Source organism: Homarus americanus, unplaced genomic scaffold (genome assembly GCF_018991925.1).
Source record: "Homarus americanus isolate GMGI-L3 unplaced genomic scaffold, GMGI_Hamer_2.0 scaffold48735, whole genome shotgun sequence".
Lineage (NCBI taxonomy): Eukaryota > Metazoa > Arthropoda > Malacostraca > Decapoda > Nephropidae > Homarus > Homarus americanus.
Window position 1 is genome coordinate 1 of NW_024711730.1, and position 50,977 is coordinate 50,977.

General features: G+C 47.0%; 1 protein-coding gene across 1 annotated transcript; it reads right to left on the reverse strand.

Annotated features, from left to right (window-relative positions):
- Nucleotides 1–8,354: 8,354 nt before the first annotated feature.
- LOC121858778 lies at nt 8,355–40,730 on the reverse strand. The gene is made up of 2 exons (XM_042355415.1): nt 40,124–40,730; nt 8,355–9,428 (listed from the first exon to the last, which is right to left on the reverse strand). The coding sequence occupies exon 2, from the start codon at nt 9,365–9,367 to the stop codon at nt 8,630–8,632; it is 738 nt and encodes a 245-aa protein (XP_042211349.1). The 5' UTR covers nt 9,368–9,428; nt 40,124–40,730; the 3' UTR covers nt 8,355–8,629.
- Nucleotides 40,731–50,977: the final 10,247 nt, after the last annotated feature.

Sequence of the window (50,977 nt, forward strand, 5' to 3'; positions counted from 1 at the left end):
TTGGTATTAGCTGTTCAAGTTACGTATTGCTGGAGACAGGTGTGGGGACAGGTGTTAGGGCAACAGGTGTGAGGGAGCAGGTGTGAGGGCGACAGGTGTGGGGAGACAAATAAAGAGACAGGTTGTGAGGGAGACAGGTGTGAAGGAGACAGGTCTGAGAGACAGGTATAGGAGACAGGTGAGGGGCGACAGGTGTGAGGGCGACATGTGAAACAGAGTCCTGAGGGAGACAGGTGTGAGGGGAGACAGGTGTGAGGGAGACAAGTGTGAGGGACGACATGTGTGAAGGAGACAGGTGTGAGGCAGGCAGGTGATGAGGCGACAGGTACTGAGGGGCGACAGGTGCCAGGAGCAGGACAGGTGTGGGGCAGACCAGTGGCGGAAGGAGACAAGTGTGAGGGCGACAGGTGTGAAGGAGACAGGTGTGCAGGGCGGGTTTGAGGACGACAGGTGTAAGAGGAGACAAGTGTGAGGGCGACAGGTATGGGGCGACAGGTGCGAGGACGACAGGTGTGGGGGCAGTGTGAGGGCGATAGGTGTGGGAAGGAGACAGGTGTGAGGGCGACAGGTGTGGAAGGAGACAGGTTAGCCAGGGCGACGGTGTGAGGAGCGACAGGTGAGGGCGACAGGTGTGGGGCGACAGGTGAGGGGCGACAGGTGTGGGGAGACAAGTGTGAGGGCGACAGGTGTGGAGACAGGTGTGTGGGGGCGACAGGTGTGAGGGCGACAGGTGTGAGGAGACAAGTGTGAAGAAGACAGGTGTGAGGGGCGACAGGTGTGAAGGGGAGAATAGGTGGACAAGGAAAACAGGTGTGAGGACGACAGGTGTGAGGAGACAAGTGTGAGAGGCGACAGGTGTGAGACGTTTGGGGCGACAGGTGTGAGGGCGACAGGTGTGAGGGCGACAGGTGTGAGGGCCTACAGGCGTGAGGGGAGACAGGTGTGGGAGAGAAAGGTGTAGTTGCAGGCATGTCCTGTATATAAAACAAGTATTACCCCCGCCCCCGTCCAGGTTGCGCAACAGGTTGATCACCGCCTGTTGATGGTGACTTCCTCTCTAATGAGAGTGGGCGAGATACTCTCTCCTGACCTACAGTACTGTAGAGTCAAGAGAAAGTGTTCTAGGTACGTTAACTCTTGGATAAACTTTAACTTTATTCAGGCGACCATCTTTATGTTGTTAAGTGGAAGGACGGCCTGTTCTCACCTGGACCGTTTGAGGGAAATTTGGTCTTGTAGAAGGTTAGTGTGTTGTAATTGTGCCAACCTGCAGGACCACCACATCATTAAGGTGACCCCGTCATTAAGTGAGGCTACACCTGTCTGCCATCAATGTATAAAGTGCAGTATGGGGTCCAAGTAATGCCACCATCAGGTCTAGGTCACGTCAAGACCTTACTGAATAGCTCCTATTATTTACTGTACCATAACTCCCGGACCACTCCCACGGGGGCGGGAAGAGGAAGGGGAGGGCGAAAGGTGGCCCAAGTTGACAGGTCTTTCACCAGTAATTTGGTTATGTGGAGGAAACTGGTTTGTCCTGTGTGTGTGTGTGTGTGTGTGTGTGTAATAATAATAATAATAATAAACGGTGTGTGTAAAAAGAAAACCTGGGGCCTATTATACCATAGTGTCAGGTTTACTATCCCCGTCTACTACTAAACAAAACAAACACCAAAAGTCTCTCTCTTCCCCTTTGACACTAAAATAGGACGTAATTGAAGATGAGGACTCTACAAAACTACAGAATCGAAACAAACCAGATGGTCTGAAAAATGGCAGATGAAATTTAATGTAGACAAATGTAAAGTACTTAGTCTAGGAGATGTAAACAGAAACCAGATACCAGATGAACAACGATGTTATAGAGAAATGCGACTGAGAGAAAGATTTAGGAGTAATGATAAGTAGGAACTTAAGCCAAGTAAACAATGTGTATTTGCTCAGAAACAAGGCTAATAAAGTACTTGGGTTCATACAAAGGAGTGTTAGTTACAAGACTAGCAAGGTCATCCTAAAACTATATCTTACGCTTGTGAGACCTCACTTGGATTACGCAGTCAAATCGGTCACGAATTACAGAATGGATATAGAATCCTAGGAATTCAGAGGAGAATAACCAAGACTAATCGGGCATTAGGAACATTGAGTAGAGACAGGCTAAAAGCTTTTAATTTGCACTCCCTCAGAGCAGAGTGAGAGGCGATATGATCGAGGTGTATAAATGGAAGTCAGGGTTACACAAAGGTGATATAACAAGGTACTCACTATCCAACCAGGAGCGAACTCGTAACAATGGTTTAATAGTTAGATTTAGATTTCGGCACGAAATGAGTAAACGATGATTTGTAAACATAGAGGACGAGTGGAACAAGTTGCCAAACATATCATTAACTCGAGTCCGCTGGATAGCTTCAAAGCGGTTGGGTGGATATATGAGCAATAGGGTTGAGTGTAAATGGGACTGCAGATATGGGCAATAGGCCCGCTATAGTTTCCCTCCATTCTTATGTTCTCTCTCTCTCTCTCTCTCTCTCTCTCTCTCTCTCTCTCTCTCTCTCTCTCTCTCTCTCGCGATCGATCTCACCAGGTGATTTACACACTGCTCATTAGCATATGGTAACCACTTGTTCACGGTTCAGGTAAGATAACCAAAAATAGAAAGTTAGTGTGGCCTTGTGGGCAGGTAGATGAGCCCGTACTGAAGGATACCATCACTGTAAATCACCTGAATGTGTCACAGTGTGGTAATTGGCTCAGATATTTCAGCCCTTTTAATGAGTGATGAGATGCAGGTATTTAACAACTGGACGGGGTGTTTTTATATAACGTTGTTTGATCTCTCTCTCTCTCTCTCTCTCTCTCTCTCTCTCTCTCTCTCTCTATGTGTGTAACAATCAATCTTCTCCTGTATGTAATCAACAGGTGTGCATAGGTAGGCAGGTTAGGTGAGCCGTTATGTAGCATGACCTTCAGGCAGGAGGAGGAGGAGGGAGGGAGGGAGGGGAGGATGGGTCGGAGGAAGGGAGGGGTACTGCCCCTGGGAAGATATGTGTCATGGTAGACCCTGCTGCCATATGACCAAGTCCAGGTTGATGATCTGACTTTCTGCCTCATTTACACACAATTGCAGGGTCTCAATTGTTTCTCTTACATGACAACACAACATACATATATTGTTTCTCACTATTGATTAAGTTTTGATTTTGTTTATTATTATTATTATTATTTTATTATTTACATTTTCGCCCCTACGCCCCGATGTGGGTCAGTGACCTGTGCCCGGGTGGGCTAATCTCATAAAAAAAAAAAAAATAATAAATAGAAAAATAAAATCATCCCAAATCCCTTAAATCAGGTCACCTAAACCTAAATATCAAACTTTCTTAAAATCAACACCGAAGTTGCTTAGGGTTCATTAAATATCCTTTAAATTCACAAATTTTCTCTTTAAAACCAGAACGTTGTTGAATGTCACACAACGCTTCCGTGACCTGCTAACACACCACTCCCTGACGGAACGATGATCCTCCCCATACTGGCCAGATATTATGTATAACATTGATTATGTGTTAAGGAATATCCTTCCTTCCTAGGCTTTAGTAAGCCCCTTTATAATATTTATACTGTATACTTGTCACACTTGCCAGATGCTTCTGGTGTCATTGTACAGGGTACCTAGTGACAGCGGATCCCTTCCTCTATCGGAATAAACAATTGAAATTGAAATTGAACGTTGTTGAATGAGCCCCAAAATCGCTCAACGGCAACATTAAACCAACACACGAAGGCTAGAGGTGAAAGTCTCGATGGAGCGTATCTAAGTTTGACTCTAGTACAGTACTTTTAACCTAAACTATAGCATAAGTTAATTATTCTCAAGATGGAATCAGAGTCACATTGAGACTATACTGTAACTAAATACCTTCTTTAAATCACAAGTGAGATGAAATTTACGTAAACCTTTGATAATTAGGTTAGTTTGGTTGAGGTTAGGTTAGGTTAGTTTGGTTGAGGTTAAGTTAGGTTAGGTTAGGTTTCAGTTAGGTTTAGGAGAGGTTAGATTGGTTTCACTACAGGTAAAAGTCTCAGCGTAACATCGTCGCCGCATTAACACCATCACGGCAACGAAGCTTAGGACCAATCAGCTGCTTCCCCATATTTAAGTCTCATCTCAGCTCTGGTGTATGTATGTATGTATGTATGTATGTATGTATATTGTATACCCTATAATCCACTGTGAAGGTAAAACACACACATATTCAAAGACTTCGTGAGACTGCGGCCACTACTGCCTGAGGAGCTATGGAGAGGACGGCCTGGCGTTCAGTAATTACCTTTTTTTTTTATTTGATGAGGCGAGGAAGAACTAATGGTCTTATAGGTAGAGAGAGAGGTGGGAGGAAGGAGCCATATAAGTACAGTGACATTAAAACTACTTTTGCCGTCTCACACACACACACACAGCCAGTAGAATGTGGTAAGCGTTGAGCCAGGGGCAGGTCTGGCTCCCCGTTGTCACATACATACATAAATTAGCACAGTGAAGTACACACACACACACACAAACCAGGAAAAGATCTGCCTAAATCATTTCATTATACATGTCATGACCATAACCATACAACAAATGAGTCACCATACAACAATGAGTCACCATACAACAAATAGAGTCACCATACAACAAACCAACAAATGAGAGTCACCATACAACAAATGAGTCACCATACAACAACCACAAATGAGTCCACAACAAATAACACCATACAAAAATGAGTACCATACAACAATAAGTCACCACACAACAAATGAGGTCACAACAAGTCACCATACAACAAATGAGTCACCATACAACAATGAGTCACCATACAACAAATGAGTCACCATACAACAAATGAGTCACCACAACAAATGAGTCCATACAACAAATGAGTCACCATACAACAAATGAGTCACCATACAACAAATGAGTCACCATACAACAAATGAGTCACCATACAACAAATGAGTCACCATACAACAAATGAGTCACCATACAACAAATGAGTCACCATACAAATGAGTCACCATACAACAAATGAGTCACCATACAACAAATGACAACATGTCACCATACAACAAATAGTCACCATACAACAAATGAGTCACCATACAACAAATGAGTCACCATACAACAATGAGTCACCCAAACAAAAGAGTCACCATAAACAAATGAGTCACCACACAACAAATGAGAGTCACCATACAACAAATGAGTCACCATACAACAAATGAGTCACCATGCAACAAATGAGTCACCATACAACAAATGAGTCACCATACATAAATGAGTCACCTACAACAAATGAGTCACATACAACAAATGTCACCATACAACAATGAGTCACCATACAACAAATGGTCGCCACACAACAAATGAGTCACCATACAACAATGAGTCACAATACATGAGTACCATGCAACAAATGAGTCACCATACAACAAATGAGACCCCATACAACAAATGAGTCACCATACAATAAATGAGTCACCATACAACAAATAGTCACCATACAACAAATGAGTCACCATACAACAAATGAATCACCATACAACAAATGAGTCACCACACAACAGGTCACCATACAACAAATGAGTCACCATACAACAAATGAGTATACAACAAATGAGTCACCATACAACAATGAGTCACCATACAATAAATGAGTCACCATACAATAAATGAGTCACCATACAACAAATGAGTCACCATACAACAAATGAGTCACCATACAACAAATGAGTCACCATACAACAAATGAGTCACGACACAACAAATGAGAGTCACCATACAACAGATCACACAACAATGAGTCACCATACAACAAATGAGTCACCATGCAACAAATGAGTCACCATACAACAAATGAGTCACCATGCAACAAATGAGTCACCATGCAACAAATGAGTCACCATACAACAGGGTCTGGACAAGCCGCCGTCATCTGGCCCAAAATAGCCGCGGCAGCTCGCCCCGACCGACTGGCCGCCATATGGAACTTCGTTGACACCTAACCAAGCAAACCTAACCTAACCTAACCTAACCTAACCTAACCTAACCTAACACAGAGCGCAAAATAGGCGTTTGTAGTTTACCCCCAGTCGGCGGCCAGTCGGCCCGGCGAGTTCCCGCAACCAGTTGGGCTGCGGCCAGATGGCGCCAGTTGTCCCATTCCCCATACAACAAATGAGTACCATACAACAAATGAGTCACCTTAGGGTTACCATACAACACCGGCAGTCACCGCACAACACAACAGTCACCATACACATGACAGTCACCGCGCAGTGCCATACAACACATAACAGTCACCATACAAACAAGACGCAGTCACCATACAACACATGTCAGTCACCATACAACACATGACAGTCACCATACAACACACGACAGTCACTATACAACACATGTCAGTCACCATATAACACATGTCAGTCACCATACAACACATGACAGTCACCATACAACACATAACAGTCACCATACTACACATGACAGTCACCACCACATGTCAGTCACCATACAACACCAGTCCCATACACCTCCAGTCACCATACAACACGCAGTACCCCATACGCACGACAGTCACCATACACACAACAGTCACCATACAACACAACAGTCACCGCCTACAGCAGTAGTCACTATACAACACATAACAGTCACCATACAACACATAACAGTCACCATACAACACATGTCAGTCACCATACAACACATGACAGTCACCATACACATGACAGTCACCATACACATAACAGTCACCATACAACACATAAGTCACCATACTACACATGACAGTCACCATATAACACATGTCAGTCACCATACACATCACAGTCACCATACAACATACCAGTCACCATACAACTTATCACAGTCACCATACAACACATCATAGTCACCATACACATCACAGTCACTATACACATCACAGTCACCATACAAACATAAGAACATAAGAAAATAAGGAGTCTGCAATAGGCCGGTTGGCCTGTGCATGGCAGCTCCTGTCGAGAGTTACTACCACTCTATCATCCATCGAGCCTCCTTATAAGACTTTCCAGAGTTCCAGCACTTACTACAAAGTTGCTAAGCTTGTTCCACTCGTCCACCACCCTATTTGTGAACCGGTTCATCCCTATCCTCCTCCTAACCTAACCTTATCCAACTTAAATCCGTTGCTACAGTCCTATCCTGCTCGGATATTATAAGAACTTTATCTATATCCTTGATTCCTTTCACTTAAATTTCTATCATATCTCCCGCACTCTTCGTCTTCTAGAGAATGCAAGTTTAGTTTCTTTATTTCTCTTGATCTGGAAGGTTTCTAAGTCCCGGAATCATTTTCGTCATTCTTCGCTGCACCGATTCCAGTGATTGATATCCATTCTATAATAAGGGCACCAGAACTGAACCAGCATAATCGAGGTGCGGCCTGACTAGCGCAAGATATAGTTGCAATATGACCTCCGCACTCTTATTACTTACACTTCTAGATATAAAACCCAATACTCTGCCATATTTCGAACATTAACGCACTGTTTTCTAGGCCGTAGGTCCGGGTCATCACCCCTAAGTCTCTTCACAGGTCGACTTCTCTAGGTTGATGTTGTAGGCTGTATGCATTTGTTCTTCAATATTTATTACGCTGCACTTGCTGGTGTTGAATTTCATTTGCCATTTTTCTGACCACTCCTGCAGTTTATTTAAATCCTCCTGTAGTGCATTTGCATCCTGCCTGAATTAATCTGCCGCCCTATTTTGGTGTCATCCACAAACTTGCTTATGTCACTGCTGATCCCAGTATCTAGATCGTTTATGTAGATTATGAACAAGGTGCGGCCCTGGGGAACCCCACTGGTTACACAGCCTCACACATATTTAACGCCATCTACGCTGAACCTCTGTGTTTTAACGGTGAGTCATGCTTTTATCAATATAAAACTTTCCCCTCGTGCACCCTAACTTTCTCGGCCTCTAATGCGACTCTGTCAAACGCTTTGCTAAAGTCTCAATAAATAACACCGTAATTTTCGTCATTACCTGACAGTTAACACATGACAGTCACCATACAACACATGACAGTCACCATTCAACACATGACAGTCACCATTCAACACATGTCAGTCACCGTACACATGACAGTCACCATACAACACATGACAGTGACCATACACATTACAGTGACCATACACATGACAGTTAACACAAGGCAGTCACCATACACATGACAGTCAACATACACATGATAGTTAACACAAGAGTCCACCACACGCCAGAGTCACCATACGCAGGCTCCACATTACCTGGGAGTTTAGTCTCGCCCGGAGGATGGAGTTTAGTTCAGTTAGTCGGTCTTCATCTGCCACGTTCAAGTCGTCCTCAGTGTCCTCCTCGTACTCGTAGGACTTGTTGTCCTCGAGGTGGATGTTTTTCTCCACCTCGGCCTCCTTAATCCAGTCGGGTATGGTGGTGGAGACGCTTCTGTTGTTGCTGCTCCAGCTGGCTGCCCTCAGGTTCTGGATCAGCTGAGAGCAGTACGTGTAGTAGAGCATTTGGGACTGCTGGACCGCTGCAAGCAGGGCCTCAGTGTCCTTGAGAGCGGCCGGAGGAAGCAGACCTTGGGCGGCGGTCGAGGTCTGTAGCTGCAGGGAGGCGGTGAGTGGAGCAGCTACCCGGCACGATATCACTGTCACTGGTTCCTATCCCGGCAGGACTCCCGACCGAGGAGGTTCCCGCGTGTGGCGAGCGTTGCCTCTGTCGCGGCCTCATGACTGACTGACTTACGCCTTCTCCGGCCTCCACTACATCACCATTACCCCTGGCCGGCCCCGCCCCCAACCCTTGCCGCTTGTCGCTTCCGCCGCTGCTGCTGCTGGTGATGACGGTAGTGGTAGTGGTATTCTTGTCCTCTGCGGACGGTGGCCGGACATCTAAATCACAGACCAAATCAGATGGTTTTGGTGACTCCAGTCTTGCTCTCTTACACCCCACTTCTGACGTAAATAAACAGGAGACATCCCAGGCTGTGGAGGAGGGCGGAGAGTTAGCGGATGAAGGGCGGGGAAGAAAGCGCGTGACAATGTCTTTTCTTTGGTGTGGGATATACCGACTGGCAGATGTCTGAGAGGAGCGCACCATCATGGCGTCTGCAGGCAGCTTGGTGATGGGCTGTAGGACAGTTTCCATCCGGTGCTTGGAGTCTTCCCTGAGATGTGACCAAGAGGAGTGGTGAAGTACTAGCTGACGGCGACTACTGGTGGTGAGGTCCATGGGTACGTCCTCGTGTGGTGGTCTCGCGCCCGCTAGTGTCAATATCTCCATGGTGACGTCGGGTACTACAAGGCCCGCGTCGAGATCACCTGAGGCTCAACAAGAACTCAACCTGGCAAGGAAAAGAGAGAGAAAAATTGTGAACGGTTTATTTCGTAAAATTTCCGCTTTATAACATCCTCACTATTACCAACAGTTTAACACTACAAGGAACTAGTATTAACACGGTTTTATCCATAGACTTTGGTCAGTATAAAGGAATAGTTCGTTCAGACAACAGTTTGATAATAAAGAGAAAATCCTTAGCACATTTCCCTTCAACCAATTAACTGGCCTTCTAGTAAGAGTGTGAGGTCGAGTCTATTCCATGGCTGTGTAGTAAGGTCAGAGTCTTATTCCACTGGCTGTCTTGTGAGCGTGTGGTCGAGTCTCCCACATGGCCTTCTTGTGGTGTGTGAGGCCGAGTCTCCCACATGGCCTTTGGGTGAGGTGGTCTACTCCCACATGGCCCTAATTGTGAGAGTGTGAGCAGAGTCTACTCCACATGACCGTGGAGTGTGTGAGGCCGAGTCTACTCCACGCTTCTTGTAAGTGCATGAGGTGAGGCCAAGTCTATTCCATATGAATAGTCAAGTAAAGACCAATTCGCTAATCAATAGAGTGCAAAGTGTTCCTTATTTGTTGGGAGCTCCGTAAGGAGGAGAGCGTTGTAAAGTGTTCCTTATTACAACACAACACAACCCATTACAACAACACAACCTATTACAACACAACACAACCTATTATAGCACAACACAACCCATTACACGAACACAACCCATTACAGGACAACACAACCCATTACAACAACACAACCCATTACAACAACAACCCATTACAACAACACAACCTATTACAGCACAACACAACCCATTACACGAACACAACCATTACAGCTGACCCAACCCATTACAACAACACAACCCATTACAAAACACCAACCCATTACAGCCTAACTTATATAACAACACAACCCATTACAACACAACATAAAACCATTACAACACAACATAACATTATTATAACACAACAGAACCCATTACAACCTAGCACAACCTACTAACACAACACAACCCATTACAACACAACCTATTATAACACAACCCAACCCATTACAGCACAACACAACCCATTACAACCTACCCATTACAACCAACCCATTACAAAACCACACAAAACATTACAACACAACACAACCCATTACAACACAACACAACCCATTACAACACAACACAGCCTATTATAACACAACACAACCCATTACAAAACCAACACAGCCCATTACAACCCGGCCTGACCCATGACAACAACACAGCCATTACAAAACAACATGACCCATTACCCTGCACAACCCGTTATAACACAGCCTGACCCATTACAACAACACAACTCATTACAACCCAACACAACCTATTACAACACAACACAACCCATTACAACATAGCACAGCCATTTACAACCACAACCCATTTACAAAACAACACAACCCATTACAACATAACATTATAACACAACCCAACCCATTACAACACAACACAACCCATTACAACACGCAACCAATTACAACACAATACAACCCATTATAACACAACACAACCCATTACAACAACCAACCCATTACAACACAACACAACCCATTGCAACACCACAACCCATTGCAACATACCACAACCCATTGCAACAGGCAGTGACATGTTGGGTAGTGGCGGTGTCGAAGTAGTGTTGTGACATGTTAGTTAGTGTAGTGACATGTCGGTAGTGTTGACATCCGGTAGTTAGTGACATATAGTGTTGACAGGTAGTGGTGTGTCGGGTGGTGTGACAATGATATGGTGACATGTCGAGGTAGTGTTGTGACATGGTAGTGTAGTGACATGTTGGGTAGTGTTGTGACATGTTAGTGGTCTAGTGACGTGTCGGTAGTGTTGTGACATATTGGTAGTGTAGTGACGTGTCAGGTAGTGTAGTGACGTCGGGTAGTGTTGTGACATCGACAGAGTGTTGTGACATCGACATATCATATTGTAACACACACACACAACTGACAATGTTCTCATATGGCCCGTCACCTTACACAGTGCATCACAACAATGCCTTCAGAGTGAGAGTCGACTCAGCTGAAAGGTAGGAGGCAAACAAGCGGAAAAACCAAAGTAAACTAAACAAAAACAAGATAAAATAGACACCCGCCAAAGTCCCTCGTCGACAAGAATATCCTCTAGGATGGAATAGGGCTGGGTGGAGTGAACTGGGGGGCTGGGTGGGTGAGCAGGCTGGGTGTAAGGTGAACAGAGGCTGGGTGGAGTGAACTGGGGCTGGGTGTGAACTGGGGGGCTGGAGTGAACTGGGGGGCTGGGTGGGTGAACTGGGGGGGCTGGGTGGGTGAACTGGGGAGCTGGGTGGGTGAACCTGGGGGCTGGAGTGTGAACTGGGGGGCTGAGGTGAACTGGGGCTGGAGTGGGTGAACTGGGGGCTGGGTGCGGTGAACTGGGGGCTGGGTGAACTGGGGGCTGGGTGGGTGAACTGGGGGCTGGGGGCTGGGGGGTGAACTGGGGGCTGGGTGGGTGAACTGGGGGGCTGGGTGACTGGGGGCTGGGTGGGTGAACTGGGGCTGGGTGGGTGAACTGGGGCTGGGTGAACTGGGGGGCTGGGTGAACTGGGGGGCTGGGTGGGGGTGAACTGGGGGCTGGGTGAACTGGGGGCTGGGTGAACTGGGGGCTGGGTGAACTGGGGGGCTGGGGGGCTGGGAACTGGGGGTGAACTGGGCTGGGTGAACTGGGGGCTGGGTGGGTGAACTGGGGCTGGGTGAACTGGGGCTGGGTGGTTATTATACATTTGTGCCTTGCTTCCTCTATGTATCCCCATCTGAGACTACACCATCCTACTCTCAATACACTCCACCATCCTACACTTACCCACCATCTACACTATCCACCATCCCCTACACTACTCCACCATCCTACACTACCCCACCATCCCTACCTCCACCATCCTACACTACTCACCATCCCGCCTCCACCATCCTACACTACCCCCACCATCCTACACTGCTCCACCCTTCATACTCCACCATCCTCTCTCCATCCACTACTCCACCACCCTGCACCTACCCCCACCCTACACCACAATACCCTACCACCATCTACACTCTCCTGCATCCTGCACTACTCCACCACCCTACACTACCCACCATCCTACACTATCCCATCACTCCTGCTCACCATCCTCACTACTCCACCATCCACTACCCCACCATCCTACACTACCCACCATCACACTACCCCACCATCCTACACTGCCCCACCATCCTACACTGCCACCATCCTGCACTACCCCACCATCCTCACTATCACCATCCTACTTCTCCACATCCTACACTACTCCACCATCCTACACTGCTCACCACCCCTACACTACCCCACCTCCTACACTCCCACCATCCTACACTGCCACCACCCTACACTGCCCCACCATCCACACTCTCACCACCTACACTCCCCACCATCCTACACTACCCCACCATCCTACACTTATCCACCATTACACTACCCCACCATCCTACACTACTCCACCATTATACCCCACCATCCTGCACTGCCCCACCATGCCACCATAAATCCTGCACTACTCCACCATCCTGCACTGCTCCACCATCCTGCCTCCCCACCATCCTGCAACACCATCCTACACTGCTCACCATCCTGCACTGCTCCACCATCCTACACTGCCCACACCATCCTGCACTCTCCACCATCCTACACTGCTCACCATCCTACCCCTTTCTCCACCATCACACTACCCACCATCCTACACTACCCCACCATCCTACACTGCTCCACCATCCTACACTGCCCACCATCCTGCACTGCCCACCATCCGCTATTCCTCCATCCTGCACTGCCCCACCGTCCTGCATATCACCATCCTCACTGCCCGCATCCACACTGCTTCACCATCTACATCACCATCCTGCACTGCCCCACCGTCTACACTACCCCACCGTCCCACACTACCATCCTGCACTCATACTCCTGCAGCATCCTACACTGCCCCACCATCCTACACTTCACCCCACCATCCTGCACTTCCTCCTGCATCCTACACTGCCCCACCATCCTGCTGCCCATCCCCTGCACTGCCCCACCATCCTGCACTGCTCCACCATCCTACACTGCCCACCATCCTACACTACCCACCATCTACACTGCCCCACCGTACACTGCCCACCATCCTGCACTGCCCACCATCCTGCACTATCACCATCCTACACTGCCCACCATCCTACACTACCCACCATCATACACTGCCCACCATCCTGCATACCCCGCCATCCTACACTGCCCCACCATCCTACACTGCCCACCATCCCACACTGCCCACCATCCTGCACTATCCACCATCCTACACTGCCCACACCATCCACACTGCCCCATCCTGCACCCCACCACACTACCCTGCCTTCACTCTCCACCATCCTACACTACCCCACCATCCTACTGCCTCCCACCATCCTACACTGCCCACCATCCTACACTGCCCCACCATCCTACACTGCCCACCATCCTACACTACCCCACCATCCTCACTTTCTCACCATCACATATCCACCATCCTACACTATCCACCTCCCATCCTGCACTACTCCACCACCCTACCACTACCCCACCACCTACACTACCCCACCATCCTACACTACCCCCACCACCTACACTACCCACCATCCACACAGCTCCCCATCCGCACTGCCCACCATCCTGCACTCTCCACCATCCTACACTATTCACCATCCTACACTTCTCCTGCATCCTGCACTTTCCCCACCATCCTACACTGCTCCACCATCCTACACTGCCCCACCATCCTACACTGCTCCCCATCCCTACACTGCTCCGCATCCTCACACCATCCTACACTGCCCCACCATCCTCACTGCTCACCATCCCACACTGCCCCACCATCCTACACTACTCCACCATCCTGCACTTTCTCCACCATCCTGCACTACCCCACCATCCTACTTTCACCACCATCCTACACTCTCCACCATCCTACACTGCTCCACCATCCTAGCCTACCCACCATCCTGCACTGCTCCACCATCCTGCACACTGTCACTACCCCTGCATCCTGCACTACCCCACCATCCTACACTTCTACCATCCTACACTGCACACCATCCTACCCTGCCCACCATCCCACCCCACCATCCTGCACTACTCCACCATCCTACACTACTCCACCAATCCTACACTGCCCATAATCTCACACTTTCCCCACCATCCTCACTGCCCCCACCATCCACACTACTTCCACCATCCTCGCACCCCACAAGCCACTACACTGCTCCTGCACTCACCACACTGCCCCACCATCCACTGCCCCTGCATCCTACTGCCCCCACCATCCCGCTGCTACCATCCTACACTACCCCACATCCCACACTACTCACCATCTACACTGCTCCACCATCCTACACTACCCACCATCCACTTCCACCACCCTACACTACACCATCTACACTCTCCACCATCCTACACTGCCCCACCATCCTACACCATCTGCACTACTCCACCATCTACACTACCCCACCATCCTACACTACCCACCATCCTACACTACCCACCACCTACACTACTCCACCATCCTACACTACCCCACCATCCTGCACTACCCCACCATCCCCTGCCACTCCACCATCCTACACTACCCCACCACCACACTACCCCACCATCCTACACTACTCCCACCATCCCTACACTACCCCACCATCCTACACTACCCCACCATCCTACACTACTCCCACCATCTACCTCCCACCATCTACCTACTCCACACCATCACACTACCCCACCATCTACACTACCCACCATCTACACTGCTCCACCTCACCACCACCATCTGCACTGCCCCACCGTCTGCACTGCCCGCAAATCTCTGCCCACCCCACGCCACTCACCATCTACACTACCCCACAATCACCACTACCCCACCGTCCTCACTGCTCCACCACCTACCTGCCCCACCACCCTACACTGCCCCACCATCCTACACTGCTCCACCATCCTGCACTGCCCCCACCATCACACTGCCCACCATCCTGCACTATCCACCATCCTACACTACCCCACCATCCTACGCACCCACCATCCTACACTGCTCACCATCCTACACTGCACCATCCTACACTGCCTCCTCACCATCACCTACACTCACCATCCTACACTCCACCCACCATCCTACACTATCACCATCCTACACTACCCCATCCTACACTACTCCACCATCCTGCACCCCACCATCTACACTACCCCACCATCTACACTACCCACCATCTACACTACCCCACCATCCCCCCCCACACCATCTCCCCTGCTCACCATCCCACACTGCCCCACCATCCTACACTGCCCCACCATCTACACTCTCCACCATCCTGCACTACTCACCATCTACACCTGCCCCCACCATCCCTACACTACCCCACCATCCTACACTACCCCACCATCCTACACTACCCCCACCATCTCCTACTCCCACCATCCTACACTACCCCACCATCCTACACTACCCCACCATCCTACTGCTACCCCACCATCTACACCACTCCACCATCCTACACTACCCACCATCCTACACTACCCCCCATCAACACTACCCCACCATCCTACCTACCCCACCATCCTACACTACCCACCATCTACTACCCACCATCCTACACTACCCCACCTCACTACCCCACCATCCCACTGCCCACCATCCTACTACCCCACCATCCTACCTACCCCACACCATCCTGCACTTTCACCCACCATCCCACACTACTCCACCATCCTACACCTACCCCACCATCACACTGCCCACCATCACCACTGCCCACCATCCTGCCTCTCCACACCATCACACTACCCCACCATCCCACTGCCCTCCCACCGCCCTGCATCACCGCCCTACCCCACATCCTGCACCCCCACCATCTACACTATCCACCATCCTACTACCCCACCTCACCCACACCATCCACACTACCCACCATCCACTACACTACCCCACCATCCACGCACTACCCCACCATCCTACTACCCCACCATCCTACACCGCCGCACCATCCCACACTACCCACCATCCTCCCACCATCCCTACACACTACCCACCATCCTACACTACCCCACCATCTACACTACCCCACCATCTACACTACTCCACCATCCTACTACCCCCACCATCCTACACTACTCCACCATCCTACACTACCCCACCATCCTACCACTACCCCACATCCTACACTACCCACCATCTCCACTGCCCCCATCCTACACTACTCCACCATCCTGCACCATCACCATCCTGCCTACTCCACCATCCTGCACTGCCCATCCTGCACTGCCCACCATCACTACACTGCCCACCATCCCACACTGCTCCACCATCCTGCACTGCCACCATCCTGCACTGCCCCACCATCCTACACTACCCCCCACCATCTACACTGCCCCACCATCTACACCTCTCCACCATCCCACTACCCCACCATCCTGCACTGCCACTCACTACACCATCCTACACTACCCACCATCCCTACACTACCCCTGATCACACTACTCCACCATCTACACTACCCCACCATCCTACACTACCCCACCATCCACACTATCCCACCATCCTACTGCCCCACTCACTACCACCATCCTACACTCACCCCACCATCACTGCCCTACCCCACCATCTACACTGCCCCACCATCTCACTTCACCCACCATCTCCCCTCCTACCATCCTCCACTACTTACCATCCCTCCTACCACACTGCCCCACCATCCTACACTGCCCACCATCCTACACTACCCCACCATCCTACACTGCCCACCATCCTACACTCTCCCACCATCCTACACTGCCCCACCATCCTACACTACCCCATCCGCACTACACCACAATCCCCACTACCCCTGTCTACACTACCCACCATCCTACACTACTACCATCCTACACTGCCCACCATCCCACACTGCCCCATCACACTACTCCACCAATCTGCACACACCATCCCTCCTACACTACTCACCATCACCACTGCCCCACCATCCTACCCTCCACCTCCTACCTTTCCTCCACCATCCTACACTACCCCACCATCCTACACTCTCCACCACCCACTACTCACATCTACACTGCCACCATCTACACTACCCACCATCCTACACTACCCACCATCCTACACTACTCACCATCCTACACTACCCCACCATCCTACACTACTCCACCATCCTCACTACCCCACCATCCTACACTACTCCACCATCCCACACTACCACCATCCTCACACTACCCCACCATCTACTACCCACCATCCTACCTCCCCACCATCCACACTACTCCACCATCCTACACTCCTCACCACCTACACTACTCCACCATCCTGCCTCCCACCATCTACACTCTCCACCATCTACACTACTCCACCATCCTACACTACCCCACCATCCTACACTACCCCACCATCCTACACTACTCCACCATCCTACCCACCCCACCATCCTACACTACCCACCATCCTACACTACCCCACCATCCCTACACTACTCACCATCCTACACTACCCACCATCCCACACTACCCCACCATCCTACACTACCCCCACCATCACACTCTCACCATCCACACCCCATCTACCCACACACTGCTCCACCATCTCCCACCATCTCCACACTACCCACCATCTGCCTACTCCACCATCTACACTACCCCACCATCTACACTACCCCACCATCCTACACTCTCCACCATCTACACTACCCCACCATCCTACCCCCAATCCTACACTCCCCACACCTCCCATCCACTCCCCACCTCTACACTACCCCCACCTCTACACTGCTCCACCGTCTACACCTCATGCTCTCACCATCCTACACTCCCCACCATCCTCCTGCCCCACTCCTCCATCTACTCCACCATCCTACACTCCCCACCATCTACACTACTCCCACCATCCTACCTCTCACCAATCTACCACTACTCCACCATCCTACACTACCCACCATCCTACACTGCCCCACCATCCTACACTACTCCACCATCTACCTACCCCACCATCCTACACCCCACCATCTACACTCCACCATCCTACACTGCCCACCATCACCCCTATCACCATCACACACCACCATCACCACACCCTACCCACCATCCTCACCTCCCACCATCCTCACTCCCCCACCATCACACTACCCCACCATCTACACTACCCCACCATCACACTATCACCATCCCACTCCCCACCATCCTACACTACTCCACCATCCCACACTACTCCACCATCCCACACTACTCCCACCATCCCACACACCCCACCATCCTACACCACCCACCATCCTACACTACCCCACCATCCTACACTCACCCCACCATCCTACACTACTCCCACCATCCTACACTACTCCACCATCCCACACTACCCCACCATCCTACACCACCCCACCATCCTACACTCATCCACCATCCTACACTACTCCACCATCCTACACTACCCACCATCCTACACTACCCCACCATCCCACACTACCCCACCATCCTACACTACTCCACCATCCCATACCACTCCACCATCCCACACCACCCCACCATCCCATACCACTCCACCATCCTACACTACCCCCACCATCCCATACCACTCCACCATCCCACACCACCCCACCATCCTACACACCACCCCACCATCCCACACTCACTCCACCATCCCACACCACCCCACCATCCCACACCACTCCACCATCCCACACCACTCCACCATCCCACACCACTCCACCATCCCACACCACCCCACCATCCCACACTCACCCCACCATCCCACTACTCCACCATCCTACACTACTCCCCACCATCCTACACTACCCCACCATCCCATACTACTCCACCATCCTACACCACCCCCACCATCCCACTACCCCACCATCCCATATTACCCACCATCCCATACTACTCACCATCCTACACTACCCCACCATCCTACACAAAGAACAATTAAAGTAGTATGTTTAATATTATATATATCTGTAGTTTACTACACCATATCGGGAGTCACACGTCACCTAGTTTCTTTGCCCGGTCTTAAATGCTATGGCACAGTTTTAATGTCGCTCGAACATTAACGATGTGTGTTTACCTAAGACCTCCCTCATTTCCTCTCTCCTTCCCTCCTTCCTCCCTCCCTTCCTCCCTTCTTCCCTCTCTCTCCCTCTTCCTCCCTTCTTCCCTCTCTCTCTCCTCCTCACTATTCAGCGTCAGTAGCTGGGGGAGAAATCGGCCTTCATCACTCATATCAGAGAGGTACATGCAGTGTGACTTCTCCTCCAGGTAAGGCTTTCTGTTTACCAGGCCCTACTCCCCACCTAGCCCTTACCTCCCCACCTAGCCCTTAGCTCCCCACCTAGCCCTTAGATCCCCACCTAGCCCTTACCTCCCCCACCTAGCCCTTAGCTCCCCACCCCAGCCCTTACCTCCCACCCAGCCCTTAGCTCCCCCACCCAGCCCCCACCTCCCACCCAGCCCTTAGCTCCCCACGTAGCCTTTAGCTCCCCACCTAGCCCTTACCTCCCCACGCAGCCTTTGGCTCCCCACCTAGCCCTTACCTCCCCAAGGTAACAAGGACACAGTCACCATGGTAACAGGGACACAGTCACCATGGTAACAAGGGACACAGTCACCATGGTAACAAGGACACAGTCACCATGGTAACAAGGACACAGTCACCATGGTAACAAGGACACAGTCACCATGACAACAAGGACACAGTCACCATGGTAACAAGGACACAGTCACCATGGTAACAAGGACACAGTCACCATGACAACAAGGACACAGTCACCATGGTAACAAGGACACAGTCACCATGACAACAAGGACACAGTCACCATGGTAACAAGGACACAGTCACCATGGTAACGGACACAGTCACCATGACAACAAGGACACAGTCACCATGGTAACAAGGACACAGTCACCATGACAACAGGACACAGTCACCATGGTAACAAAGACACAGTCACCATGGTAACAAGGACACAGTCACCATGGTAACAAGGACACAGTCACCATGGTAACAAGGACACAGTCACCATGGTAACAAGGACACAATCACCATGGTAACAAAGACACACTCACCATGGTAACAAGGACACAGTCACCATGGTAACAAGGACACAATCACCATGGTAACAAGGACACAGTCACCATGGTAACAAAGACACTCACCATGGTAACAAGGACACAGTCACCATGGTAACAAGGACACAATCACCATGGTAACAAGGACACAGTCACCATGGTAAAGACACACTCACCATGGTAACAAGGACACAGTCACCATGACAACAAGGGACACAGTCACCATGGTAACAAGGACACAATCACCATGGTAACAAGGACACAATCACCATGGTAACAAGGACACAGTCACCATGACAATAAGGACACAGTCACCACGGTAACAAGGACACAATCACCATGGTAAAGACACAGTCACCATGGTAACAAGGACACAGTCACCATGGTAACAAGGACCAGTCACCATGGTAACAGGGACACAGTCACCATGGTAACAAGGACACAGTCACCATGGTAACAAGGACACAGTCACCATGGTAACAAGGACACAGTCACCATGGTAACAAGGACACAGTCACCATGGTAACAAGGACACAATCACCATGGTAACAAAGACACAGTCACCATGGTAACAAGGACACAGTCACCATGGTAACAAGGACACAATCACCATGGTAACAAAGACACAGTCACCATGGTAACAAGGACACAGTCACCATGGTAACAAGGACACGGTCACCATGACAACAAGGACACAGTCACCACGGTAACAGGACACAATCACCATGGTAACAAAGACACAGTCACCATGTGGTAACAAGGACACAATCACCATGGTAACAAGACACAGTCACCATGGTAACAAGGACAATCACCATGGTAACAAAGACACAGTCACCATGGTAACAAGGACACAGTCACCATGGTAACAAGGACACGGTCACCATGAGACAATAAAGGACACAGTCACCATGGTAACAAGGACACAGTCACCATGGTAACAAAGACACAGTCACCATGGTAACAAGGACACAGTCACCATGGTAACAAGGACACAGTCACCATGGTAACAAGGACACAGTCACCATGGTAACAAGGACACTCACACCATGGTAACAATGACACAGTCACCATGGTAACAAGGACACAGTCACCATGGTAACAAGGACACACTCACCATGGTAGCAAGGACAAACTCACCATGGTAACAAGGACACAGTCACCATGGTAACAAGACCTAACCTAACCTACTCTAACCTACCCTACCCTAACCTAACCTAACCTGCCCTTGAACCTCAGTGGTGTACCCATAGCAGTTCAGCATAAACAGTACCAAGATGTGATACTTCCGGCTCCCACCCTCCCTCCTCCTTCCTACCCGTTTTCCTCCCTCCCATCCACATCCTTAACACCTCCTCCCATCGTCTAGTCATTCGGCTGCCCGTGAAAAATTTTACAGCGAGCGAAAAATTGTATATCATTTACCTATAAGATCCGTTCTACAGGTGGCAGAAAGATGAAACTGCTACCATAATGTTCCCGAATAAATTATATAAATATTTTCCCCCTAAAATTATCCATAACTGATCCTAAGTAGTTTATCTAGAAAGTTTGATTTTTTTTAAGTATATAAAAAATAAATATACTGTATATACGACGTATTTTGGGGCCGCGAATAGCGCTTTGCTTTCCACTCATAAGAAATGTTGACTCTTGTCCGTAATTGTCGTGGTAGATGGGACATAAGAACAAATGTAACATACAAAATAAGAAATAAATGATAAACTTCTTCCAATAAATTTCCCCCAAAAAAAAAATCACTAACATGAGCGTTATCACAATAAAATGACCTTATCTAAACATTGGAGACATTAACAGCACAGAAAACCATAATTTATATATATATATATATATATATATATATATATATATATATATATATATATATATATATATATATATATATATATATATATATATGAATTTTGTTTGTGTCCAGTCGAGACTGAGGCGGTAAAGGGAGCAATCAACATACCTGGCAGGCGTCTGAGGCCTCCGGACCACCCCCAGGCGCTTGTAAAGTACTCAGAGCGTATGCAGCACAGAGGAAAAATTTATTTCCCAAAACATTTTCCCCACATACACTCATACGCTTCTAATGTATGAAAATCCCAAGTGGCTAAAAATATCCATACGTAGATATACGCTTCTAATTTATTAAAGTGGCTAAAAATGTCCTTTGGCAGATGCACGCTACTATGCATGACCCCGAGAGAGTTCAGACTTCCTGCTCAGGTTATCGTATAAGGTGCCCTGGCTATACTCACACAATCAATTTAAAGTACTACTGTGGCCTTGAAGCTTCTCGTGTAGACGCTACTTCAACAACAACATTGTATAATAGGAGCCGAATATCTTAGATGGTACAGTAGTTGAGGATAAGTGTGTGTGTGTGTGTGTGTGTGTGTGTGTAATAATAATAATAACTAACGGTCTATTGAAAGAGCATAGCAGCCGGAAGGCTGAAAATATACAGTTACACAATTGGGGAATGGGTTTCGATTTTCAAATAATATACAAGTAACATAACATATATAACATAAGATATATAATAACTAGATGGGGGAAAAGCTCAAACTACAGTTCATTTCAACATAGTGACAGTGCAAGAAGTAGTATTTACTGGGAGTGAATAATTGTTTATTACAAGTTATTGATAATTTTTACAATGGTTGGGACTGGGCTGTTCTTATAACGATCAGTTCGTGCACGTATGGGCTGGATGCAGTTGTGGCGTCGAACAGCAATTCTCGGGCTAGGGATCTCAGGTATTACGGGGAGCAATAGTTATGTGCTCCCGTGGGAGAGACTGTGTCCTCTCAGCTCTGGCCAGTGAGGTATCCCCGTTCGGGAGGTACCAACTTGCCAAACCTTAATTCAAAATGTTGCTGGACTAGCGCTGGAAAGTCTCTACACTGTCGCAAGATTTGAAATACAAGTCTCTAGAGAAATCTCCAACCATATACCTACATTGATTACCACCACTTATAATCCGGGTACCAAAAACGACTGCAACATCTATTTTAAATTAATTTCAGCCCAGTCTTCCTTGTTATGACGTGTCTGTAGGTTACTCGCTCTTCAGGACTTCCTGGTCCTGGAGGAGTCTTGGTACTCTTCCATAGGACCAAGTTGGGTTACAGCATCACGTAGTAACTCATAGTTCACACAGAACTATATATAGGGTGTCACAGAAAAATGTCCCTGCCTGCCTCACTCCCTGCCTGTTCCCTGAGACACTGTGAGTTGGAGGGAGGGATGTAGAGAGCAGGGAGGGAGGGACATATTTCTGGGACACCTAATATATCCCTCCTCATTCCATACTTAAGAGACAAAATTGTGTCCAAAGTCGAGATTTTCATTTTGTTGGACAGTTTTCACTTCAACGGATACATTCAACTGAAGGTTGGCTCAGCATAAGAGAGTCTACTGGTGTACGGGGTCCGCCTCTCTACTGAATAAAGTCGTCAGCAGAATAACATACTACAAGTGGTGTCTCAGTAGTGAAGGTTTAAGGGAGGTAGTCTACTAGAGGGGCGAAGAAGACAGAATGTTTGATCACAACACTGACGGCAGCATATTAAGAGGCTTGATGTAGTGTATATTAGTGTACTGGTTATAAATACACGATGGTGCTAGAGAAACCTAACCTAACCTACCCTACCCTACCTACCGTAACCTAACCTACCCTAACCTAACCTACCCTAACTCAATTCCAATTTGGCTCTCTTACCCTACTCCTACCCTACCCTACCGTAACCTAACATACCCTAACCTAACCTACCCTACCCTAACCTAACCTAACCTAACCTACCCTACCGTAACCTACCCTACCGTAACCTACCCTACCCTACCTTAACCTAACCTAACCTAACCTACCCTACCCTACCCTACCCTACCCCCTGCAGATAGCGTAATGGTGTTTAATCATCAGGTGAAATAAGCTGGGAGGCTAATGCTCAGGTGATCCAGATATTCATCATTGGAACACCAGATCCACTCGTTTACAGTGGTGGAGTGGGGGTGGAGTGGGGGTGGAGTGGGGGTGGAACGAGTCTGAGAGAGGGTGGTGCGGAGTTGAGAGGATGGTGGAGTGAGGGTAGAGGATGGTGGTGAGATTGGAGTGTAGAGGTGAGTAGGGTGGAGTAGAAGTGGAGTAAGGTAGATTGAGTGGAGTAGGGTGGGTAGAAATTGGAGTAAAGGGAAGATTGAGGGTGGAGTAGGGTGGAGTGAGGGTGGAGTAAGGTGGAGTGTGAGGGGTGGAGTAGGGTGGAGTGAGGGGTGCAGTAGGGTGGGTGAGGTGGAGTAGGTGGAGGCGGAGTTGGGTGGAGTGAGGTGGCATAATTTTGAGGGTGTGGGAACACCTGGCGCACTTTTTAGAAATGTACCAAGCCAGCTGAGAGAGAGAGAGAGAGAGAGAGAGAGAGAGAGAGAGAGAGAGAGAGAGAGACTTCCACTATTAGCTAACCTGGATAATATATACTGTCCAAGTTGTGTACGTAGGGGAGCTGAGTTAACTACTGCCCGGCCCTCCCTACGAGCCGAGAGTACCTCCTCCCTCCCTCCCTCACCCACGTCACATCTCCCTCCCTCAAGGGGCAATTGTTGGTGTCATTATATATTACAGTACTTCGCTTAAACAACTGTGTGTGTGTGTGTGTGTGTGTGTTTGTGTGTGGGTGTGCGTTCCCCTGCCAGTACACAGCCTCCTCACCATCAAGACTCCTGTTGTGCCTCCTCGTGGCAACACGCGGTAACTGGGTGTCTCGTGGGCCCAGGCTAGACCAGCAGGGGATCTCGGGTAGCAGTGGACCCCAGAGTGACGGCGCATAGGCCCACTGGCATGTGGACTTGTACTGGCGTTTACCAACTACCGCCCCGATGCCTTGCGGGTTTACCTTGGCAGGTATAAGGCTACGGGAAGAGACCCCGAACATAAAATCTGTGGTGGAGCCCCGCATCAGGCAGACATGCTTACAGAGCTCCAACAAGACCCCAACGGCGGTGTAGGCGGAAAAGGTGACCACCATGGAAACCCAACGACTACACCGGCGGACGAAGACATTGCCTGATGGACAGGCTACTAAGGTGAAACCCAACAAACTGGGCTATTGGCAGTCCATTGCGACTCTCCCTCTCCCCAGTCGTTGCAACACTTGCGCCACTGGATCAGGAAAAGGGAGAGTCAAGATGTGTGGTTGCAGCCTGCGCTCCTGCCTCACCACATAAATCAACTCACGCACAGCCATCACCCAGCTCACCATACCTCACATCATCATCAAAACCCTTATACCCACAAAATTCCTATGGTTACCGACGAGTGGTGATGGGGACAGGCAGAAATGACTGCCGGGAGTCTCTAGTCACAACTCCGCACATGGGTGGCAAAGATAAGATGGTCGTTTATGCACTGGGATCTAGGCAGCACTGCAATCCGGTCCTGTCTGTGCGACTGAGCAGCCCTTTCGAGGAGCCACTCTGCTCACCCCACATGGGGAGGGGGCTATAAAAGGTGCCCTAAACATAGCCTGCCTAAAAAACCCAACCTGACTGGGCAACCGCACCCAGTAAGGTCATCCTTATGCGGTCGAAAACACAACCAAAATCACAGAGCCAAACAAAAACAAACCATACAACTCTTCTGGTCACTGCATGTAATGTATCACTTCTGGATACTGGCACAAATGCGCGTCCTGAAAGAAGAACTGCCCTTGTGTCAAAAGAGCTGGTTAGGTATAACATCGACATAGCAGCCATCAGTGAGTTCCGGCTCCCAGATGAGGGCCAACTCACAGAACGGGGGTCTGGCTACACCTTTTGGAAGGGTAAGCCTGCTGCAGAGAGAAACCGTATTTATGGAGTTGGCTTTGTCATCCGCCAACGCATCCTACACAGACTAACTGAAATGCCTATTGGGATTAACGAGCGCCTCATGACGCTTCGAGTCCCACTGAATCACTCACGGCATGACTTCTTCATCAGTCCATACGCCCCAACACTGGTTGTAGAGGATGACACCAAGGAGGCCTTTTATGGCGACCTCGACAGAGTGCTAACCTCTATCCTCAGAGAAGATAAGGTTGTGCTCCTTGGTGACTTCAATGCCAGAGTTGGCAGAGATGCTGACATTTGGCAGGGAACCATAGGGAGAAATGGACTAGGCAAGTGTAATCCCAACGGCCTACTCCTCCTCAGTAAGTGTGCTGCACACAACCTCACTATCACCAATACCTTGTTTAGGCAGGCCGACAAGTTCAAGGGTTCGTGGCAACACCCACGATCCAAACACTGGCATCTCATTGACTACATCATTATCAGAGAAAGAGATAGTCGAGATGTCCTCATCACCCGTGCCATACGTGGCTCAGACCACTGTGGCACTGATCATCGGCTTGTTGGATCCAAGCTCTCATTTCACGTTGCCTCAAAACGGAAAAAGGCAGCATGCCTTCAGAAGAGGTTTCAATACTAAGCGTCTGGAGGATCCAGCGGTAGCACATGATTTCAGAGGGCAGCTCGAACATGGGCTGATAAACAACCCAACAGCAAACAATGCAAATCCCCCCCACAGCCAGTTGACCAAGATGTGTGCACCTGTTCTCTCAGGGAACATAAGTCAACTGGAGAATGATAATTATTACACCTCCCACTTTACAGCCTCTAAGGACAGTTCTGTTCACACACCACCACGACTGATGGGCGCTCTGAACACCTGACTGAGTGATAAATAAAGTAGGAAACGTATAGAGATTCACCAGCAAGAACTCAAGGAAGACGGAGTGACCATCACTAAAGAGAGTCAACAACGGATAACTTCACTTCACAACACGACCAATTGTTTATTGTTTCACCTCACGCAGGGACACTTGCCTAACGCTGACGTCAACAAACTCTGATAAACCAGCAGCCAACCATCATCCTCGGGGACCTGGACGCCAGACATGGTAAGAGGACAACCAACAGTGCTGGACGAGGCCTCGCTGGCCTCATAGCTGACATAATTGTCCCACACTTCCCCAAGTTCTACAGCAGCAACTGAGCCACACACGGCAGATGATTCCACAACTATCTTGTTGAACAAGATCCTGTGACCTCCAGCGACCACCTGCCTAAAGTCATGACCATCTCTGATAATGGTACAGCTCCACCAATAACGGTACAGCCCCACCAATAACGGTACAGCCCCACCAATAACGGTACAGCTCCACCAATAACGGTACAGCTCCACCAATAACGGTACAGCTCCACCAATAACGGTACAGCTCCACCAATAACGGTACAGCTCCACCAATAATGGTACAGCTCCACCAATAACGGTACAGCTCCACCAATAACGGTACAGCTCCACCAATAACGGTACAGCTCCACCAAGAAGGATCAGCAAACACAGAAACTGGCAACTGTTCAACGAAAAGACAACAGCCAAACTTTATGTTGAACACATGACTAACCTACAGACAGACCACAGACAAGCAGCCGGTGACCACAAGAGGCGAAGAAATCAACTCAGTCTACCAGGAGGCCGCCCCTCCCAAACACGACACGACACAACACGACACGACACACGACACGACACGACACGACATGACACACGACACGACACGACACACGACACGACACGACATGACACACGACACGACACACGACACGACACGACATGACACACGACACGCCACATACAGGGGGATATGGGAGGAAACACAGTAAAGATCTCTGGAACTAAAAAACTTCAAATTGGTCGACACTGTAGAACAACTCACACATTGTGACCCGGGGGAGCTCTGGCGTCGGGTCATGAGACTGAAAGGTACAGACCACGTAGACAATCAAATAAAAGACAACCAAGGCAGAGAACCCGTCTTCAGGAGTATTATGAAGGACCATCTTCCGGATCACAGTCGGGGAGAGGAGAGGTTCTGGCGGTACCCAGGAGGAGCTCAGCACGTAATGAACTCCGGGGCCACATACAAACTCTCTGTGGTATTGAGAGGACCTGCATGGAGATAACCTCATAACTAAAGCAATCTCGTTTGAAGGAACTCAATACAGCCATCTCAAACACCTGGCTACTCGGGCATCTCCAAGGAGATTCTCAGCCACATAAACAACCCGACCATGGAGAAACTGAGAACCACGTTAAACGCCTGCCTGGCCTCGCGTTACTTACTAACAAAATTTATAGAGGCCATTACCACCCTATCCCCAAAAGAGGAAAACAAACCCCACAACCAGCCATCCGACGAAAGCGAACAAGTAACAAGATCACTAGATTACAAGATGTAACCGCTAGACTAAGGTTGGAGTATAAGTACCTATGGCAGTATGTCCCTCAGGCATATGTGAACAAAACTAAATATAAGGTGTGTGGCCACACATATGGCCACACACTCCAACACTACGTCTTAGACTGAAAAAATCGCTTTATAGGGACAGGGCTGAGCATACTGTTTGTGCACTGGAACACACACACACACACACACACACACACACACACGGGGTAGGGAGTGGCAGGGAACCAATAAAACCTTCCCCTATCAAGGTGAGAGCTGACCACAGGAGTGAACAACGATAAACTGTAGCATGTTCCCTAAGCCAAGCTGTAGGTCAGGGTAATCTATCGTACAAAAGAACACAAGAACATAAGAATGGCGGAAGCTGCAGCGGGCCTATTGGCCCATACTGAGCAGTCCCATTTACACCTAACCCCTGCTGCTCATATGTCCATCCAACCTATGTTTGAGAAGCTATCCAGCGTATTCGAGTTAATGATGATATTTGGTAACTTGTTCCACTCGTCCATTACTCTATTTCCAAACCAACGTTTACCTATTTCACGCCTAAATCTAAATTTGTCTAATTTAAAACCATTGTTACGAGTTCGCTCCCGGTTGGATAGTTTGAGTACCTTTGTAATGTCCCATTTGTTCAGCCCTGACTTCCATTTATACACCTCTATCATATCGCCCCTCACTCTACGTCTCTCGAGAGAGTGCAAATTAAGATGCTTTAACCTGTCTCTGTACTCAAGGTTCCTAATGCCCAGGATTAGCCTTGTTATTCTCCTCTGAATTCTTTCCAAGGATTCTATATCCATTCTGGAATACGGTGACCAGAATTGAACTGCGTAATCCAAGTGGGGTCTCACAAGTGCAAGATATAGTTTAGGATGACCTCGCTAGTCTTGTAACTAACACTCCTTTGTATGAACCCAAGTACTTTATTAGCCTTGTTTCGAGCAAATACACATTGTTTACTTGTCTTAAGATTAATACTTATAATACTCCTAAATCCTTCTCACAGTCGGATTTCTCAATAAAATCGTTGTTCATTTGTTATCTGGTTTCCCTGTTTACATCTCCTATACTGAGTACTTTACACTTGTCCACATTGAATCTCATCTGCCATTTTTCAGACCATTCGAAAAATTTGTTTAGATCTTCCTGTAGTTTTGCAGAGTCCTCGTCATATTTAATTAAACGCCCTATTTTAGTGTCACCAGCAAATTTACTTATGTTGCTGTCTACGCCGATATCTATGTCGTTTATGTATATAATAAATAATAATGGTCCAAGTACTGATCCTTGGGGAACTCCACTAGTGACGTTGCTCCAATCGAATTTAGTGCTGTTAATGCTCACTCGCTGTTTCCTGTCCTGTAACCACACCCTAATCAATTTTAGAATATTTCCTTTAATGCCATGAGCCTTCACTTTTCTAATTAGTCTTTCGTGGGGGACTCTGTCGAAGACTTTGCTAAGGTCGAGAATTCGAGATATACCACATCATAATTGTGCCCCTCGTCCACCGATTCGAAAACAGATGAAAAGAATGTTAATGGATCAGTTAGACATGAATGCCCGCTTGTGAAGCCATGTTGGGAATCACTGATCAACTTGTGCTTCTCCATGTGATTTCGAAATACTGTTTGAAATGATTGCATCCAGTAATTTGCCTACAATTGATGTTAGACTGATTGGACGGTAGTTAGAGGATAGTGATCTATCTCCCGTTTTGAAAATCAGTATTACATTCGCTATCCTCCAGGATTCTGGTACTACACTCGTTTTTAAGGACATGTTAAACAACTTTGCTAAGGGCATACTAAACTCTTCCTTACATTCCTTTAATACTCTGGCTGTATATCTCATCGGGACCCGGTGACTTATTAGGGTTTAGTTTGTCTATTTGCTTACTAACATCGTTACTAGTCACTACTATCTCGCTTAATTTATTCTTCACTATCTCTGTATAGAGTCGGTGCCTCGGGTATCATGTTTACATTTTCGGTGGTAAAAACTGTTGAAAAATATTTATTCAGATTATTGCTCATTTCTCCTTCGTTATCAGTTGGCTCGCCGGTATCTGACTGTATTGGTCCAATCTTATCTCGTGTTTTAGTTTGATACATTTGATAGAATCCCTTGTGGTTTGACTTCGCCTCCCTTGCTGCCTTCAGTTCATTATTCCTCTTTGCTTTTCTTAACTCGATCTTACCCTATCGGCCAATACCTTATAGTAATCTCGGAGGTAAACTTCACGATTTATTCTCCTACCTATAGCCTTCCTTTGTCCAATAATATTCTTTAAATAATTATTTATCCATTTGGAGTCATTGTTGTCTGATCTGAGTTTTCTGTATGGTATGTTCTGCCTTTGTGCATTAAGTAACTCATTATTTAAATTGTTGAGGAACTCGTCAACCTCAGATCCCGTTACCAGGTCATCCTCAACCATCAGGTCTCCAGGTAAGTTGAGGTCGACCTCTGTGGGTACATTGTGTGAGGTCACCTTATGTGAGGTCATGTAATTCACCCCCAAGCGTACTACCCCTTCTCTCAGCTGCCTCTTCAAACTATCAAAGTTTGCCCTTCTGAAATTTGAGACTTTAGTGGAATTTTCCTTGCTTCTGCTCTGAAATTCTAACTGGAATCTAATTTCTTTGTGATCGCTGTTAGCAAGTTCGTTCCCTACCTCGACATTATTAATGAGGTTTTCTCTGTTCGACAGAACTAAATCTAGTGTATTATTACCCCGGTTGATCTACCGTAACCTGCCCTAGACCTACCCTAACCTACCTATCCTTACCTGAACCTACTCTAACACACAATAACATAACCTAACCTAACCTAACCTAACCAGACCGGTATTAAGCACTTCACATAATACAATACCGGTATTAAACACGTAATATAATACAGTACCGGTATTAAACACGTCATATAATACAGTACCGGTATTAAACACGTCATATAATACAGTACCGGTATTAAACACGTAATATAATACAGTACCGGTATTAAACACGTAATATAATACAGTACCGGTATTAAACACGTCATATAATACAGTACCGGTATTAAACACGTCATATTATACAGTACCGGTATCAAACATGTCATGTAATACAGTACCGGTATTAAACACGTCATATAATACAATACCGGTATTAAACACGTCATATAATACAGTACCGGTATTAAACACGTCATAAAATACAGTACCGGTATTAAACACGTCATAAAATACAGTACCGGTATTAAACACGTAATATAATACAGTACCGGTATTAAACACGTCATAAAATACAGTACCGGTATTAAACACGTCATATAATACAGTACCGGTATTAAACATGTCATAAAATACAGTACCGGTATTAAACACGTAATATAATACAGTACCGGTATTAAACACGTCATATAATACAGTACCGGTATTAAACACGTCATATAATACAGTACCGGTATTAAACACGTCATATAATACAGTACCGGTTACAGGAACATTGAGCCAGAAATTAAATCAGATCTGAGGTCAACTGTTGGCACCTTACTGTTTTTGAGCTTATGTATGTATGTATGTATGTATGTATGTATGTATGTATGTATGTATGTCTATGTTTGTGTGTACTGTATATGTGTATGTGCGTATATGTAGGTGTGGGAGTGTGACTGTATAAGAAGAGCGTGCTGGGGTAAAGTATTCATTAACTCACACTGCTAATACATCTACAGTACATTAACTCAAGGAACATTTCAGAGCACCGCATTTATTTTGTCGTCTCTGTTAATGAGTACAGCTGGCAACAGTGGACTGACTAGAGCAAGCTTCATTCAGTCTTGTCTGGGTGCGAGCCAGGGTGAGTGGGGGAGGGTGAGGGAGAGAGGGAGAGAGGGAGGGAGGAGAGAGGGAGAGAGGGAGAGAGGAAGGGGGAGGAGGGAGGGAGGGATCATCTCAAAATACGACAAAGACTCCTGCCTCACCACTAAGCTATCCCTTGAAACACAGGTAAATAGCAGTGAGTATTTATTATACCACGAAGAACTGTACCATGAAACACTGTACCATGAAACACTGTACCATGAAACACTGCACCATGAAACACTGTACCATGAAACACTGTACCATGAAACACTGTACCATGAAACACTGTACCATGAAACACTGCACCATGAAACACTGTACCTTGAAACACTGTACCATGAAACACTGTACCATGAAACACTGCACCATGAAACACTGTACCTTGAAACACTGTACCATGAAACACTGTACCATGAAACACTGTACCATGAAACACTGTACCATGAAACACTGTACCATGAAACACTGTACCATGAAACACTGAAACACTGTACCATGAAACACTGTACCATGAAACACTGTACTTGAAACACTGTACCAACACTGCACCATACACTGTACCAGAAACACTGTACCATGAAACACTGTACCATGAAACACTGTACCACATGATGAAACACTGTATTGAGCACAGTACCATGAAACACTGTACCTTGAAACACCAAACACTGTACCTTGAAACACTGTACCATGAAACACTGCCATGAAACACTGTACCATGAAACACTGTACCATGAAACACTGCACCATGAAACACTGTACCATGAAACACTGTACCATGAAACACTGTACCATGAAACACTGTACCATGAAACCCTGCACCATGAAACACTGTACTTTGAAACACTGTACCATGAAACACTGTACCATGAAACACTGCACCATGAAACACTGTACCTTGAAACACTGTACCATGAAACACTGTACTATGAAACACTGTACCTTGAAACACTGTACCATGAAACACTGTACCTTGAAACACTGTACCATGAAACACTGTACCTTGAAACACTGTACCATGAAACACTGTACCTTGAAACACTGTACCATGAAACACTGTACCATGAAACACTGTACCATGAAACACATGCCATAAACACTGTACCATAAACACAAGTACCATGAAACACTATGCCATAAAAACACTGTACCATGAAAACACTGTACCTTAAAACACTGTACCTTGAAACACTGTACCTTGAAACACTGTACCATGAAACACAGTACCATGAAACACTGTACCATGAAACACAGTACCATGAAACACAGTACCATGAAACACAGTACCATGAAACACAGTACCATGAAACACTGTACCATGAAACACAGTACCATGAAACACAGTACCATGAAACACAGTACCATGAAACACTGTACCTTGAAACACTGTACCATGAAACACAGTACCATGAAACACTGTACCATGAAACACAGTACCATGAAACACAGTACCATGAAACACAGTACCATGAAACACAGTACCATGAAACACTGTACCATGAAACACTGTACCATGAAACACAGTACCATGAAACACAGTACCATGAAACACAGTACCATGAAACACTGTACCATGAAACACTGTACCATGAAACACCGTACCATGAAACACTGTACCATGAAACACAAACTTGTCCACTTGTTTAAGGTCTCTGCTGCCAACCATAATTGTTTATTTTAAGATTTATCGCTTTCGTCTTTACAGCATTAACTCTAAACACAGAGTCTTCAACTTTTCCACTAATCTGTTAATGAGTTTTTGTAATTGACAGAAGAATTGGAGAGAGAGAGAGAGAGAGAGAGAGAGAGAGAGAGGTGTTATCAACCCTGACTTTACTGCCGCGATAAAGTGGTTCGCTGGAGTTGTTTACTACCTACAATACACCTTTATTGACGGTGAGCAGGACGAGGAGTGGACAGATGCGGAGTGTTAATTACTGAGGGGAGAAACTCACCCTGTCTGTACTCTATCACACGCACACACACACACACGCACACACACACACACTAATAATACTGATAATAATAATAATAATAATAATAATAATAATAATAATAATAATAATAATAATAATAATAAATCAGTTATTAATCCCTCAGTTCGATTTATGATTTCCAGCACTGAAACATGTATGTATGTATGTATGTATGTATGTATGTATGTACACCCAAAAGCCAGGTGTATTTATCCTGCACCAGTAATTACACGTTGTTAGGAAACGTTTGCTATTATTAGACTTCTAAACTTCCTGAGGGAGGGAGGGAGGGAGGGAGGGAGGGAGGGAGGGTCTCACCACACTGTTAGTTAAGAAAAAACTATTAAATTTAATCCTTATGAATGACCTAAGCAAGACTAAGTAGAGCTAAACCTCTCCTTGATGCAACTTTGCTTAAATCAGACTAAATAACTAAATTAAATTGAGCTATAGGTTTATTTTGACTTAAGAAGGCTATTGCTATCCACTAAAAGACTGCCACATTGTAAATAATTCCGTGTATTCATTAATATTTATTTACGGGGAAATATTAATGGTGTGTGTGTGTTGTTACGCGTGTCCGTCATAAGTTTCTGTTCTGGGTATGAAACACGATGGTTAGGATGGTGTGGGCTCAGCTCCAGTTGTTTCGCTCATCACTCGCCCACACTGACTGAGCCATCGTTTATGAATTAAATTTGTCTTATTACATTATCACTTTGTGTATTTATTAATGCAGCAGTTGTCTCTCACGTGTATTGATTGTATTATGTTTGTATATAGGTTAGATAGTGGAAATAATGTCAGTAGGGGAATTTAGATAAAGTTTACGTTTTGGCCAATCAGGATATGTTCCGTCAGTACTTGGCGGTAGAGAGATGACGTCGGTGAGCGGTTGGTAGTCAGTCTAGGCACAGCTGTCTATAAGTTAAGTAGTATACCCTCCCTCCCTCTCTCTCTCTCTCTCTCTCTCTGGTGTTTTGAGAGTTGGCATTTGACTATTAAGATTTGTTTTACTTGATATTGATTTTGTGTGATCTTGTTGGACCTTCAGTCCTTACTTAATATTATTGTTACTTATTTTGTTTTATGTACAGTTGTGGAAGAATATTCTGCCCCACATGACTGTGGCCAGTGGAAACATCCAGAAAGTCTCTGAGTTGTAAACAGGGCACGTACCAAACCCCTATGAACGAACCAGTCTCGAACCCTAGTGTGGGCAGCGTTAGGGTGAAACCTGTTGCTCCAAAATATCATGCACTATTTTAAACAATTAACATAATTATAACTATATATTTGCCACAATATGAATGTTTGTCTCCATATAATATTAGAAAGATTAATAAACACAGCATACAGTATATTGACTGAAAATATAATAGATAATATTACAGCTCTAACGGTTAATATGGCACCTCTCACAGGTGCCCCGTGACGGTCACCTGCACCAATAACATTGACTTGAACTAAAGTAAATGGGGAACAGATGCTGGAAGAACCCAGAATCAGTTACACATGATATCCTAAAAGTATTTTTGCCCAAGAACATATTATCAGTAATGCCGGTGGATGTAGCGTTCTCCCATGCTAGCGCATAATGGTCAGACAGCTGTCATGCTTAGACTGGCTGACGTGACATGACATGACGTTGTTCTCACTCCTAAGAAATGTCGGCAAATTGATCCGTGACTTATGGTCGGCATCATTAATCCCATTGGGAACTTATCTTTACGTAAGCCCAACATGCTCCCGTGACTGTTGTCTGTGTTACCTGGCAGCCGTAGTAATCCATTACTGTATTTTTTAGGATTTCTTGAGCCTCGCGTTTCATTAAACAAATATGACACTAGTAATATGGAACAGGAAATAGTGTTCTCTGTCTGGCATATGGATCCTGTAGGGTACCGAAGTGTTCAAAACACTTCATTCGAATAGCACTGATTCTCACACCAAAAAGATATGACGCGAAATCGTGGCTGCGGTCCCGTGGTTGCCTCAGTCTGTCCAGCACCGAGCCTTGAAAATGGATCGTCGTGAGGCCAAGGTTGATCTACGAGGAAGAATCGTTGGTGTGAGGGACGGTGGCTTTACCAACGCTTGAGGGACGGTGGCTTTACCAACGCTTGAGAGACGGTGGCTTTACCAACGCTGATATAGCAAGAGAACTTGGAATTGACCGAAAACTGTTTATTGATGGTTGAAAAGGTGGGCTGAAGAGGAAAATCTGGTAGGTCGGCATAGATCAGGCGCCCCGAGAAAGACAACTCCAGTTCAAGACCAAATGATACATCAAGCTGCAGACCAAAACCCATTTAAGAATGCAGTTGTTATACAAGACATTCAACTTAATGTGACACCAAGGACTGTACAATAGAGGCTCGATAAGGCTGGAATACATCACCGAACACCAGCAACAAAGGAACGGCTAACAGAGATACACCGTCAAAATCGACTAAGATTTGCCCTGGAGCATGAGAATGAAGGACTGACTTTTGGGGGCGTGTCATCTGGTCCATCGAAAAAAGCTTCTGCTGTAGCTCCCAGGGTAAACTACACTGTTGGAGGAGAAACAACACGTGGTGCTGAAGCTTTCAATGTTAATATTACTGTCCCTAAACTTAGTCTTAAATAATACAGTAATACATCTGTGTGTATAATTTTAATGTATTTTTACATGCTCCACACATGAATAATTATAATGCTCGTTATCATTTCCAAATCAGGTATGCCCGAGAGAGTATCTTGGAGGTGGCGAGAAGCGGTCACGTCACGACCAACACGTGGGGCTGGGTATACCTCTACGGCGTTCGAGAGCTGGTAGAAATAGAAGGCAGGTTTACAGCAGAGAAGTATATAGTATAGAGATCGTGGAGGAAGTAATGCTGCCATCTGTTAGACCATATGCTCTTCCCTATCCAGAGCGAGTCCTCTTCATGCACGACAGCTGTCCAATACACACAGCCAGGGCAGTAACTCGCTGGTTTCAAGATCAAAGAAAAATGTGGATCGTCTCGTCTGGCCAAGTAAATCTTGCGATCTAAACCCATTTGAAAATATTTGGGTGAACATCGTCAATGTGTGAGAGCCAGAGCAAGAGCGAACCTCTCGCCAGTTAATACAACATGTGCAAAGAGAAGGCGAGGTGGTCCCAAGGAAACTCGAACTTATTTACAGTCATGTGGCGTCAGTTCCTGAACGGCTGCAAGAGGTAATTGCCGGCAAGGGAGGATGGACGGGTCACTAGTATGGTTATTTGGGTAAATTGGGTTGTATTTGTTATATACTGTATGGCTGTACTTTGGACGGATCAAGTGAGCCGAATAAGTAGGTTGTATTAAAATTGTTGTATAAATTCATTTATGTATGATGTAATTGGTTTTTGTTGGACGGGTTATATATACGAGACAAGTATTTGAGTTTTTTTTTATTATAAACTCCATTTATTTAGTCCCTTGAAATAATAATTAACATTAAAGCACAAATCAAATAAATTAACACCACTCGGGTAAATACACAACCTAAGAGTCGTTATCGGGTTCTCCACAAACTTATCATACCATATAATATTATAAACAACACCAATGATGACGATTTTAATAATGAAAAAAATATGACCTCATGAATGAGATAATTATGAATCAAAGGCGAAATTAAGGCATTCATTAAATAAATATTTTGACGCAACTGGTTTCATCCTAACGTTACCCACACTAGCGTTCGAGACTCCATCATTCATATGGATTTGATACATGCCCTGTTGACCTGTTAACTTGACCTTTGTTAGGAGAACTTGGGATTAATAATATAATAATAAATACTGATATATTTTAAGTGATTTGTATTTAGGTAATGATCTAGCCAAGAGTCGTAGTAGTGTGTACAGTATAACAAGTTGATGTGCAGCCGCGTCATGAAGCAACTTGTGGGATTATTTAACCTAAGTGTCGAGTGTGTTGACGAGTGTCTGTTGTGACTCTTAATGAAACCAAACACACACACTAACTTAACCTACCCTAACATTACCTGATCTAACCTAACCTAACCTATAACCTGATCTAACCCAATAGGGTAGTTTAGCAGCCTGCCTCCCTCCCTCCCTCCCTTCACACACACGCACACGATGTAACATGAATAAGCGGTAAAACTTTATACATGTAGCGATGGGTATACAGTTTAGTAGCAGGTAGTGGCCCAGGGCAGGTAGTGGTGGCCCAGGGGAGGTAGTGGTGGCCCAGGGGAGGTAGTGGTGGCCCAGGGGAGGTAGTGGTGGCCCAGGGGAGGTAGTGGTGGCCCAGGGGAGGTAGTGGTGGCCCAGGGGAGGTAGCGGTGGCCCAGGGCAGGTAGTGTGTGGGCCCAGGGAGGTAGTGGTGGCCCAGGGCAGGTAGTGGTGGCCCAGGGGAGGTAGTGGTGGCCCAGGGGAGGTAGTGGTGGCCCAGGGGAGGTAGTGGTGGCCCAGGGGAGGTAGTGGTGGCCCAGGGGAGGTAGTGGTCGGAACAATAGGTTACGAGTGCTTCTCCCTAAGTGCTCTATGTATGTATGTATGTATGTATGTATGTATGTATGTTTGTATGTATGTTTGTCTATGTTTGTATGTATGTATGTATGAATGTTTGTTTAAAAAATCAATAAAGGTCAATATTTAAAGCATCAATAATCGTTTAAAATATCCAAAAAGTTAATTATGTTGTTGAATATGTTTACTGTAGGCAGACGGCACTCCCTGTAGCGCCTTACGAGCGAGAGAAGGGAAGGTTCAGTGAGACAGTCAGTCAATAGGTGTGAGAGATACTGTACACACTGTCTCTTCTGTCTCTGGTTCCGTGACGTAATGTATTCACGAGAGAGTTGTATCAAAACTTATAAATGTATTAATATTGATATTTGTGTGGCGAGTGTGTGTTAGTCGAACCTGTATCACGGCAAGCAACTAATGTATTATAATAAGTGAAGGTATTAAGGAGGGAGTAGCTACATGAACGTGTGTTTGTCTCCAGTATTATATAAGTGGAGGCGATAGGACAAAGAGTTAAGATTTATACCTCACTGTTTTAAGAATAGTTGGAGGGTGGCGCGCGCTGTGTGTGTGTGCGGCACCACGGGCCCTAAATAGACCCTTACCTCCACACATTTCTCTCAGCCTGTCATCACTACTATGTTTATATAAATAAAAAAACTTCCTAAATCCAGGACATTTTAATAACATGTGATGATGGTCAGAGAGAATGTGATGATGGTCAGAGAGAATGAAAATGTGGAACAAATTAGATGTCAGAAAATCTTTGTGATAAATTTCTCATAATTAATCTGTGATCTCATTTAATTGTAAACAAACTTCGATAATTTGTACCAATTTATGAAAATAATAAAGAAAAATAATATTAAGTAATAATACCATACACATTTTAGGTTGATAAGAAATATTATATAACTCTATACATTAAGAAGCGGCATTAATTAACACTTACTGGTGCCAGGGGTCAACTTACCGCGTGCGGGTGACAGCGGCGGCAACACCCAGATGATCCTCAGATATGCGGCTAACGCAACTCATCCGCCTCGCCTCTCCGGTCAACTCAATGGAGCCCTGTCAATCCTCAGATAATTCCCGCTACAGCAGAATACTTCCGTGTCACTACAAATGTCGCCGTGCACACCTGCGGCCAACAACTCTTGGACCACGGACCACAACACCACCACCGTATGTTCGGCATTCAATGTATTCTTTTCACCAACAACTTTTGGAGATTGACAAAAAACTCTTCCAGTTTGGGAAGAGGAACCCGGCGCTTGAAAGCAGGCACTGCCGGGTCCCGTACACTTCTGTAGGTTTCCACCTTGCGAGGGTGTGTGTGTATATGTGTAGTGAGAGACTTTGTTGCTAAAATTGTAATAGTCAGGTAGCGCGCGTGCGAGAAAGGTTTAGTCACCCTTTTCTTTGCGTTGAAATGTATACATTTTCTGCTGTGTTGTATCTTCAGACCGAAGGAAATATATTTCACTTATCTAAATCATTTCTCTGTTAATTACAACCTTAAACAGTTAGACTGAACATCTTCCCAGAGTGGCAGTGAAATAACTAGAGAGCTCGTAGCCACCTCTGCGCCACCGCCTGAATGGCGCGGAGAGAGAAAACGGGCCAAGAATTGCGCGCCCAAAATAGCATCGTAGCGATACTGCAAAGCGGTGGCTATTTTTCGCCCAGGTGGCTTAGTACACAAGGTGGACGAGGACGCCGCCGAACTCTGGGGTTTTGTATCTTTTCTACGTAGTGAGCATGGTGGCCCCTTGTACATAATTATTTTGATAGCTGGACCTTGTGCCTGGCGTACCGCTGTGCAATACTGGGCTGTACAGTATTCCTTGTTCGTACCTTCAATCAATTTAACTTCTGTACATGTGTTTATATTAATAAATTCCGTGATCTCTGCGCACGGCTTTGGTATGTTATATAACACCTACAGTATAATGTACACAGTGTATATAGGCTGAAGAGATAAGATACCCTTTTTAATTATTACAATGAAAATTTTACTCCCAACACACAGATCACTTACACAATATACCAAGACATATATAATGAGTTACGCACACTAACTGTTTCGTCCGTAAGCTTCATAAGAACACTGGTACAACTGACGAAGCCTTTACGGTGTTTGGTTACGAAGGTGACAGCTCGGGCAAACACTGGAACAGAGATGACTTCGCCCAAATGAGACAGTGAGTGAATTATGGTAGTTACTCGTCTGATAGCGTCTTAACATCTGCTCGCTATCAAATTATAAATCAACAAATGCAAATTAAAAGCAGGAAGATAACTGTTTCTTCAATATAAAATAGAACATCGGGAATAAGACAAACACTTTCTCACACTGAAGTCCTTAAAAAAGACTCAGTGTTCATGGCAATAAACACTGAATTGATGTTTACTGTTCTAAACATCCGGGTGGACTGAACATTACTTTACACATAACTTTACTACGATTTAAGAAGTGATAATAAACAAAAGCTTCAACCTGACAGCAAAAAAATAGGGAAAAACTGTGATATATTGTGTTTTATAGAGCGTTGTGAAGATGGTAGAAGAGTGTCCACTGAGATTACTACATCCCCGGGCAGAAATGCTAAACAATAATAATCCTTCATACATGAGGTAAGTGGACCAGAAAACATCCTCACGGCTCTAAATAACTCCAAGTGGGGCGACAGCAAAGTATAAATAAAGTGCATGTGTTGGTCCAGCTGGATGCAGAATATAGCAACTGGGTTACCTCGAGCACCACAACCACACGACTCTCGGCCTTATGACGCCTGGCTGTGAGAACTAACATCACCTACCACACACTGACGCTGAGTGAAGCAATACGACGAACGATTCTGGTATTTACGACACGACGTTAAAAAGTTCATAGTGCCGTGGTACGTTTACTCGAGGTTCAGTTACTACAGCAAGTGAATTTCGTCCTTAGGTTAGGATGTTTTTAAGGTGATACGAATAATAATGACGAACTAATATTCCCTGGTAACAGAGGTGTTCGCCATAGTGTGGAGGGGGACAGCGTGAGAGATCGTGTTCAGTTTAATTTGTTATTTTTAGAAGACTCAGAACATTTAATAACCCAAGCTTGAACATTACCATATACTGAATCAGAGAAACTTTCTACGGTGTGATAACATAACTTAGTCAATATATATAAAAAACTATTTCCCCATTATTACTCGTGTTAATTAAACCTAGAAAAACAAAATAAAATTAGTGGCATCACCAGAATAAATAAAAATAGTTCACCAAGACTAGCTGGTGAGCCGTTTGTGATCATGGAGGACTCATCCCCGGGGGGTGTGTGAGCTATCATTAACTTTACACCTGAAACAACAACTAACTCACCCAGACCAACACACGAGTGAGTGCCTTGTGTCAGGATAAAGCCCAACCCGCCTACCACCCCCCCTACCAACCCGCCCTACCACCCCCCTCACCAATATACATCACAATCTAGGCCAGGCCAAGCAAGGAGGTCGACCCCCTTACCCTAACACCCGCCCCCACACCCTCACCCCTCACAGGAAGAGTTACTGGGGGCATTTTAGTGTCCCAGGAAGCTGCATGTAATTATTCTCACATCCTTTCACCCCCACCCATCCCTCACCTCCCTTACCCGTCCCTCACCTCCTCACCCGTCCGTCCGTCGCCTCCCTCACCTCCATCACCTGTCCCTCACCTGTCCCTTCGTCACCTCTCACCGTCCCTCACCTCTCACCCTTCCCTACGTCACCTCCTCAACTCTCTCACCTGTCCCTCACTCCTCACCTGTCCCTCACCTGTCCCTACGTCACCCGTCCCTCCCCCACCCGTCCTTCACCTCTCTCACCGCCTCTCACCTTTCTCACCCGTCCCTCCCTCACCTGTCCCTCACCCAGCCTCACCTCCTCACCCATCCCTCACCTCCCTCACCCGTCCCTCACCGCCCTCACCCGTCCCTCTCCTCACCTCCCTTCCCGTCCGTCCCTCACCTCCCTCACCAGTCCCTCACCTCCCTACCCGTCCCTCCCTCACCTCCCTTCCCGTCCGTCCCTCACCTCCCTCACCAGTCTCTCACCACCTACCTGCAAAACAGACAGCAAAATGAGCTGTTCTTATCCCTTGTCACAGCAGATGAATTACTGGCCATCATAAAAATGTCCAAAGATGCAGCAGCAGGCGAAGACACTATACCAATGAGCATCATTAAGAAAGTAGCCCACTTATTACTACCTGTTCTCCTACACATTTGTAACTCCTCCTTCACTAGTGGTGTCTTTCCGGATAAACTGAAAATTGCTAAAGTCCACCTGGCATATAAAAAATCTGGGGACAAAGGTCTCTTCAAGAGCTACCGCCCCATATCAGTCCTCCCAGCCTTGAGTCAGATACTGGAGAAGCTAGCATGTAGTAGGCTAAATTCATTCTGCAATGCCAATAACATTTTTACAGACTTCCAGTTTGGATTTAGAGCTAGAAGGTCGACTGAGAGTGCTCTGCTATCCTTTACTAATGACATCTTAAATTCTCTGGCTCTTCAAAAACACAATCCCTGGCTAATGCACAAAAGAGAGCTGTACGGACAATGACCTACTTGAAAAAAAAACAGATCACACAAACGAACAATTTGCTAAATTGAAAATGTTAAAATTCGAAGATACTAACACCTACTGCTGTGCCCTCTTTGTTTACAAATTTATCAATCACTTGCTTGACAATAATTAATTTCAGTTCCGGAATAATCAAAGCTACAACTTAAGGCACCCAGAGCTATTAAGACCACCCCCATATGCGCTCCTCTCAGTCCCAGACCGACATATCATGGTGTGAAGGTGTGGAACAACTTACCTCCATCCATCCGAGCAAAGACTATCCTCCCTTCCTTTAAATCATCTCTTAAAAAATATCTGTTATCTAAGTATTATTATTTATTGTAATACCTACTATATTTACAATATCTGCTTTTATTCTACTATCAAAACTGTTTTATCGGAAATTATTATGTAAATAGATAAGTAATTACCATTGCAATAAACATATTTGTCAACTAGACATAATCCTGGCAGCTCTGTCCTCTTGTTCAATGTTAATACTGTACAACCCATGTTGTACTGCTCCCCCATTATACTTATGTTTTTTTTTAATTCTACTGTAATTTATGTATATATTTATAATATAAATAAAAAAATAAACTAAAAAAAAAATAGAAAAATAAAATAAGTAAATATTGAAGTGATAACCGTGGTAACATTATGAGATGTTCTTATTACCACCATGCTATTGTACTGTTCCAGATGATACTAAATGTTACATAATACTTCCTTGAAATAAAAGTACAGTATATATCAGGTGCCTACAAGAGAGCTCAGGTTGTCAACTGGCTCAGCCATGTTAATATTGTTATTATTATCCACTCTGTATCTGTGTTTTTCTGGCTAAATAAACTGTTTCAATTCAATTCAATTCACCTCCCTCACACATCCCTCAACTCCCTCACCCGTCCTTCACCTTCCCCAACCGTCCCTCCGTCATCTCTCTCACCCGTCCCACACCTCCCTCATCCGTCCCTCACCTCCCTCACCCGTCCCTCATCCATCCCTCACCCGTCCCACACCTCCCCACCCCCACCTACCAACCCCACCCGTCCCACACCCTCCCTCACCCGTCCCACACCTCCCTCACCCGTCCCTCACCTCCCACCCGTCCCACACCGTCCCACCTCCCTCGCCTCACCCGTCCCCTCACCCGTCCCTCCGCCACCTCCCACCCGTCCCTCGCCTCCCTCACCCGTCCTCACCTCCCTCACCCGCCCTCACCTCCCTCACCCGTCCCTCACCCTCCTCACCTCCCACCCGTCCCTCACCTCCCTCACCCTTCCCTCACCTCTCCCACCCTTCCCTCACCTCTCCCACCCGTCCCTCACCTCTCTCACCTCCCTCACCCGTCCCTCACCCGTCCTGTAATGGCCCCTGTCTCATCAACAGAAGTATTATATAAATGGGTTATTTACATCTGATTCATATTGAGATTCATCCCTGTAACTTTAAACTGGCTATGAGGTGACATGTTCAATGCACGTGATAAGGTGTGCCCACGGGAAGCTGCGTCATACTATGCTGAGTAAAGGCATAAGTAGCCGGCTCTCTGGCCACCTGAAGCGAGCAGTAGTTTGATATCCTTGACTAGAGGAAGACGTTATTTGAGAGCCGCAGTGGATGGCTCTGTCTTCCCTCGAGGGGAACGATGTACCTATTCCGTTCTCCCTCGATGGGTCACTACTCAGAGTGTAGCACTACCAAACTTACATCGATAGCGGAAGATACGGTGATTTACACATCAGGAATTGCAGCAACGGTGGTGATGGATGATTATCAGTCTACATACCAAGACGTCAGTGTTTTGTGAAAACAAGGAAAACAAAAAACAGTGACGTGTTACAAACAATATCCGAGTGTTAAGAATATCCCGTATTGAGACGATAATTAGTGAGTGTTTCTCATTCAGTCGCCCAAAGATGGTGCAGAATTATTCCCAATAACCGCAATTAAGTTATTGTTGACGTGAAATCCCTGTTAACGACAAGTGAGAGCGGTCAGGAAAGCGTCTGTCAGCACCTGACCATTCTGTGGAAAGTATTCCCCTGTCGTAAAGTGGATTCACCCGGCGTTCGTCATGCAGCGCGCCCCAACTCAATTTTTTTTTTTATTGGGCACCCCACCCTACATCCTTGTGTAAGGTGAAGCGCAGAAGCGTTTACAACGCCCAACAGGGAAGCATAGTGGGACGGAAGAGTGCAGTTACCCACCCACCACCCCCCACCTGAAACCATCTGTGGATCGCGTTTTCTATACAGTCGCCCTAACTCCTGTATTAGGTATTTAAAGAGTATAAACACCATATACACAGATGGTAAAGGTAGAGGAATTATGTTCCCCCCATTACTGTGGAATACTGGTTTAGAAGAATAACAAATATATATATATATATATATATATATATATATATATATATATATATATATATATATATATATATATATATATATATAAAACGTAAATGTAAATATGAAATAGCAATCAAAGATATTGTTATATGTGTCACATTTACTACTACAGGAAGATGAACTGTTACATATGATACACGTTGAGTTTATGTCCATAACCAATACTGAGTTATTAAAAGTTGCTTAATTATGACAACAATCCTGTGAGCTGAAGTGAACATTAGTTTCTGCAAATGATTCGTTCACTGCCCAGGGTGTGGCAGGACGTGATTGCAGTTGTTGTGACTACTCATCAATCAACATCTTGTCAACAAAATTCTTTCGTATGGCGTGAGACACCCCCAGTTACCAGCACCCTACCCTAGTGATGACAAATCTCCGGTCATGAGAGATGGTCTCAGCATTCTGAGGTATGGTGTGGTGGATGACCTAGTGTAACCAGGAGTGGTAGTTTGCTGTACTCAGAAGTTTCGTGAAAACTGACCCAGTTACCGGACCTTGAATCAGCTGTCTCCTGTGAGTGACACACACAAGTCTACGGGATTGCGGCAGCAATTTCACATTTTCAAGAAATTCTAGAAAGGATTCTTCAATCAAGCCTACAAGATATAGGTAGTATCGAGGTATACATTAAATATATACACACATTTACATGTTTGAGGCATAACTCCACATTGATAGGACATCGATAGGTTATTGTCATTGTTGTAAGTGCTTACTTATTTTAATTTATACTGATGTGAAATAATTCCCGGTATTTATTAAACATAGAAAATGTGGACATTTTCTTTTGATCCCAGGGGGATAAGAATGTTCATAATTTTCAAACTACATATTTTAATGATGTCAATGACACATCTTCTTAAAATAAAAATATGATAGTTCTACAAAAGTATCACAGACTGTAAATTTTCAGCCATGCCGTGTTGAACCCTTCACAACTCAGTACCATTGCTCTCCGCAAAAATGAATGTTTCGTTGAAAGAGTCTTAAGCACCACACACTCATTCATCTAGCGTGATTACAGTAGCAAAAGTTGTACATTGCTAAGAAGGTGCGATCTTAAACACGAAGTAGGCGAAGATTGTTTCTGCCATGTCGCTTTTGATATTGGCTTTTGAAGTCATGTTATTTTTCTGTTATTATAAGTCAGTGTAGTAGATAAAACCCCTCCAGTAGTAGAATCCCCAGCTTAGTGTCTACACCTTTATTTATAACATGGTTAGGGTTGTATAGGATGTACTGTACTCTGTGAACTTATTTAGGCCACATGGAGCTTGGCCGGTGGTGACCGAGTGATGTAATGGCCCCTGTCTCATCAACAGAAGTATTATATAAATGGGTTATTTACATCTGATTTATATTCAGATTCATCCCCTGTAACTTTCCACTGGCTATGAGGTGACATGTTCAATGCACGTGATAAGGTGTGCCCACGGGAAGCTGCGTCATACTATTCTGAGTAAAGGCATAAGTAGCCGGCTCTCTGGCCACCTAAAGCGGGCAGTAGTTTGATATCCTTGACTAGAGGAAGACGTTATTTGAGAGCCGCAGTGGATGGCTCCGTCTTCCCTCGAGGGAGGACGAAGTCCCAATTCCGTTCTCCCTCGATGGGTCTCTACTCAGAGTCACTCACACCAACTAATATCGAACGGACGTTGATTCACGTTTATATACATAAACGCCGTTCCTTACTCATCACACTCATAAATAGTGGAACTTACGGTTGATCTATACTCAGGAATTATATAAACATAATACTATTCTAATAAAACAAGAAACTTCAATTGGGTTTCGTTACTAAAGCCCAATATAATATATGTGAACCAACCTGGTTAATTGGGAATTAGGCAACCGGTTCAGTCCCTCACCTCCCTCACCCGTTCCTCCGTCAACTCCCTCACCCGTCCGATCGCCTCCCTTACCCGTCCTCACCTCCCTCACCCGTCCCTCCGTCCTCCCACGATCGCCATCACCTCCTTCACACCCGTCCTCACCTCCTAACCGTCCCTCACCTCCCTCCTGTCCCTCCACCTCCCTCACCTGTCCCTCCACCTCCTACCCGTCCCTCACCTCCCTCTCACCCGTCCTTCCGTCACCTCCTCACCGGAATTAGGCAACCGGTTCAGTCCTCACCTCCCTCACCCGTTCCTCCGTCAACTCCTCACCCGTCCGATCTTATCCACGTCCACTCCCTCACCGTCCTCCGTCACCTCCCTCTTGATCCACTCCATCACTCTCCACTCAACCCGTCCTCACCTCCTCACCTGTCCTCCTCCTCACCTGTCCCTCCACCTCCCATACCGTCCCTCACCTCCCTCACCCGTCCTTCGTCACCTCCCTCACCGTCCCCTCACCTCTCCCTCACCCGTCCCTCCATCTCCCTCATTCTCCCGGAGGGAGGTGACGTGGAGGGGGTGGAGCGTGGTGGTGGGTGGTGACGTGGTGAGGTGTGTGAGGTGAGGTGGTGGGGAGGTGGGGTGGGGTGGAGTGGGTGGTGACGTGGTGATGGGGGAGGTGAGTTGGTGACGTGGTGAGTGGGTGGTGACGTGGTGAGGTTGGTGACGTGGTGAGGGGTGGTGACGTGGTGATGGAGGTGGTGACGTGGTGAGGAGGGTGGTGACGTGGTGGGGGTGGTGACGTGGTGAGGTGGTGACGTGGTGGGGGTGGTGACGTGGTGAGGGTTGGTGACGTGGTGAGGGTGGTGACGTGGTGAGGTGGTGACGTGTGGTGAGGAGAGATTGGTGACGTGGTGGGGAGGGTGGTGACGTGGTGGGGGTGGTGACGTGGTGAGGGTGGTGACGTGGTGAGAGTGGTGACGTGGTGATGGGGTGGTGACGTGGTGATGGGGTGGTGACGTGGTGGGAGGGTGGTGACGTGGTGAGGGGTGGTGACGTGGTGAGGAGTGGTGACGTGGTGAGGGAGGTGGTGAGGGGTGGTGATGATAAACAGGAGAATGACAAGAAAACCCCAACAAGACCCCAACAAGAATTGAAGGACAAATTACGTCCCGTTATGATGACAGTCTGGCCAACACTTCAGCATCAGGTGTAGCGAGGGGGCCAGGGCTCCAACTGTTTCCTCACACCTCTAACCTAACCTAACCTGACCTGACCTGACCTGACCTACAAATACCTGACCTAACAAACCTAACCTAACTGACCTAACTAACACCTGACCCCTAACAACCTAACTTATGTAAATACTTACCAATAACCTGAACATGATTGTATAAAGTTAATGTCTTTATGAATGTTGACAGTGAGAGAGAGAGAGAGAGAGAGATAAATGTGTTTTTAGTGGGGAAAACATGACCTGACCTGACCCACAACTTTTGGTAACCGTACAAGTGAAAGTTAAGTCAGGTCACGGTAGATCGTCAGCAGCAGTACAGGTTGTTTACGAGAACACGAGGCGCAAAAACGGTGCGTGGGAGAAGGTGTGTGGGGAGGAAGGGGGTGAGAGTGAGGGAGGAGGAAGGGGTGAGGGAGGAGGAAGAGTGAGGGAGGGAGGAAGGGGTGAGGGAGGAGGAAGGGGGTGAGGGAGGAGGGAAAGGGGTGAGGGAGGAGGAAGGGGTGTGAGGGGAGGAAGGGGTGAGGGGGAGGAAGGGTGAGGGAGGAGGAAGAAAGTGAGGGAGGGAAGGGGGTGAGGGGGGGAGGGAAGGGTGAGGGAGGAGGAAGGGTGAGGGAGGGAGGAAGGGGTGGGGGGAGGAGGAAGGGGTGAGGGGGGGGAGGAAGGGTGGGGAGGGAGGAAGGGTGGGGAGGAGGGAGGAAGGGGTGAGGGGGAGGGGAGGAAGGGGTGAGGGAGGGAGGAAGGGGTGAGGGGGGAGGAAGGGGTGAAGGGGGAGGAGGGAAGAGGTGAGGAGGAGGAAGGGGGTGAGGGAGGAGGAGGAAGGGTGAGGGAGGAGGAAGGGGTGAGGGGGGAGGAGAAGGGGAGTGAGGGGGAGGGAAGGGGGTGAGGGAGGGAGGAAGGGGTGAGGGAGGAGGAAGGGGTGAGGGGAGGAGGGAAGGGGTGAGGGGAGGAAAGGGGTGAGGGGGAGGAGGGAAGGGGTGAGGAGGAGGAAGGGTGAGGAAGGGGGAGGAGGAAGGGGGTGAGGGGGAGGGAAGGGGTGGGGGGGAGGAAGGGGGTGGGGGGAGGAAGGGGGTGAGGGGGGGTGAGGGAGGAGGAAGGGGTGAGGGAGGGAGGAAGGGGGTGAGGGAGGAGGAAGGGGTGAGGAGGAGGAAGGGGTGAGGGGGGAGGGAGGAAGGGGTGAGGGGGGAGGAGAGGGGTGAGGGGGAGGAAGGGGTGAGGGGGAGGAAGAGGTGGGGGGGAGGAGGAAGGGGTGAGGGGGAGGGAAGGGGTGAGGGGGGGGAGGAAGGGGGAGTGAGGGGGGGGAGGAAGGGTGAGGGGGGGGGGAGGAAGGGGTGAGGGGGGGGGAGGGTGAGGGGGGGGAGGGGAAGGGGTGAGGGGAGGAGGGAAGGGGTGAGGGAGGGACTCTGGAAATATGTATTATAGGTGCTACATACATACATACATACATGTCGCATTCATGTATATTTATTCAAGATCAATGTACACAAAAGCTGTATAGTACTGGGGAGGACACACACACGGGAAGGCTATCGGAACGTCACACAGCACGTAAGCTTCATATGTCCAGTAAGCTTCAGTGAAACTTGATAACAAACAGGGGCCAAAATCTGCTATTAAAGGCAAAAGGTATTTTATGACATATTAGAGGAGAATGTGTGCAAGACAAGGTCGCTTATGGGGTATATTGAGAACTGAGAGAATAGCTACAGTATTGTTGTCCATATGTTGACTGTGTGTTTATCTGGG

Excerpts from the sequence above, each read along its gene's own strand:
- LOC121858778 (XM_042355415.1), bottom strand. The coding sequence starts at position 9,367 with ATGGAGATATTGACACTAGCGGGCGCGAGACCACCACACGAGGACGTA.